Genomic DNA, 72089 nt, shown 5'->3' on the forward strand with positions numbered 1-72089 from the left:
GTTAGATCGTAGAAAGCAATATCATTTATTACCCTTTCAATCGACAGAGTCTATGAAACTTTTCTTTTCTATTGGTATCTCTTCTTCTTCTTCGTTCTCGATGCTTAGAGATACAAACTCGTCAGTCCAATCGTCATTGACTGCATATGCCCATTCAGGACCGGAATACCTTCTGTTCGGTATCCTTTTCCTTTTCAATTTTGCTTCTCTTTTCGACTCTGCTTCGCTGGTACTTTCCTCTTTTGTCAAGTCTTTTTCCTCACTTGAGGATTGTTCCACAACAGTCACTTCCTTTCTTTTCTCTTTCACTTTTGGCCTTCCTCCTTCGTTCAAACTTTCTTTACCCCTTTCTTTTATTGGTGAAATACTTAGTCTCCTCTTTGCACCATGTCCATTTGATGGACCTGCAGTGTTTTCAGTGGAAGCTTGAACCTTTTTGTTCTGTTCTGCCTCGTTCCCTCCTTCTGGGGAGTCGATCACGTTCTCTTTTTCTTTTTCTGTATCGTCTGCTTCTGGGAAAGCCCTCCTCTGATCAGGCTCTCCTGCCCTTTCAACTTTTTCGAGCCCTTCGTCACCGTTACTTTCGTCAGGCTCTTTATCACTTTCAGCTGCTTCAGGGTCCTTGTCACCTTCAGCTGCTTCAGGCTTTTTGCTACCCTCAGCTGCTTCAGGCTCTTTGTCACCTGCAGCTTCTTCGTCGCTGTCTGAACTTTCCCCTTGGTCTCCCCCAAGTGAGTTGGTGTCTTCGTCGTCGGAGAATATCTCTTTCTCTCCTGCTTCTGCCTGTTCGCTTTCAGTTCGCTTTTGTTCTGTCTCAGCACTCAGCACTGTTTTATCAGGCACTGGTAGTTTCAGCGCTTCAACTTCCTCATCTGTGGGACACAACACCTTCTTTGTGTGACTGGCGTGAATCCAGTTGGGAACCCCCGCACACTTCACAGCGGTAGTTGTCGTCAGGATCACTTGAAAAGGGCCTTTCCAACGGGGTTCCAGACACGACTTTCTCACGTGCTTCTTTACCACGACCCAGTCACCTGCTTTCAGTGCGTGTCCTGGACCTTGGATCGGTGGCAAGGTGGTCGCTTCCACCTGGTGAGAGAAAGAGCGAACCACGTCAGCCAGTCCTTTGCAGTAGTCTAACACCATATCATCTGTAATATTCAAAAGCATGTTCGCGGGAACTGCAGGAAGTCTCATAGCCCTGCCCATGAGTATTTCATGCGGAGACAATCCAGTCTTTCTATCAGGAGTGTTTCTCATTGACATTAGCACTAAGGGCAATGCGTCAGGCCATTTCAAAATTGTCGATGCACATATTTTTGCCATTCTTGATTTCAGCGTACCATTCATCTGCTCCACAAGTCCTGAGGCTTCAGGGCGATAGCTACAGTGCAGCTTTTGCTCAATGTTCAGCGCTTCGCAAAGTAACTTTATCACCTCGTTATTGAAGTGACTTCCCCTATCTGATTCTAAAGAGATCGGCAATCCGAAACGTGGTATCAACTCTCTCAACAATAGCTTGGCAACTGTAAGGCTGTCGTTTCTACGTGTGGGGTATGCCTCAATCCAGTGACTAAAAATGCATACAATCACCAGCACATATTTCAGACCCCCATGCACAGGCATCTCAATAAAATCCATCTGCATTCGACTAAAAGGCCCGCTTGCCCTACCAATGTGACTCGCGCTCACAACTGTTCCCTTTCCTGGGTTCATCTGCTGGCAAGTGACACATCGATGGCAAACTGCTTCTGCAGCTTGGCGAAATCTGGGGTTAAACCAATCAGTTTTGAACAATCTTATCATGGCATCCCTCCCTAGGTGAGCTTGCCCATGATAGAACCGCGCAAGCTGTGATAAGAGACTATTTGGCAAAACATATTTTCCCTCATGTGAGACCCATAACTCGTCTTGTCTCTTTATACATTGTGATTTATTCCAGGAATCTCTTTCATCCTCCCTGACATTATTTTGTAATGCTTTTAGTTCATCTATTGTATCTACAACCTTCAAGGCAAATGCTTCAGCTGGTTCGAGTTCTGGCTCATTTATCGTATTCCAATCATCCCTTAGTAATATACAGTTCAAAGCACAAAATCTTGCGACTTGATCCGCATATGCATTTCCTAGAGACACATAGGCCCTCATTCTGACCTTGGCGGGCGGCGGAGGCTGCCCGCCAAAGTCCCGCCGTCGAAAGACCGCGGCGGTAATTCTGACTTTCCCGCTGGGCTGGCGGGCGGTCGCCTTCAGACCGCCAGCCAGCCCAGCGGGAAAGAGGCTTCCACGATGAAGCCGGCTCGGAATCGAGCCGGCGGAGTGGAAGCTGTGCGACGGGTGCAGTTGCACCCGTCGCGTATTTCACTGTCTGCGCAGCAGACAGTGAAATACATGTAGGGGCCCTCTTACGGGGGCCCCTGCAATGCCCATGCCAGTGGCATGGGCACTGCAGGGGCCCCCAGGGGCCCCGCGACCCCCCTACCGCCATCCGGATCTCGGCGGTCCGACCGCCGGGATCTGGATGGCGGTAGGGGGGGTCGGAATCCCCGCGGCGGTGCAGCAAGCTGCGCCGCCGCGGAGGATTCAATGGGGCCGCGGTACACTGGCGGGACCCCGCCAGTGGTGCCGGTCCGACCGCGGCTTTACCGCCGCGGTCGGAATCCCCATTGGAGCACCGCCGGCCTGTCGGCGGTGCTCCCGCGGTCCTCCGCCCTGGCGGTCAAAGACCGCCAGGGTCAGAATGACCCCCATAGTCCTGTCCTTTCGTGTGAGCACTACACTTTACCACTGCAACTTCGGCTGGTACTTGAATGGCATGTAACAATTCCCTTATCCTCTCCCCATTCTTCACTGGGGATCCTGAAGAAGTCAGGAACCCTCTCTGTGACCATAGTTGTCCAAAGTCATGCACAATCCCAAACCCGTATTGACTATCAGTGTAAATGGTGACTTTCATCAATGCAGACAGTTGACATGCTCTTGTAAGGGCTACAAGTTCTGCTACTTGTGCAGAATAGACTCCTTGAAGCCATCCCGCTTCCAAGACCCCTGTTACAGTACATACAGCATATCCTGCTTTCAAAATCCCCATCCCATCTCTTAGACATGAACCATCAACAAAAAGAATTTGGTCATTTTCATCAAGCTTGGTATCCTTGATGTCCGGTCGGGGTTTTGTGCAAAATTCAGTCACCTGAAGGCAGTCATGCTCGACGTCTTCAGCGTTCTCAATTTCAGCATTTTCTCCAGGAAGCAAGGTTGCTGGATTCAACGTAGTGCACCTTTTCAGCTGCACATTCGGTGAGCCCAGAATTATCGTTTCATACCTTGTGAGTCTTGCTCCAGTCATGTGTTGCGTTCGGGAGCGGGTCAAAAGTATCTCAACTGAGTGAGGGACCATGACTGTTACTGGGTGTCCCATCACTATTCCTTCACTCTGAGTGAGGCTGATACCAACTGCTGCTACGGCGCGCAAACACCCTGGGAGTGCTGCTGCAACCGGATCCAAAGTAGCTGAAAAATACGCTACTGGTCTGTTTACGCCACCATGGGCTTGGGTCAAGACAGACAAAGAACATGCATCACGTTCATGACAAAACAATGTGAAAGGCTTTGTGTAATCAGGCATACCTAAAGCTGGAGCCCTGCACATGCATTCCTTTAATTCAACAAAAGCATCCATCTCGTCTCCTTTCAGCTCAATTTCATCCAAGGCATCCTTTTGGGTCAATTTCAGTAGGGGCTTTGCTAGAGACGAGAAGTTGGGTATCCACTGGCGACAATATCCCACCATTCCCAAAAACTTCCTCACCTCCTTCCTTGTCTTTGGTGGACTCATTTGGAGTATACTTGTAATTCTTTCCTTCATTATTCTCCGTGACCCTTTCTCTATTTGGTGACCCAAGTATTTCACTTTCTTCTGACAGAACTGTAATTTGGAAGGGGACACTTTATGTCCATTCCTTCCCAAATGATTCAACAGAGCAATGGTATCGGCTGTGCAGCTACTTTCTGTCTTTGATGCAACCAGTAGGTCATCAATGTACTGTACTAGAATTGACTCGAATGGCAATTCTAATGCTTCCAAATCTTTCTTTAGGATCTGATTGAATATTGACGGTGACTCAGAAAACCCTTGAGGAATTCGACACCAACTGTACACTCTGTCTAAGAATTTGAAACAAAAGAGGAATTGGCTGTCCTCATGAAGAGGCACAGAAAAGAATGCCTGTGACAAATCGATGACTGAAAACCATTCAGCATCGCAAGGAACTTGAAACATTATCACAGCTGGATTCGGTACGACAGGGCAGCACTTGACTATGATGTCATTTATTTTCCTCAAATCCTGCACGAGTCAGACCTTTCCACTCGGCTTTATTAGTCCCATTATTGGTGAATTACATGGACTGCTTAACACTTCTTTCAGTACCCCCTGTTTCACAAATTCGTCAATGAGTTGGGCAACTTTCATGAGGGTATCTTGTGGCATGTGGTATTGTGGGGTCTGGGGAAAGATTGCATTGGGCTTTACAGCCACTTTCACTGGTTCCACTCCTTTCATCAATCCCACCTCTTTCCCTGTCATGTCCCACACTTCCTTTCCGACTGTTTCCCGTAATTCAGCTGGGATGTCTTCTTCAGTTATCATCGGGAAAAGACAAATCAGAGGATACTCTTCATCTACAGTTTCCACCTCATCCCCCTCTACACTGTCCTCTTCTTCCCCGTCACTGCTCGTCTGGATTGTTATTCCTTCGTTCGAACACATGATCGAACAACCCAATTTGCACAATAGGTCTCTTCCTAATAGTGCTATCGGGCTTGAGTCACATACCACAAACTGATGCACCCCTTGATAGTTACCGATGCTGACTGGTACCGGGTCTGTAATTGGGTTCGTCAGATGTCTGTTTGCTACTCCCACCACTTGAACTGTTCTCCCTGAGAGTGGCAAATTTGGTACTTCACTGCTCTTAACTGTTGAACGTGTGGCTCCCGTGTCAACCAAGAATGAAACACAATGACCCATTACTCTTCCCTCTACGTACGGACCCCTTTGATCAACTTCCAAGGATGCCGCAAGCACACAATCTCCTTCTTCTCCTGAACTTTCACTCTCCCATACGTTGTTTATTCCACTCTCACTGTGTAATGGGAACTGTTGTACGGTGCCATTTGTACTCATTACCTGACCCGTTACCTGCGGAGGAACCATCACTTGCTGCTGACTCATTGGTGCCAATGGTATTTGCATTTGCTGATTAGGTACCATAGGTAACTGCTGTTGCATTGGCTGCATTTGCGTCATCTGCATACGAGGCATCTGCATCTGCTACGGCTGCATAGGTTGTAATCCCTGCAATTGATTTACGGTCTGAAAATTTGGGCTTGGACCTCTCAATTTCGGTCCCCTCATTGTCTGAAATGCATTGACATCATTGTTTTGCTGACCAACACCTACACCTGCACCTGCACCTACACCTGCACCTACACCTGTACCTTCCTGCACCACCATCGGGCACTCGCGTTTCCAATGACCGACGATTCCGCACACGTGACACGGCATCACCTTCTTCATTGCCTGCACCCCCGTCACAACAGTGTTCAAATCCGGACCATTATTCACAAAACCTCCTCTGCCTCTGCCTCTGCCTCTGGCCTGTGGCTGAAACGCCATGTTTCCCTGCAACTGCAACTGCGGTTGCGGTACCTGCTGTTGGAACCCTTGCATCCCTTGCAAACCTTGCAGACCTTGCAGACCTTGCAAACCTGTTTGAGCTGCCTTAAGCTGCATCATCATCACCTTCTCTTTCAGCTTTTTCTGTTTCACTTCAATTTCGTCGCTACAGTATTTCGCATAAGTCAAGACCTCGTCAATCGGTTTAGACTGCCAACAAATCAAATGCGACTTTATCATTTGGCTTATTTCTGGTCTCAGCCCTTCCACAAATCTGAACACAAAATGGAGCATGTCCTTCGCCTCAATTGTTTCCGTGCCACTGTAATTCTTGAACGCCTTCAACAACCTCTCATAGTAACTATGAATCGATTCTTTAGTCTCTTGGGCAGTTCGATCAATCTTCTGCCAATCCACGTTCTTCGCGGGTACCTTCGTTTTCAAATGCTCAATCACCTTATAGTACAAGCTCATCACCAAAGGTGACGGTGCACCTATCTCCCTGTCCCTCTCTGGTTCACTTGTCGGCCAACCTACAGCTCTTTTGCAATCCTCCCACAAATCTGCCGGAACCACAATCTCAAAGAGAGTATTCAGGTCTTCCCAGAGACATTTTGCAAGCTTCACAAACCTATCAGTCTGCTGATACCATTCAATCGGTTTCTCTCTTAGTTTGGGAAAATCATCCGTAAAGGACTGAATGTCGCTTCTGTGCCATGGTACATGTACTAATTTTCCTCCTGCTGTCTCCCTCATTGGTAGCATTGTTACTGTATCACTACTCTGCGGTCTTTTCTCATTGTGCTCTGTAGCATTGTCCCTCCTCCTGTCCTTCCTCTTTACCCACCTGCTTTCCCATTTGTCTAAGCACCTCCACACTTGTGCACTCTGCAGCAATTCTCTAAGGTGTGTCTTCATGCCTGCTGACCTCATGTGTTCAAAATCTGTGGTCCCAAAATCTAACCTGTAGCTCCTGCTCAAGTGTTTCGTCTTGTCTATGTCAACCCCGTTTCTGTCAGCTGCTTCCTGCAAGCTCTTGTGTATCTTGTTCACTTCCTTCGTAATCCTGGGACATAGATACCGCAGCTCTTCTTCCGTGTAGGACTCTAACCTGTTCACACCCATAGTCCCTTCCACCAATTCTTGTGCTTCCATGTTCAACCTGACCCTATTCATATAGTCTTCTCCTTTCCTACTAGCTGAACTTTGTGTAGAATTCAGACTGTTGAACCACTGTGTCAACTGTTGCGCATTCACCCCCATCAGGGTAGCGTTCACATCGACTGCCATCGATGGCTGCGGCAGCTTTTCAGTGTTCGATGCGAGAGGTATTATCAGTGGGGGGCTCGACCTCACCAGTGTTGACTGAGCACATATGGGACTAAACTCCATCAAGGATCCAGACCCATTTGGCTGAGTCGCTATCGGAGTTATCCCTGGAGTGTTTTCTATGCACCTTCTTTCTGTCCCATTCTGCAGCATTGATCCCTGACTGTTCAGACCCGAATTAGGCTGACTATACAGAGGTACCACTGGACCTACAGTAATGGGTAAGGATATCGCGTCTGGGTTCTGTCCATTCCCCATGTTCTGAGGCAGGTTCATTCCTACACCATGGGTCATCATTGTCGGCATGCCCATCTGGCTCCCCGTCATTTGAGCGTGTGCGTTTCCTCCCTGCATCTGCTTTTGAGGCATCAAAAACTGAGTTGATTCAGCTTGTGCCATTGTTGGGTTGTAACCATTCTGTACTCCCCTTACTGTTGGATCTAGAATCATTCCTGCACTGTTATCACTACTGTAGTACCCTGGCATCTGCGGCTGATAATTTTCTGCTGGTTTCAACACGGGCACATCTGGATATATTCTCCTAACCTGCGGTATCTGCGGGGTGAACAGCAGACTCGGGTCCTTAGATCCCGATGACGCTCCTGGACTCTGGGTTTCATTGTTCTGTACCGGTGCTGGAGGGGCAGAACTGGTACTTGGACCTTGTCCATTCTCTGCATGAGGCGGTGGACGGTCGTTCAGCAATTGCATTATCAACTCCTCATCCTCTAACTCCTCTTCTCAACTTTTCCTCGTCCTCTCTATCCTTGGAACACTTTCTGTCTGTCTTACAGGTGGCTTTCTTACCTGTCTCCTCTCCTTCCTTAGTAATTGCTGGAAACAATTTTATCCCCTGCAATACATCTGATCTCCACATCTTCTGTGCATTATCCCACCTAGCATCCGCTAGTGTCTTTTCTACCTTCCTCATTCTGGTCTCGAACTTCTTTTGCTGTTGCTGTCTGGCCATTAGTTCCCAAATTGCTAGAGCCTCAAACTGTGCTGGCCTTGGAGGCACCTTCATGTCATACATCGTGAATCTCAAATTCTCTAAAATCCTTATATTGAATGTCCCATGTATCGGGAACGCTACGCTCCCATGTTTCTCTGTCCACTTGTGCCATTGCTGTAGCCAAAGACACGGAGCTACCCCCTTCTCTTCCATTACAATGTAAGCTGGTGTACCCTCAGGCGGCGTCTCTTCTCCTACGCTCGCTTTAATGTAAGACTCCCCCTTCATCGCGCTCCTGAATGCTTTAAAGAATTTCATTTTTCTCGTCTTTTATTTAACCAAGTTTATAACCAATAGGTGACTTCAATTCCACAAAACTGTAATCAATAGGTGACTTTAATTCCACAAAATTGTAATCAATAGGTGACTTTAATTCCCGGAATACTCTTCACCTGCCTTTCCCCTTCCAATCGAGTCCCACGGACTGCGTCCAATCCGTGCGCGACCCTTCTCTGCAACCAACCTATCCCAGCGCGGTTCTTAGTGACGTCACACTCACACACACTGCGGCTGACAAAGCCTCGCGGCTAGTCTTCCTTCACTCACCTCCTCTCGTAACAACTTCTTGCATATATTGCGAGCTACCAAAAAATAAAACAGATCTGTCGGTTTACTACAGGAAGGGTAACACAGTCGCTTCAGGACCTTAGGGACCTTTCACTAGCCTCGGGACTTTTCACTAGCCTCTGGCCGCTATTCCGTCTTTCTCAGTCCCCACATTCGCAAGCAAATCTGACCCGCAGACCTACTCTCAACTTGTCAATGATCTGTTCTAGTGCACTTAGAATCTTGTCAAAGCCCGAAGTCGAAGTTTCTTTCACTCCCTAACACACGTACTGACTCGTTGACCACGCCCGATCAACCTACTAAACCGCCCAGACCACAACATGGATCAACATACTCCGGAGTCTCTTGACCTCGCAGGGCCCGTCTCAACAACAACAACCACGTGGACCTTTTTATGCACAAAGCGCCACACGCACATGAAGTTCGACGACTTCCCTACTCTCACACTCGGAGCCGCACCTCCGCTAACTCTATGAAGTTCGACGACTTCTCTACTTCTACACTCGGAGTCGCACCTCCGCTATCCTTAAAAAGAAAATCCTCGCAACCTTTTCACACACCCTGCGGCAATAAGCTGTGCAAGCGCAAAACCCTAACTTCACTCATACCATCACTAGTAACGCCAGCGCTGATTCCACACCTCCGTTCTCTCCATCCGCAAGCTCCGAGATCCCGGGAAAGTCGCGGTGGACCTAGCCCATCATCATCTTGTCAATCAGTTTTTATCCAAGAAAAATCTAATTCAACTTCTCAAGTGGGGTCCCAAGACGCGTAACCGTTAATTCGACACCATGTACTTTAATACTACAGGGTCCCAAAAGACGTAACCGTCCTCTGCTACCATCTACTGATAGAGCGGTCCGTAGTGATAATTTACCTGTGTTCGGACGCTCTTTAGGCCGATGAATCTTTTGACTTTGTGGGAACTCTCTGTACTCTTAATCGATCAATCTCATCAAAATCAATGATCAATAACGAACATAAGCAACACCTTGAACAACATAACACTTAACAATTAATCCAGAATACATTTTGGCGAACCTGACCTCTCAGCCAGGAATAACCACACCAGTTTATTGCAAAGTTAGTGAATTTTATTTTCCTATATTAACAAAGCTAGCACAATATAAATGTGTCTCAACACCAAATGATAAACATATATGAACATTAATAGCTGTCCATAACGTCGAAACAAGTGTAATCTATGAAGCATTTGAATCACAAGGCATTCGATAATGGCAATGCAAATCACTAATACGATAATCTGTAATGAACTAATTGCGTACATTTAGTCAGCATAACAAGATCTCAAATTGCATCGTGCGACATATGGAAACCTCGTCTAACCTCAAATTAGCATCGGCATGTGGGACTTCATGCAAAAACAATTTAGCAACATTAATTTAGAAAAACTCCTAACTAGGGCTCTTACCAAAATCAGCAGTTGATTACCTAAAAGAAACACAATGCAATTTTTACAATTTCCTTTCATATTTACCAATTACGATCAGCATACAAGGAAGTCTTCGTCTCACAGGTACCGTTCTTCGGTCATCATGGGTACCGTTTCGATCGGCATGGGACGGGACAAAGGGCAGGGGTGGACGGGGCAATTGCCTCACAGCGGCAAGGTAAAACTACTACTTCATGCAAAGGGATCAAAGTTAAAGTCTCTAGGGCAAGAATCATTTAAAGTCTCTTTCTCTCAATTAGAGAAAGAAATCAAAGTCTCTCAAAATGGCGTCGCAGCAAAGTGGGCCATAATAGCTACGAAGTCTGCAAAATGGCGGGTATCGAGCTGGTAATGGCTACTTTCTCCTCGTGCACCTGGGTTTTATAGACAACAGTTCGAATCCAGTAGGGTCTCCATTGGAGGGTTCATAGGTTAGCTTCAAATTGAACAATCAAAAACGACAGTTCTCAAGCTTTTACTTAAGCATACATTATCCTTGGAGATGGGTACGCAAGTTGCAACATTGTCTCCCAATTAGCTTACTCTCAGAGCCTCCATTGTCCGCACCTGCAAGTTGACCTTGAATTAAAGAGAAAATATGCCAGGCTGGCACTAACTTTAAGATAAGCATGTGAACAGTTTCTGTGGAAAAGTACAGCTTCAAGCAAGAATACACGTTTATTAGCACAGTGGAAAAATACGAGCATCTAAACCGTGAGACCAGGCAACTAGGCCAGAGCCTCCGCTAAAGTCATGCTAAGCTAAAGCATTTCAAACAAGCAAATCGTAGCACACGTCTATGATTATGTCGGATTAGTGCAATTCTAATACACCACGTTATATAAAGCTCGCGTATAAATGATGGCAAACTACTCTGAGGGCACATTTTGTCCCCGTACAATCTTTATTAGTTCGGTTAATGTCACACATGATTATTTCAGCACTACGTTTAAGCGTTAATAAATCAAAACCTTCATTTTCTGCTTCATCACAGGGATGTGCTGTATTTAAAAGAATATAGTGCATCCCTGTGTTTCCCCATGTACTGCCACTAAATTAGCTGCATAGCGCCAAAGCAGAATGCAGCACACATAGAAATATCAAAAAACTAGGAGAAATTAAAGTATTTCTCCTCGTTGCACCACTTTAACACTTCCCTTGGGGACGCGTTAGTTTTGGCATTGCATCAGGTTTACAATTTCTCGTAAATCTGGGGCAATGTCAAAAAGCAATGGTTGTTGCGAGGGTATACCGATAGCAATACCCATTGCACACCCCTAAGCCACAGAAAACTGTGTCGGACAGCCCATATCTACAAAGCTGCGTTAAGCCAGGAAAAGTGGCTCAAGGCTGCCTTGTAGATATGGTGCACTGCACAGCACCACCGGAGCGTCGCAAAAAGTGATGATCCGGTAGCGCTATGGCCTCGTGAATGAGGCCCTGTGTTTCCGGTAGCAAACAAATTAAACAGGTACTGTTCCTTATAATTGCTGCCTCATATGCTGAAAATGGATGATTTCCTGAGTCAACTAGCATCCTCACAACAAAAAGGAAACAGACAGATTAAAGAACTCACCACTCCCTATGTGGTCTAATCTTCCTGCTGCACAAAAGAAATGGTACTATCACTCAGTGTAATAGCAAACCTCCAGACTTCGAGAATAACAGTTCCAATCAGGAATGGCTGAAAAATCCAATGAATAGGTGACAGGGTTAATATCAATGTTCCTCTCGGTATTGATTGCATGATCCCTGTTAGACATCCATAGATCTATCTGGCAGACCTATGAAGAACAGATGAATGACATCTGGTTATTGTCTCATTAGAGAACTTAAGCCAGAGCTACAATGTGATAATGAGTTAGCTTTTTTTTTGCAAAGGGGGGTTTACAACTTGACATTTGCCACCACCAACACCAGCCCACACTTTATCAGTTTGTAAAAGCAATGCCTCCTCCAGGGCATTCAAGGGTTAAAGTAATAATGCCACAGTATTTTGAGTTATCTTTTCAGAATCATTCACCTATAACACTGCATTTATTAACCCTCCATAGTCTATTTTTCATGACATTCCATTGATGTACGTAAACGTTGTTTGAAAATTCTTGAACAAGATTTGAGATGTGATGCATTTATTCTATTTAAATATGCATTGCTTTTTATAACTCTGTTCCTTTATCTGCAGAGTCCCTTCACTAAACAAAATCCCAAAGACTTTCAAGTGGAGCAATACTATCATTGTTGCATGTACTTTCCTTATCCACAGAGATGATTTGCAGAAAACTCTATCTTACATGAATATAAATAGAATTTTTGAAGTATTTTGAAGCATTTTGACCCCCCCCCTTAGAAACACTTAAGCTCTTCTTGGAACCCTGAATACCATACCTCTCTTTCCTTATACCAGCAGGCTCTGAACTCCTTGTGACTTGTGGCATTTGAACTTGGGAACTATTTAGACAACTGCCCACCCAAAGGTACCTTTCTGAAGGTGAAGTGGGGGGTCTGTAGTCAGCCACTGCTAAGTGTGTGCCTCAGAATTCTTGCAGAAGTGCCTGGCTAGTGCAGAGTGAGGCTTGCAGTGATCTGGCGTGACTAGCTTCCCCAGTTGGATCTGTGGTGGCCTTCTTAGCTCCAAGTGCCTTTTTGGGGGCTCTTTGGGGCCCAAATTTCAACCTCTGTATTGAACACTGCAAAGACCCTATATCCCGAGCATTGGAGTGGAGGACATTCTACTATGCGTTGACAATTTATGCTAATGACCAGAGGGAGAGTGCGTTTTAACAACAAGTCGGGATCCAATGTTAATACCACAAAACCGAGGGTAGAACAGAGGGGCAAATTATTTAATTCCACACAATTTGGTATGGCCCAGAACCTCAGGAGAGCTGGCCTTACCCAAAGCAGGTCTGAAGGCACTTTGGGTGCACTGGATCAAATTCCTTTGCAGATCTCTGCAACAGTTCATGAAAATAAGTCAAGTGCTCTCCGGAAAAGATGCACATTAAAAAAAAGCTTCTCATCCTAACTCCAAGAATACAGAGTTAGTTTCAACATCAATATTAGATTTCTTTAACAAAAAGTTGGCTGCCCTTCAAACCTGGTAACGGGGACACAATTTGCCTACCCTTTATCCAACTCAGGTAACGCAAAGGCCACCAACTTTCCATCGAGGCTCCTGGACCAAATAAATAATTGCTCAGTACAGCCAGTGGACAATACAATAATAGAGTTAACATCAACAACCAGCACAGAGAACATGGTCGCTGACCCCCCACCTAAACCTGCATTAACCTCTGAGGAGTGGCTATTTAAGACAATGAACACTAATAACAGAACTGATCTTCCTAGCCCTCTTTCTTCTTATGTGGATTCATATCCGAGGGGAAATGGGCACCCATTGTAGGCTCGGACAACTTATTTGACATATGGTTTCAGCCCGATAGAATCAGGGAAAAAGGGGGCTGTTCCCCTCAGGAGGTAGCAACTACTGGTTACCCAGCTGTTGCAGAACAAGCAGTACCACCTGGCCCCGCTGCAGGTGTATCAGGGCCAGAATCCTCCGTACAAGTTGCAACTAGTGCCACCAACAGTAGAATGGTGGGTGAAATAGATGCAAATCTTTTAGTCCACTCTCAGGAACAAATTCACCAATCCACCGCCCAAGATGCCAGTTATCTGGCCTCTCTAAGTTGCCAACTGAGGACAGAGACACCAGCCTCCCAACCTAATTGACACCCTCACTTGGCAATCAGATAAGTTAGAGGTACAACTTGAGAGATACAAGCTCTAGCCAACTCCATTACTCACAATGAGGCCAAACATATTGCCCTGGAACAGAGAGAGCCTTAGCACCTGCACCAACATAGTCAGTTCTGGCAACTTGTCATGTGCCTGCCTCCAGACAGTGAATAAACTCTCAACTTTGCCAGCAGTACTGACCTCCATGATATCAGATTGGAAGCTGGTATTCCCTGTAGCATCCACCAGTAAGCAGCAATTGTCCAAACTTTCATCAGTAGCCCTGCCAAATGTGCACTCAGAGTCTATTACTAATGCTTCTTTGGAAGGCTGGCCTTCAGTAAGGTCATCTTCGTCTTTACATCGCACACATCAGCCGGCTGCAACACCCAATCACTCCAACTCTACTGGTGTTAGACCCTTCATTGAGGATTTAGTTACGGTCCAACAAACACCCATTGAGCACAAACAGACCACAGACATATGGCCAGATTCTGACCTGGACTCCCAGTAGTTGTGTCGCATTTTCAAGGAAAGCCAAAAAGAAATTAAAAAAAGACAAAAAAACAAAGACGCAAAAGACCAACTGCAAGTACAGAACACAAAGGTGCAACACATGGCAGCCGGCAAAACAATTAATGTGTAGCCTATCTTTAAGGAGAGGAAGAGTGGTAAAAAGGATCTGGGACATGAGAACATGCCTGTCTTCTCTGAACAGCAGAGAGCATCAACTGCAAAAGACCTGGAGTTAGTTCCAGTCAGGGCTTATAATATGGGCATCGCTTCCTCTAAGTCCAGTCTATCCCAGGCCTGGATGCAACCAAAACACCACACCTTAAGAACTCGACCAACGTGTGGTGAGCAATCCGGTACCCTCCAGCTTGCACCATCTAAGCCTTCTAGCCCTCAAATCAATCTTTAGGTGTCATTGCCCCCAACCTTGCTGGTCCCATCACTCACAAGTACCAATACTAATAGTGCGTTGTGGCCTAACATTGGGTAGCTTAAAGACACCGATACAAACCACGTCGAGACCCCTAGTGAACTAGTGCAACTCTTTATGGCACTCCTACAGCTGATTAATTAAAATCGGAAGACATCTTGAGTGCTGCATTTAGAATTCTACCAGCGGACAGAAATTGCAGAGAATCAACAATACTTTCCCTTCAAACACACCAACTGGCTGATTAACTCATGGGAAATAAGTCGACCTTGGAGCAATGGGGCGTGGTGATCTTTAAAAAAGGGGCCCAAAATACCCCCTCCCACTGAAGAAACAAAGGGGAATATTTATACTCTGTTTGCACCAAATTAGAGTCATTTTTTTTTACTCTAGTTCGGTGCAAAACTAACTCAATATTTATACTTTGGTGCTAGACCTGTCTAGCGCCAAATTTATGGAGTTAAAGTCATTTTTTTAATGAGATGCAAGGTAGGTGTTCCCGTGCAAAAAATGACTCTACGGCCTTAACGCCATATTTATACTCCTGTGCAAAAATGGTGCATGGGAGGGAAGAGGGGTCAAAAAATGGTACACAGCTTGCTTTGCCCCATTTTTTAACGCCTGGGTCAGGGCAGGCATTAGGTGCCCTCCCCAGTCCCCAGGGACACCCCCACCCACACCAGAGGGACAGCGGAGGATGGGAGACCCCATCCCAGGTAAGTACAGGTAAGCATTACATTTTATTTTTTTAAATGCCATGGGGGCCCTGAAATGGGCCCCCATACATGGCACAGGGTACAATGGCCATGCCTAGGGGGGCCTGGCCCCCTGTGCTGGCCAATGGGGTGGTGGACATGACTCCTGTATTTTCCTAGACAGGAGTCATGTGGTATTTTTTTACTCTAAGCTGCCTAACATCATTTTTTGGTGCAAAACCCCCTTCCTCTATACCGCCAACCCCACCTGACTAGCGTCATTTACACTAGCCTACCCTTTGCACCAGCTTGCACCATTCCATAAATATGGTGCGCAAAAATGGTGCAAGCCGGTGCTAAACCTTCAGTTTTCCTCAAAAAGTATAAATGAGGGCCAAAATACCTTATCAGTCTCCCAAATCAAAACTTAAGCGGTCTAAAAAGAGTCATTCCAGTTTGACAATGTGGGGATTCTTCGCCCGCTAAGCATACTGTGTGTCGTTTCTGGCAGGCTGTGCGTCAATTTTTCACCACACAAGGAGTTCTTTGCAGAGGCAAGCTCAAGTCAAGCCCTTGGAGAGCACTTTTCAGCAGAGCCAGAGGCCCACAAGGTAGGAGGCCAACAGCAAGGCAGCAGTCCTTTACAGTAAAGCAGTCCAGGTGAGTCCTTTAGGCAGCCAGGAACCTTCTCAGGTTGCAGGTTCTGGTTCAGAGTTGCTTTCCTAGGAAGTGTCTTGTCAAGAAGTGTCTTGTCCAGAAGTGTTTGAGTTGGTAGAGTCAAAGACCCAGTTTAAAAACCCAAATGTGCCTTTGAAGTGGGGGAGACTTCAAAGAATGGCTTAGAAGTGCACAAGGTCCCCTTTCAGTACAATCCTGTCTGCCAGTGTCCCAGTAGGGGGTTTGGCATTCCATTGTTTGTGGGTAGGGCACTGTCCTTTGATAAGCAAGTGTCAGGCCCTCCACCCTCCCAGCCCAAGAAGACCCATTCACTATGCAGATGTGTGCAGGTGTGACTGAGCATCCTGTGTTTGGGGTTGTCTGAATGAAATGCACAAGGGAGATGTCAACATTACCCAGCCAGACGTGGATTGTAAGGCACAGAATGTTTTAAGTGCAGAGAAATGCTCACTTTCTAAAAAGGACATTTCTAAAACAATAATATTAAATCCAACTTCACCAGTCAGCATGATTTTGTATTACCATTTTGGCCATACTAAATATGCCCTTGTTACTCCTTTCAGGTCAGAATCTACCACTCAAACAGAATATGAAGGTAGCCCTAATGCTAGCCTATAAAAGGAGCAGGCCTCACAGCAGTGCAAGATGAATTTTAGGAGTTTTACACTACCAGGACTTTTAACTACACAGCACCCTGCCTATGGCTTACCAAGGGCCTACGATAGGGGTGACTTATATGTAGAAAAAGGGGAGTTTAAGGCTTGGCAAGTACTTTTAAATGCCAAGTCGAAGTGGCAGTGAAACTGCACACACAGGCCTTGCAATAGCAAGCCTGAGGCATGGTTAAGGGGCTACTTATGTGGGTGGCACAATCAGTGCTGCAGGCCCGTTAGTAGCATTTAATCTACAGGCCCGGGCACATGTAGTGCACTTTACTGGGGACTTACAAGTAAATGAAATAAGCCAATTGGGTATGAGCCAATGTCACCATGTTTTAAGGAGAGAGCATATGCACTGTAGCACTGATTACCATTGGTAAAGTGCGCAGAGTCCTAAACCCAGCAAAATTAGGTCCGAAGAAGTGAAGGAGGAAGGCAAAAAGTTTAGGGGTGAACCTGTAGAAAGACAATTTCCAACACCTACAAACTATCGTTAGATATAACTAGGAACATCTCCCCAGAATTTACTGAGGAAAACAGCACGCCAGACTGGGCATGGTTACTATATGCCTTAACTTCTAATTCCAATGACTGTTCTTAGAATTAGTCAACAAGTGACAGAAAGGAAGTGTTGCTTACAAATCTTCTCATAGAATGTAGCCGGGCTGTCCTGACTACTCTAGGACACTTCTGTCAATCTGTTCCTTATGAGAACTAATATATTTTGTGTTCAAGAAACGTGTCTCACAAACCCTTTGGTAACCCTTGGATTCCTTTAAGTGCATAAACCTACAATAAAAAAACATTTTTTGGAAGGCCATGTGATGGCCTCTCAACATATTTAAAGATTGGGCTGGACACAAAAGTGAAAATGGTAGCCGAGGATGACATGCTGCAGGCAATAACGCTTAAAGGCAAAAGACATAAGGACAGCAGAATAAGAATCTTAATAATTAACCTTGATTTCAACTCTTGGCCCTGGAAGGCTTGATAAAATTCTCTTCGTAGCTGAAACTTTAGAGGGAGTACTATGAGACCAGATTGGTCATAGCGTCATTATTTGCGGTGATCTCCATCTCAAGTTCCTAGGAGTTAGGGTGGGCGATAACCACCGAGCATGTCCATCAACAAAGCTGCTGTAAAGCTTCCTTGCCAGGCATGGCTTTGACTCCGTCCAACACATGCTGGGAGAGAGCTCTCCAGAGCTAAAGCATCTAAGTACCTTTCATGGGAAGAGTACTTTAGATTACTTCTTTGCTTCGCCTTATCTTCTTAAGCATTTGAAGGTGTTTGTAATTTCCAACATTAGGGAGAGTGACCATTTACCACTTCCCATTGAGCTGAGAATGTGCTCAACTCATTTGGATGCTCAGCTACAGGTAATACGGCATATAAAACGGGGATCGTTCTTCTAGGAAAAGCTGCACATTTGAAATTTGTCCTGAAATTCTTTTCTTTCGCTCCTGACGGGCGAGAACTTGTTGAGCAACTGGGCAGAAATAGTCAATGATCTTCTTTATAGCCTGGTTTCCACTCTTCCTTCCCAGAGGCCGTCAACACGTGGTCTCCAGGCACGCATCCCTAGGCTGCAGAAATTGTGCCCTAAAACTAAAAACAAGTAGCTTTAATTAGAATGCCTGGCACACCTGCAAGTCATACAGAAACAATATAAGAAATTGGTCTGGTCTCTTAAACGTACAGAAGCAGAAAAAGAGTGGTTATACATCTATTCCCTTTTGGGCAAGCATAATCAAGCAGACCTATGGAAGTTTACTTAAAACAAGATGAGCCAAGAAGGCCCATGAATCCAAATGATCAGTAAAGAACACGTAAATAAGCTATATGTAGCTAAAACTGCTCCCCAGTGAAACAATAAAACTCCCCCAAGGGAAAAGACAGACACCCCACACCCTCAAATATTCAAACTCTCAAATGATCAATCTCAAAAGGAATCTAATAATCATAATTTAATAATACTAACCCATATGATTAAAACCTAATATCACATCAATCACAAAACAGGAAAGCTCATTAAAAAAAAAATCACATATAAACAATAAAATCCAACAACAGGGAGACATAAAAAGACATCTACCATAGTCTATAGCGATTAAACTGTCCCAATTATGGTAGATTTAGGCCAATCAATTTCTGTCACCAATCCTTGTTCGATTACGGCCTACTCCTTTGGGTCCAGTAATGTCATCTAGCGTCGACGTGTTTCAGTGGTCTTTTGAATCCTTTCACCACCTACTTCAGGACTAACAAATATGCTCCCAACACTTATTGAACCAAACCTAAATGGGCCAACAAAAAACGTACACTTAAATATGTCCAAAGACTTAACCCCTTAGGTGCGGGCGTCAGCCAGAGACGCCCGCACTACCTCCCAGGTGCAGGTCACAACCAGTGGCCGACACCAGGGAGGAGGTTAATAAAACCTCTGGTGCGTTGCACCCGAGGATTATTTTTTTTTTTTTATTCCCCGGGAGACACTGAAGCTTTTCCGGCCTTTCCTGCTCCGATGGGGAAATCGGCCACAAACGGCCTTCCCCACGTTCGGGAAGACCTCGTAAGAAAGGGGAGACTCTCCCCTTTCTTACGAGGCCTTCCTGAAAGTGTTTCCTGGCCCCCGATTGCAGCACAGCTGCGATCGGGCCAGGAAACACCACTAGACACCAGGGATTTCACTTGGTGGGGTCGGCCCCCTCGGAAAACGGGACGCCCTCGCCCTCTGCCCCCCCCCCCGGGGCATTTTTTTTGTTAAAAGAAAAAGAAATGGACTGGGGGTCGCCCGTGGGCAGGGCGACTCCCTGTGGGGGCAATATTTTTTTTAGTTGTTGTAGGGTTTCCCTGGGGGCCATTTTTGCCCCCAAGGAAACCATAAAACAAAAAAAAAACAAAAAATGTATATATATATATATATATATAGATCTATATGTATAGATATATCTATCTACATGGATATATCTATAGATAGATCTATAGATATATATATAGATCTATCTATAGATATATCTATGTAGATATATATATATATAGAGATAGATATATATATATATATATATATATATATATATATATAAATAAATAAATCACTTTTGTCAATACGTGTGTTGTTTCCCTGGGGGCTGCGATCAGCCCCCAGGAAAACCAGACCCACAGATAAAAGTGATATATATATATATATATATATATATATATTTATATATATTTGCCACCAGTTGTCTTGCAGTTGCAGCTTGCGTCTTCAAAGCAATGCACATACTTCAACTGACGCTTTTCAACTGTAGCTTTTAGTCAGCAATAAAAAAGTCAAGTAAGTATTGTGATTATGTTTCTGCTACAAAAGGGTCAGACTTGTCTAGTGGCAGTTTTAGTGCCATAAAGAAGCGCAGAAGGTTTATATGCCTACTGCAAAGAGCAAATCTGTATTTTATGTAAATAGCTGAGTACATTAGTAAAGTCAGCCATTACCTGTGCTATAACACAAATGAAATGTATGTGCGGGGTGGAGGGCGGCTATGGAGAGATGAAGGGCACTTTTGCTGAGTGGTAATGAGGGAATCCGAGGAGGAGGGAGTGGGAGCACCAATAATGATTGTTGGACTGGGCGCAGGAGGTGCTAAAGACTGTGACGAATGGTATGTTACAAGGTGTTTTTTGAGTGTCTTGAAAGAACGTGCTGATTGAGGGAAGAAGCGCAGCTAAGGTGGCCTCCACTGTTGCACGTATCTCACACACACCATCGATTTTGTGACTGTCTACGTAGGCTAGTGTTTTAGAGCAACAGTTTAGCCAATAGCTGAGATGGCATCTTGATGGATGACTGCTGCAGTCACTCGGGTTATAGAGGACAGCTCTGACATAGGATCAGAGACTGAGACATCAGATACTGAGACAGCATCTGAGGGATAGGACAATGGTGCAGACTCTGGGAGTGATTTTTCAGTCGGAGGAGTCCCATTCGATAACTCCTCTTCCAGTAAATTATGAGGGAGGTGATGAGGACAGTCCTGCTGTCCCTTCGCAAGCACCGTCTGTGCAACGGGGTAATAGTGGGTTAGCCCAACCCAGAGAGCAGGTGAATGCGGCGGCAAGCAGAGAGTGAGAGTGTTCTCTTGGGAGCTCCCCAATTTAGTTCAGCCCGAAATTCCACCACCCAAATCGTATTGTGGAGACATCAAAATTATCTATCGCAAAACAAACTGGTTTTGTAAGGCAGGCACCTGTGTTTTTGGTCCTGGGTTCGGCGGCCATATAGAGAAACACACTAAACTCAAACATTTCTGGAAACTAGATATTCGGGGGAGTCCACAGAGGTGTGACTTGTGTGGATTCCCCAAAGTTTTCTTACCCAGAATACCCTGTAAAGCTGAAATGTTGAATAAAAACTCTATTTTTCTCGCATTTCTGCCTCACAAGCTACATGAATCTGCTGGGATCCACAAAATTCCTACCACCCAGTGATTCCTCACCTGTCCTGTGTCAGGAATGGATCACCCCAGGGTCAACAGCTGCCTCATGTAAGGACCAACATTGACCGTTGTGTGATCTATTCCTGTCGCGGGCACCAGGCCTACCCACACAAGTGAGGTACCATTTTTATCGGGAGACTTGGGGAAACGCTGGGTGGAAGGAAATTTGTGGCTCCTCTCAGATTCCAGAACTTTCTGTCACCGAAATGTGAGGAAAATGTGTTTTTTTAGCCAAAGTTTGAGGTTTGCAAAGGATTCTGGTAACAGAACCTGGTCAGAGCCCCACAAGTCACCTCATCTTGGATTCCCCTAGGTATCTAGTTTTAAAAAATGCCAAGGTTTGCTAGGTTTTCCTAGGTGCCGGCTGAGCTAGAGGCCAAAATTTACAGCTGGGCACTTTGAGAAAAACACTTCAGATTGCAAAGTAAAAATATGATGTGTTCATGTTGCGTTTCCTGTCGCGAGCATTAGGCCTACCCACACAAGTGAGGTTCCATTTTTATCGGGAGACTTGGGGGAACACAGAATAGCAAAACAAGTGTTATTGCCCCTTGTCTTTCTCTACATTTTTTCCTTCCAAATGTAAGACAGTGTGTAAAAAAGACGTCTATTTGAGAAATGGCCTGTAATTCACATGCTAGTATGGGCACCCCGGAATTCAGAGATGTGCAAATAACCACTGCCTCTCAACACCTTATCTTATGCCCATTTTGGAAATACAAAGGTTTGCTTGATACCTATTTTTCACTCTTTATATTTCAGCAAATGAATTGCTGTATACCCGGTATAGAATGAAAACCCATTGCAAGGCGCACCTCATTTATTGGCTCTGGGTACCTAGGGATCTTGATGAACCTACAAGCCCTATATATCCCCGCAACCGGAGTCCAGCACACATAACGGTATATTGCTTTAAAAAATCTGACATTGCAGGAAAAAGTTACAGAGTAAAACGTGGAGAAAAATGGCTGTTTTTTTCAGCTCACTTTCAATATTTTTTTATTTCAGCTGTTATTTTCTGTAGAAAAACCTTGTAGGATCTACACAAATGACCCCTTTCTGAGTTCAGAATTTCATCTACTTTTCAGAAATGTTTAGCTTTCCGGGATCCAGCATTGGTTTCACACCCATTCCTGCCACTAAGTGGAAGGAGGCTGAAAGCACCAAAAATAGTAAAAATGGGGTATGTCCCATTAAAATCTCAAAATTGTGTTGAAAAATGTGGTTTTCTGATTCAAGTCTGCCCGTTCCTGAAAGGTGGGAAGATGGTGATTTTAGCACCAGAAACGCTTTGTTGATGCCATTTTCAGGGAAAAAACCTTGGGCAGCCCTTTTTTCCAATTTTTTTGAAAAAAACAAAATTTTCACTGTATTTTGGCTAATTTCTTGGTCTTCTCCAGGGGAAACCACAAACTCTGGATACCATTAGAATCCCTAGCATGTTGGAAATAAAGGACACAAATTTGGCGTGGATAGCTTATGTGGACAAAAAGTTATGAAGGCCTAAGAGCAAACTACCCCAAATAGCCAAAAAAGGGCTCAGCACTGGGGGTGGGGGAAGGCCCAGCAGCTAAGAGGTTAATATACCTCTTCAAGTAACCCCCATGTTTAGTACTCAATACCCCAAATACGATACCCAGCATTTAACAATAAACCTAGATTCCTTTATATTGACCGTCACTAGGAGAGATTTCATTATCTACATACAAGATCACTCTTCAAGGGGAAAATGTGTATATAAATGAATAAATATCCAATTCTCCCAACACTCACCTCCATTAAAATTAAATCAAATGATCCAAACCGATCCAAATGTTAATGTGTATACTTTCCTTTGTTTCCCGATAGTCTTTCAAAAACAAATTTCTACATGGACAAAATAAAATCCATTAATAAATTACTACTTTCTCCTCCTTTAAAATTGACCATAATTAAATCATCCAGTGGTGTCTAAAATTGTGTACGATATTAGTCATCTACTCCATCCACAACTCATTAGTTATCACCATTATTAGTGCATATAGTCATAGATATGTGAATAGTAGAATAAAAAAAGAGACAGAGATAAAAAATAAATAATTAATTTCATAAGCCCCATGCAAAATCGAATTCTCTTTGTCATATATTATGCATATCCCAATAGGGTATATAATTAATGTGATAAAATTAATAGTGGGGGAAATATAGTGTGACGCTAATATTACACTAGTATTGTCCATGGAACTTACCATGGAGTCTACAGTGAACCAGGGCTCTATATTGTCCATACCGTTCCCAGCCTTAATTTTACAAAGAGAGACAAAGAAAATCAAAAAAATACATATATATATTCCATATTTAAAACTTCATCCTAACCTTTCTTTTATTTTTCCTGCTCCTAGCATCAGAAAAATAAAGACCCTATAGTGCTTGTAACATCCCTCAATACTTTACAACTGATATAAATGGCCTTTCTGTTAACATCATTCTTATCTATCACTGGCCTGCCCCATAATAGGCTGTCCTGGTCCTTTCAATTACTGGATTCTGCATCCCCTATCATGTTAAACTACTACAGCGGGAGTATTATCTCCTCTATTTTCAAATTTTTCATAATATTTACCATACAGATGCGGAACTCAAAAGTCACCCGTTCAATATCACAAGCCCCCATGTGCTTACCGGCGTGATGGCGTGACAGAGCTCTGCTCTCTTTATATTCCTCTTGTAAATCAATTAATCCGACTTCCCAATTGACACAATATATACACACCACTATATCGGATGTAGGCTCAAACGCACAACTCCTTCCCATCCACAAACGTTCACTTCCTGTTTTAAAAAGAGGAACACTAGACCGCAACCCCATATCACCTATCTAGATATGGGCGCCATCTTGAAATCCTGCGTTCATTAAAATTTCATTATTATTTAAAATTCAATAACTTTCACTTCCTATTTTAAACACTAAACCGCTAACCGACATGTGCTATCTAGATACGAGCACCATTTTCGAATTCCACATCCATTACAAATTCCACGTTGTCCTCATGCATTGTAATCCCTGACCTATTAAATATGAAAAAACTGAATAATAAATAGTTATAGCCCCAAATACATTACTAATTTCTAATCCCCATATTGACCTCTTATCTCTATATACTCAACCCCTACCCCAGAACAAGCCATTTAAATGGACATGCCATCTTCCATGTCCATGTGAAACGAAGGCATACATTCTACTATTTAATATGCCCTACAGCATACATCAATCAATGGATCAATGTTTTCCTGAAGGATCCAGGACAAATATATTGTTAAATGTTCTTGATGAAACACAACTCTAGAACCCCTAAACTCCCACTGCTAAAGGGCCTCCTCACTGAGATATGTCACCTAAATAGATATGGTACCTACTACCATTCTTCTCTGCAGTTTAAACTCTTCTCCATTGTCCTGAACCTAATAATATACCACAGTTCACATTTCTTTCTAAATGTGTCACAGTTGCCACCTCTCTTTCTTGGGTATATTTTCTCAAGAATTAACCAACATCGATCCCTTTCTGAGTGTTTTTTACTCAGAAATGTTCCACTAACAGTGCATTCATTTTTCTCGTTCGAATAGCAGATCTAAAAAACAGACCAGATCTATTTCTATGACAACAGTCCTGGCCAAACTGAACAGTACATAGATGGTAGCAGCCGTGGTACCATCTTATGACATACCTTCTTACCCATTGACCGAGCAGCCGTACATAATGTGTGCGATTGGGAAAGCCTGCCTGTTACAAATCATGGCTGCAAGGTTGATGTTCCTTAAGATCAAAGAAATAAACCCAAAATGGCACTCTCTTTCCATGATCACTATCTGCATGTTATGCGGCTACAAATCTGAATCGTTTAGCTATCTACTCTGTTGCTGCCCGGCACTGAGGAATGCATGTTGCATTTTGCTGAAACCTCTCTTTTTAGACATGGCATGAGAACTTGTGTCCAAGCCATAAACTTGGTCTTTACATTGAAAGAACTGACTGATCTAGCTACATTTGGAAAGTTCACTTTCCAATTACAAAATGAATGAGATGTACGAAGACTGGCGAGACATAGGACTAACCTTGTTCAAATCTACCCTTTCAATATTTTTTTTAGAGTAAATAAGTGACCATTAGCCAGCAGCTACACTAGAGTCCTTTTGCACATGCCACTTTAAGACTTTGCCTGTCTGATCTTTCATTCGTTCCCTCTTTTATTAGAAAACCAACTATATGCTGATGATTTGCACTATTTTTTTCTCTCACCTTTTTATTTTTCCTGTTTTAGATTATACTCTGTCTACATCATACTGAATTCATGTGCACTATTGAGGGTCTCTCTACAGCACTTAAGTGATCACTTAGTAGTGATCATAACAGAGGTCTTACGCATATGCCACCTCAATGCATGAAATCTTGCTTACTTCACCTCCCTTTTTTGCACTTTACTTTCTCTTTTATTGGAAAGATAAATATATATTGATGATTTATATTACTCTTATGTGTTGTTTTTATCAATCTGATATTTATGAGCCACGATAAATTTTATTTTATTGGGGAAAATTTCCCTTTGTAAAGATTAATCATGCAATAAAATTGTATTACACCTACACTAGATGTACTTGAATGTAAATATTTATTTGGATGTAGATCATGTTGTGGGTTAATTTCACACATTGCTTTGGCACACATATTTTAGCTCAGCTTAGGCCTTAGGCCTGTGCTGTTTCATCTACATGTGTGCTCTGATTTTATTTTTTCAGTTTTATTCGTTTTTAGTTAGCCTGCTTTTCGGCGGGGATGTTTTATTTTTCTAATCAGCTGTGATTCTGCAAATGCGTTATTATTTCTGTATATGACATTTCACCATGTACTTCTGTCCAAGGCTGACAAGAACAGTACATGATAATCTAGCTAACATTGTCACCTCAAGAGTATGTAAACAGTCTGACACTTATGCACATGTCCACTTCAGGCCTATTTTACGGAACAAAAATATGTTTGTTATAAAAACACTGTACAGGACAAGGGACAACAGAGAGGTAATTCCAGCTAGGATATCCATCCACCCTGCAAGCCATTTCACTGCTGACTTCAGCCCTGTCTGTACAACCAGCCAAGGAAACGGCAGGCAGACTACTGTTTTCCAGGTATTGGGAGTGGGTGCTCCTCTCATGGACTAAGTACGACCAGATTGGTCTATCACCACTATGCTCTCACTTATGAGTTAGGGGTTAGGTAGAATTCATATATACATGTAATTCCAATATGCTGGGGTTGTTTTTTTCTTTGAGCTGGTCACAGCAATCCTAATCCTGTTATGTCACACTGCCCTAATTATTGCAGCTCATATATTTTATCATAGATTGCATTCTTTTCAATAAATGTATTGAAAACCATCCTGCATATTTTGTTTGGCCTATTTGTGTGTATGAGACCTTTGCTAACGAGAGAAAGAGATGAGATTTGTAAACCACGACTTTCCCTGATAAGTCCTTGAGTGTCATGCGACAGACTGCCACTAATCACCTTTGCTTTCTGTGTTTGAGTGACAGCTGCCAAGATGGTGTGGGATTTACTCAGTTACCCACAAATGGTGGTGCTGCCACCTCAAATACAGCAGTCACGCTCCAATAATGAGAGTCCTACGACATGGCGCCTCCAATATTAGTAAGACACTAATTTACAGGCCCCCTGAGTAACTCTGTCTCACACATGCTAAAGGTAGCCTAAGCACCATTATACAGAGACGTCCTATGTCTTATATATGTCCTATGAATACGGAGCCCCTATCTAGGCTGTAGGTTATTCAATCATGAACCTTAAAGGGATTCCCCCGTTGGTTCCCTATTCTGTTATCTATTTTGTTTCCAACAATTGCACAATCAGTAAATATATAATTGAACTGTAGGCAACCAGTTACACAGTTTCTTTTAACCAATGGACTAACAAATTAGGACGGGGATGTTAAGTTTGTCGTTGAAGCTTAGAACACTTGCAGAACAGACATATTTTACTCATGGGCAGGTGTGCAACACCCATAGGGCTAAACATGCTTTAGCCACCCACGTTGTGTGCCGTAGCCTGGGCTGCCGCTTCGTGGATGCCTGTAACAGGGAAAGACTGTGCCGAGCAGTGCTTCAAACGTGCATGGCAGAATAAACATTTTCTTTTATTCAAACGAGACATGTTCAGCTTGTGCACAGTGTCTTTCCAGTAGGGGTCCCTAGTGAATCACATTATCGCAATCCTCGTACCCCATGGTGGGAGCTCTCCTTGTGTATGGCAGTGTGTTTTATCTTTCACTACTGTTTTAACTGAGAAACCTTGTTGGGCCATTAGCACTGGAATGAGAGAGAATCTGCAATTGAAAGTAGATCTCTTCCCTCTTGTTAACTTGACTGATGCTCTGAGCTATTCCAATTAAAGAAGCAGAAATCCCAAGGTGTCTTGAATTAGAATTGAATTTAAATACTGTTTACTACCCATGCAAGGGATAATACATGCTATATAAATGCAAAAAAAGGGGAGAACGTTTTTTTTTAAACCGCTTTGCATGTATTCATTGCTCTGCCGCCAGTTTGGACTTTTCTTCCAAAAGTACCCTGAATTTGGAGGGGCTGTGATTTTCCTACTAAAAATCCAAAGATTAACAAAGAACATGCAAAGTGAAACTGGCAGTATAGGGGTAGGGCAGTACTTAATTTGTTTTGTTGGATGCTGGTGGATGGCACCAACCCTTATTGGTGAGGACAGCGATTTTTAAAAAATGGTCCCAAGGGTGGCACATTCAGTCCTCTGCGTAAAATGTTTCTGGCTGAGTGTCCTATCCCCACAGGAAAGCCAGCTAAGGCCTCCAGCATTGATTTGCCTGTGTGTCTGTGAAGAGGTACTGGTATGAAGGTGGTGGCTTGACAATTACATCATGTCACACAGTTATTATAACAATGGGTTCACACGAGGTGGAACAGCCAAGCCTGTCACTGTACTCCTCTACCTCATGCTTGCTCTGTAGCCCAGTGTGGATAGGGTGTAGAGTGACCAGCCTTTGAAACCTAAAATCCAAAACATTCCACAGCCATAGAATATGGACTACATTTTTTGTGTCAATTGAAGGAGATGGAACTATTTACCTAATAGTGCCCAGCAAAACAGACAATGTGGCACTAAGGGGAATTAAATGCAACTTAAAAAAAAAATCCTCTGTGGTAACCAAATCCCTCCTGCTACTGGCTGCTACTAAAACTGAAATGCTACAAATAAAACCTTGCCTTCCTCTCTGGTCAGTCAACCCTCTCTGAAAACAGGGATATATGCTAAGTTTAATTCAATTTGTAGGGGCAAGGGGTGAAAAACTGGGACGTCACTCTAGCAGGATGGAACATGTGCATGCAACAATGGCGCACATCTTCTGCACTCTTCCCCTGTGCCTTGCCGAAGGCTTCCGGGGGCTCACCTCTGACAGACCCCCTCTGACAGAAGGCCTTGTGTGCCTGTTACCCTGCAAGTTTAGTGGCTGGACATGTAATAGGCAGAAGAGGCAGATCAGTATGCCACTGTGGTAGACTGCACCAAGAACTGTGCCCCAAAGGTTTCTGCCACAGTAGCATATATCCTGCGGTCTACCTCTTGGTCATCCTTACTATCTCTATGAGAGGACATTTGGGATTAAAAAATCTTGAGATGAAGGGAGATGAAGAGTGCCATGCTCCAAATCCGAGACATACTCATTCCAAAGGCTCAATTTTAAATCATACTGGCTGTGACCCACTTGTGAAAGTCAGCTGGTGCCAACTCCACCGTTTACTACCCTTTGCCAACTTCAAACTAGTAAGTGTAGCCCTGTGGGTTGACACATCTATTGCTGAGACACAGTCCAGGTGACTTCCCTCATTTTAATTTCTACGTAGAGAGTGGACTCTAAACCCTTAGCTTGGTTCCCAGGGAAGAGTTCACATTTAACATGTTTTTTATTTTCCACTTGCTTTTCTGCCTAGGGCCATTCTCTCCTTCTCATGTATTACAGTGTATCTTCACTTCCATTGCATTGGCCATAGACTATCACCTGGATCTCAGGACTGTTCATCCTTCCCTCTTGATTGATTGATAGTCACCCTCACCACATGCTACTACATCCGCTCCCGCTCCCTGTCACCCTTTCATTTTTCTCCACCTGCTGATTACCACCACTTACAATTCACCTTTGTCTCCCTTTTTATTCACCATTGTCTCCTTGCCGCTATCTATTTTTTCTGGCTTTTTCTAAACTTCCATGCTACAAATGTGGACCAGAAGGAAGAACAGATTGATAAGAATTTGTTTATAACAAGCTGTTCTCGGGGGTCATAAGGTGTCAAAGCACTACTGGTCACCAAACTATTGCAGTGTTAAGCACTAATTGAATTGTCAGGACTGCTCGGAACTGAGAAGCTCAATTCAGCCAAAACTGAAGTTGATTGCTCCTAAGGAGATAGGGCTGTGCACCCAGATGACGTAAATGGGATCCTGTACAGATATAAATTAATTCCCCACATACAAACCGAATGAGGCTTGTCACAAACAGACCCCATCATATTGTAGAGATAAGCTCTTTCACAGATACACCCAAGTCCCTGCCTACATAGTGATGAACCTCTGCACAGATAGAGCACAGTTCATGTACCAACAGAGTTGTGTTTCTTTATAGACTCAGGTGATGGAGTTCACCTGCACAGTTGAGCATTCCTACAATATAAAAGCTGAGCTTCTTTGGGCACTGTGCTACAGGGCATTAGCTCATATTCTGTGAATGCACAACAGGCCTCTCACCCACATTAGTGTCTGAAATGGCCTTTCTTTGAAAGGGAGTGAGGAGAAGCTGAAAGGGAGGATGACAGTGAGAGAAGGGATTGAGAGAAAGGTTCAAACAAGAGTCAGAGACGAGGTAGAGTAGTGAAAGGGACGAGGGAGTGACTGTATGTGAGAATATGGAGAGAAAAAGGGGAAGAGAGGAGAAAGAAATGAGAGAAGAGTGTCACTGAGATGGGAAAGAACAGGGAATGAGAGTGAAACTGGAGACACATTTGAACAAGTAGCACAACAAAGGCAAACTTTACAGCCCCTTTTACGCATTCCTTTGTCTCCCTTTGTCACTGGCTTTCACTGTGACAGTGGTTGCCAGCACCACTCCCTAAAGAAACATTTTGGTCACCTGAATGTTTATTTATTCATTGGTTTTTTTTTTTCAAATTGCGCACAGGGTGGGAGTGAAGGTGCTGCACACATTGACACACAGTCACTTGGCAGCTAGTTTAGAATTGTACAAAGTAGTCTAGACAATTTTGAAATGGGAGTTTCACATGGAGCATCAAATGTAAACCCTTCACCTATTTTGGATAGTGTGCTGTTTTAGTAGTATTGTGCACAAAACAAGTATTGACAATCCATTTGTTTTTACTTTTGTAACATGACATTGGCAGTTGCACTAGTGGAAACAAAAAGGCATGTGGCACAACAGGAGAAACAGGACAAAGTGTTGACTGTATATAGAAGAGGTGCAAAAGGGATAGCATTTGCGAAAGCATCTTTCCTTTGAAAAAAAAGGTAGAACTACAACGGTAGTGCACATGTGTGGCTCTATCTCACATAACAGTTATAGCAGTGCCAGCAGTAGTGCAAGTTTCCTATCCCTATTGAACAGGTGGGCAACTGCAGTGTCGGGAAATAGAACTTACCTCTTTTACAAAACAGGTATGCCGTGGACCGCAGAGGTTCACTATGAAGTGGATCCATAGGACCATATTTATACTTTTTTTGAGCCACGTTTGCATAATTGGTTTACGCAAAAGCGGTGCAAAGTTACAAAATATAATTGTATTTTGTAAGTTTGAGTCACTTTTGCATCAAAAAATGACGCAAATGCAGTGCAAAAAAGTATAAATATGGGCCTTAAAGTGCAAGCTTTTTTTCTTTATGGAACTGGTACTCATTGACAGCAACAAAACAAACTTCCTTTGCTCGCAGAAGGTAGCAGCAGTGCAACCTCATCTTCCATTTATAACAGATACAGATGTAGTGTAAACATCAATTGCTCATGTGTACAGTTCAGGAGGAAGGGTACATTCAAGTCTATATCTGCTGAGATGAATATTCAGGTAAATGAGTCAGTGAAAGAAAGTGTAAGTAAAGCTGCCACTCTCACTTAGCATTCTCTGTCACTGCACTTGTAGTCACACTCTTTCATTCCTGTTTTTACTTAAGATGCTAGAGAGATGCTTCATATCCTGAAACTTCTGCCACCACTCCTATACATGGCATATACTGGAGGCTTGCTGCAGTCACTGAGTCTTGCTTTCAGTGTCTGCAGGTTTTAATGTTTTCAATTCCTGCAACTCCTGCTCCTGTCACTGTCCTGCCTACTGTATTTTGTCAGTACCTTCTGCTATCACTCTGAATACTGTGGTTACTGGATGAATCTCAGGCTGCCCTACTACTTCTTCTGCACATCATATACAACGCTGTTATCCACTGATGATCCGAATGCCAGTCTTTCTACTGCCGCTCCACTGGGCTTGGCTGGAGCAGGCAAACCCAAGGTGAGTAGATAGAGGTGTACAGCATACAATCTGATAGAACAGCACATCATCAAGGGAATTTAGGAGGGATTTCCAGCAGCAATGTCAGTGCATGTTCAATAATCCTTGGCATATGGTTTGGTGACACCACAAATGAAGGGGAGGGCTCCAATACTTGTATCCTCAGTGGATAAAGGCTTTAAGCATCTCATTTTACTTCTAGCCCCACCGCCCATCTTCCTGTTAGAGAATACTAGGCATCTCTTGAAGAGAAGGAACATGAGCTGCGCACTAGTTGAGGGTGCAGGTGTGGTGCACCATCTGGAGCTACAGGAGCCCAGTGAGAGCGGTGCAGGTTACACATGCATGGATCTACATCCATTTTCTCAGTTGCCGATCCACATGTGTCTTAGTCTAATCCTGCAGAAATGGATTGTTCTGCCAATGCTCATCATATCAATAATTAATCTAGTTTTGCACAACTTCTGCTGTTTTACCATCATGGCTGCAAACATTACTTTCAATGATGAATTTACGATGCACATGTGCACATTTAAATTTCAGTATCTTTGCCCAACCCTCTTTCACCCAGAGAGAAATAAACTGACTAAGTGCAAGTGCACATTTTGGTGCTTTCATTGCAGAAAAAGTAGTGGGTTAAAACTCATGTATCTCGAGGTACTGTGAATTATGGAAATTATGTAATGGTTGCTGGTGAAGTACAGAGCCTGTCTTTTTGATAGCCTCCAAACCACCCTGCATAGTTTTAACATTGTCCTGGCTAGTAGGATTATGCAGCATTGCTCAAGATTATCTAAATTTTGCAACAGAAAAGGAAACATATCCAGTACATTCTCTGGCAGTATTATTTCCATCTATTTGACTTAGAAACAATGGTGCATATTTATGAAAAATGATGCACATCTGCGATAGCACAGTTGTGCATCATTTTTCTTTATGCTATTCCTTAAAGCCATCCGTGCGCCATATTTATGGAGTGACGCATGATGGCACTAAGGAATGGCTAGAGTAAAAAAAAAAAGATGCTAGCCGGGGGTATGGCGCTAGGGGCAATGGAGCTAGTGGGTCAGAAATGTCATTAGGCTAGTTAGTGGGAAATGTTTTGCCGCTAGTCAGCCTAGCGTCATTTACTGACGCACAAGTGGCCAGAAAATTACTCCTGTCAGGAGTCATGCCCACCACTCCAATGCCCACCCCAGGGGACCAGTGTCCCCTGGGCAAGCCCTACATACCCAGTGCTAGGCAGAGGGACCTATGTAAGAGACCCCCAATGGAAAATTAAGAAAATATAAAATATACTCACCAAAACTTACCTGGGTCTCCCCTCCTGTAGTGTTCCTGTGGTGTGGGTGGTGGTGTTGCTGGGGCTTGGGGTGGGCATTTTTGTGCCCATTCAATGGTGTTTCACCATGGAAATGGCCTACCTACACCCTAATGCATGGTCTACCCAGGCATTAAATAATGGCGCTAAGTGGGGTTAACGCCAATTTTTCCTTGTGCATTGTTTCTGAGCCGGGAGGTAAATATGGCACTAGGGGGTTAGCGTAGTGTTTAGGACAGGAATATCTAACTTGGATCTCATTGACGTAAGGTCGTTTCGCGCATCCTCGACATGGCGCTAACTCCAATATTTTGACGCTAGACAGGTCTTGATTCAAAATACAAATATGGAGCTAGGTTAGCCCCGTTTTAGAGCCAAGGTAAATGGCGCTAAGGCAACGCTAATCATCCATAAATATGGGCCAATATTTTTAGTGATATATACAAATTTTGGAACTTATGTGGCAAACTCAGTAAATCCATAATTAAGTGGTAAATTTGGCAGTCACAGAATTGCATACATTTCCTGACCTCACAATTGCCCATTGTATTATAAACAAAAGAAGCATTCTCATTCTGTTCATTGTTAGCTGCACTTCAAGAAATGTGTAATATTTGAAAAAACATACCAGGTGTAAAACCGTGTTATATTGCCAACTTGGTGTTCTGGTGACATTTACAAACCACTTGACCTTTGGCCTTGTGGTTTATGATGTCATCAGACCCTCCTTGTTGGTAATATTGGACCATACTACAGTTACTCATATTGAATCCCCCATCACTCTCTAAGTATAAACATGATTTTAAGACATTGTGAAATGCAAATAGACAAACCTGACTTTATGCAAGAGATAGTGTAATCAAGGGTGTTGTCCGTGTATAATACCTATATACCAAAATAATTTGCATTCGATCTTCTCATTAGATAGCATGAGGAACACGGCTTAAGGCAAAATATAAATAGAATTTGAGTAATCTCAAGATTTGAAGAAGTTCAACATATTAAGCATTTCAACTAAATTCTGAACTCTTAACCTTTTTTTAAATGTTTTCTTACATGAACTAAGGAAGGAGTGGTCTGGTGGCTAAGCTGACAATCTTAGGACCTCATTTTGTAGCCAGCGTGGCACTTGATTAAAAATGGTGTAGTTCTAGGCAAATTATTTAAAGTCTAAAATGTAAATGTGTAAGATGCTAGTGTGAATGTGTGTAAAAAATAGAATGATCTCTTGATGTACACTCAATTGTCTTGAGTTGCCTCCTATAATGTGCGAAGCACTGTTGCTCCCCCAACTAGGTCTGTGCCATATAATAAATAAAATACATGCATACTTTTACACTATTACAAGTTATTCCACTTATTATGCTCTGTGAATACCCCTTCCTTTTGAGCTGCAGGGTGAACCCCCCTCATTTGTGACAGCCAAATAGAAGTCTTGCATGATTTTCTTTATCGCAGTACATGCTCCACACCATTAATGGGGTTCATATAAGTCTATTTCTCAACATATGTGGGAGCACTTTCTTATGCTATTTGGGAGAACCCCCATAACCCTCCTCTTGCTTCCTGCAAGCATTTGCTTATTATGCATCTTATGTTGCTTTTCCGAAGAAAAGACACCTGTCCAGTGAACATTTAGGGCCAGATGTAGGAAACTGTTTGCGACTCGCAAACGGCAAAAATTGCCGTTTGAGAGTCGCAAACCGGAGTTTCCTATGCAGAAATGCATTTTGCGAGTCGGAACCGACTCGCAAAATGCATTTCAGAGTCGCAAATAGGAAGGGGTGTTCCTATTTGCGAGTCACAGTGGGATGCAATTTCCATTTGTGACCACGTATGCGGTCGCAAATGGAGTCGCAGTTACCATCCACTTGAAGTGGATGGTAACCCACTCGCAAATTTGAAGGGGTCCCCATGGGACCCCTTCCCCTTTTTGAATGGACCCAAAAATATTTTTTCAGGGCAGGTAGTGGTCCAAGGGACCACTACCTGCCCTGAAAAAAGTACTAAAACAAAAGGTAAGTGCAGCTCGTTTTCCTTTAAGGAAAACGGGCTACACTTGAAAAAAAAAAACTGCTTTATTTAAAAGCAGTCACGAACATGGAGGTCTGCTGACTACAGCAGGCCTCTATGTTAGTGAGTGCCCATAGTCGCTATGGGGCCGCAATTTGCGACCCACCTCATTAATATTAATGAGGTGGGTCTTTGCGACCCCATAGCGACTCGCAGACGGTGTCTGAGACACCGTTCTGCATAGCAAATTGCGAGTTGCAATTTGCGAGTCGCTCGGACTCGCAAATTGCAACTCGCAATTTGCTTTGTACCTACATCTGGCCTTTGTTCTTTTTTTCTGTGTGTCAGACATGCACACCAGGCATAGGAGTTGCTTGGTACCAATGACCTTGCAGACAACTGATGCTCACAGGTCTGGTGGACGGTGTCTGAACTCCTGCAGTGCTCATTATCTCAGAAATACATTAGCAAAGCCAATAGATCTGGCTTTAATGCATGGAGATACACGAATGTACAAACGCTGTTTACATGTGTAAGAACAAAAAAGTCAGACTTATTAGCTTTACCAATGTGTGGTTTTATACTGGCTTTTAACATGTTGCCACTTTCACAGCGTGAAGTACTAGCCCCCCTGAAGTTTGGGTCTGGTTGCGCCTCTGCTCATAGGTCAACTTCCCAGCAATAAACATAGACTCAAATACATTTCATACATACAGAAGAGTGAATGTACAAAACAATACAGAGCATACCAATGTTCAGAAATACCTTCAAATTAACAAGAACACCAAGTTTGGTTTAATGGCGCCCTTCTACATGTAATACAACATGTTAGGTTAGGTCCTTTAAGCAATGGCGCACCAACCTGGCCAACATTGGCAATATACACCACATTCATATACACCACATGCAAGTAGCTGAAGTACACACATTATACAATGAGCTAGTAGCAAAATAGAGATGCCTAATACTATTTATAATGGAGACCTTAAACATGGCCCCAGTGAAGACTCCCTCAGCCATAAATCAATTGGCCGTTACAGGGATAAATCCACAAACTATACATTCAATTATGCGAAAAGCGCATACTGAGCAGGAGAAGAGTCCATCTGGGTTGTGCAAAAAACAAACCAACTGGAAGCAGTGTTTCCCATACAGGACCACAAGATAAACAGAGAATTCTCTCATGTGCTTGCCATTTGGAATGGTTCCCTGAATTGCAGGTTGTCCCACTTGGGGCATAGTCTTTGTCGCAATATATACCACTACACATGGTACACCGACACTTGTGAATTTACCTGAACGGTTGAAACAAATTCAAAATGAACACGGGGAAGACCCGGCCCTGGGTTTGGGGATGTAACTGATGCATGATTTTGTAATATTACAGTGGAAGCAGCAGCACAGGCAATTCGCCAGCAACTCCAGGAGGTTCTTCAGCGGGATCAGGAGCGCAAGCTGTCAAAGATTATTTCTGAAACTTGTACTAGTATAGGTCTGGATGGTGTTAAGCCAGAGCAACAAAACCTCAACTACAGAGTACTTCCACTAAGGGGAGTACTAAGCAAGCACAAGAGAGATCGAAAAAAATGCTGGGATAAACAAAAACAAAATAATGATAAAAGAACTCAAGGAGGAGAATCTTCACCACTGTAGACATCAGAGAAGAGATATAACCTTAGAAATAGAGGAACTTTAAAAACACCGAATAGATATCAATATACTGAAAGTCACCAATCTCATTCCTTCCAGGACACACCTGATAAATAGAGTGACAGAGGAGGGCGGTGAGAACACCGAAGCGACTAGGTGAACCCGAAAAAGGATTCACAACATTCCGTAGAGGCTTTCACAAAAACGTAAGACAAACTTCCACAGCAAAATCCCCAATTTAAAAAGAAAAAGATTGCATTAATTTCAGTCAACGATGCCACTGGTTCTAAGAACGTAGTTGAAGAACAAAATGTGGGCAGTTACTCTGCTAGACAACGCAGCAGAGGTCACAATATGTCACCAGAGTCTTTCAGATCTTCTGGGTGTGACACCAACTAATGACTTCCTTGAAGTTGAAACAGCAAACAGGCACGTCTCCCCTCCCGACAGGGGATACAGATTAAGCATTCGGATTGAGGTAGACATAGCACATGTTATTAAAATTATCTTCTGGAGAAGATTAACACTAAATTATGATATTTTATTAGCAGAAAAAGATTGGCCACCTGAATTTGTGTGGGTGCTCCCACAATGGGAAGATGTCATTTTGCCTTCTTTCCCAGTCCTAGTTCCAGCTGTAGTTAACAAAACGTATGCTACCGGTTGGGCCGTGGCACAGGATCCTACACTGTATCGCAACCCCTACCATGTAGTTCCAATTAGATCAACTCCACAGATCAAGCTTCAATGTTCAATTAAACATGAAGCTAAAGAACCTGTAAGAGAGATTCTCACACAACTTGAGTACCAGGGAGTAATAGAAGCATGCATCTCTGCAATGAATATCCCGTTATTTCGCGTAACAAAACATGACCGTTTATATGGAATAGTCTTAGATTACAGATATTTAAACAGAAATGCTTGCACAATGCAATCCAAAATGCACACAGCACACCACTTATAGTGCGAAAGAAATACATAACAACCTTGGACATTTCCTTTGGTCTTTTCTGCCAAAATCTAGTGCCTGACATTTGGGATTTAAGGACCTTAAGGGTGCTTGGCTCTCAGAGGTGCTTTGCCATTTATCTCAAGTGTATAGGAACAGCCCTCGGGTGATTTCTGCTCATGTTACATGATATTGATGACATCTATCCCAAGGATGACGACCTCAATCAATGCAAATTTGACACAGGTAGATCGCATTGTTTTAGGACTCACTGCCCAAGGCTGTAAATTCATTTCAAGAAAGCCAAAATTGCTTTTCTTAGTGTCCTCTTTCTAGGATAGAGCTATCTGATGAGGGAAAGAGCCTAGCCCCGCATTTTCTAGAAAAATGTGGTCACCTTCAACCTCCAAACACCATCAATAAACTACAGTCTTTGCTGGGTTTCTTTATTTTTGACAGAACATACATTTCTGACTATGCACAATGCATAAAACCACTTCATGATTTAATTTGTCCAGACTTTTCAAGCAAACACTAGACACCAGAGCACAGACGCATACGTGGTCATCAGGATAAAGCCTGGTACCATCGGGTTCACCTATGTCACATTTAGTTTGGGTGACACTGTAACCATGCATACAAATCACACTTGTACACCAATGCAGAACAATGATTTGCACCAACAGAAAAAATACTGACTGCTGTACAGATGTCTGTCATTAAGGAGAGGCCACTTGCCCAAGGGAAATGCATTATTGTCATTACCCTGGTACCTGCCCTTGAGGCGGTAAGCAAAGCTAGCATTCCAAACGTGAAAGCATTACATGCACATTGGATTCAATGGGCAACCTCCCTGCGTGCCACTGATGTTGATTATGTTTTTAAACTACAGACTTAAGAATTGCTACAATATGAACTTGACTACCCTGCACCCTCAAATATCATGCCTCTTGATCAATACAAAACAATCATTTACATTGATAGTTCAGCACAACCAACTGTAGGTACAAAACATCAATACGCTGCTGCTTGCGCAGATGTTAGCTGAGTAATGAGGGATGGTACATTCCACCCTCAACATACATACACGCAGACCCTAGGGGACTGCACAGCACAACTTGCATGGCTTAAGGCTCTACTTTTGGCACTGGAACATACAGATCCTTAACAGTCTACATTGATTGTGTGTGATTTGTACTAATGTGTTCAGTCCTACAATAATTAGTTACATCATTAGCGCCTGAGCGGGTTCAGTGATTTAAAAGGGAACACCATCAAAAACTTGTGGGGGAGGGTAGCAGAGCTTAAGGACAGACTACCAAAAGCTCATGTAGTTCATACATTGGGCCATCAACTTGTAGTTGTGCACACTGTAGGAAACACTTAGGCTGATGAAGCTGCCAAATCCACTGTACCTACGGCTTATGTTGCTACAATTACTCATTCTCATCTCATAAGATATTGGATAATGATACATTTGCTGCTGTGAAAGCTTCAACTGATGGCAAGTCTTTACCAAAAGCAAACCCTGCTAAGCATACCTACCTCCTCAGTGCCCAAAATATTGCATTTGCAACTATCCCAGGGGTGGGTAATCGTGTGATCTCTAACCAAGAGCAGAGATCAGCAGCACATGAGGGTTGAACCAGTGCTGGTGTGGTGGCTATTATTTCTCTGCTACCAAAATGCTATTGGTGGCCAGGTCTATACAAACAGACCAAACAGTGTCCACAACCAAACGCCCACCCCAGACACCCCTCTTAGGGCTATATTTACAAGAAACTGGTGCATCACTAGTGATTACCACTTTTCTGTCGGGCCCCTTGCATCAGCTAATGCCAACAAGGTAGCATGGTGCATGTTAGGGGAAATAGCGTCGTTTTTTACGCTATTGTAAAGCTATACTGGATTAGCATAAAAAAATGACCCTAACCAGTATAGTGTTAAGTGGCCCACTGAAATCAATGGGAACCTTATTTGACCACCTGCTTTCCGCAGGGTGTTAAAAATGAGGCTAGAAATGACGCAATCTTGTAGATAACATTGTGCTATTTTTAGCAACCCTCTAATGAGGGAACGCCCTCTTTGCATATATCGTGCATATATTATGCATGATGTGTTGCAAAGGATTTACAAGGTGACACAAACCTAGTTTGCGTCACCTTATAAATATGGCGCTATAGTAGTGGCCCGTTAGCGTCACTTTTGCAGCAAAAATGTTGGTGCAAATGTGGCACTACGGGTGCAAGGGCCTTGTAAATCTAGCCCTGAGTGTGCAGCATACTACTACTATGTGTATACCTGAACCATTGCAGTCCTGTAAAACCTGATGCTGCATACAAATACATCTTAGTTGCTGTTAATTAATGTTCTAGATTCCTATGGGTATGGCCACAATGATTGTCTGATGCCCGAATTGTTATTCACTGAGCCATATGCAGTTGCAGCATTCCACTCAGACCAGGGCCCTGCCTTTGTCTCCAGGACATTCAGTGGCACCATGGCAGCGATAGGTGTTCAACTCCATTTCTCATCTCCATAACATCCTGAGGGAAATTCTGCTGTAAAGCAGATGAACCGAGACTTAAAGCAATCCTTAACAGCAAGGGTATTAGGTTCTGGTAGTAGTTGGCTTCATCATCTGTATGGGGTCCAGAGAACACTAAATAATCTGCCCAGATAGTCCTTAGGAGGACGCACCCCTTGCAAGGTCCTTTTTGTGATACCTATATATGTGCCAGATTTTGATGGCTCTGGTGTGGTGGCGGCAGAAACACCATTTGACATAAATGAATGTGTCCCTGTTTTATTCATCTAACTGTGCCACCACCTTGAGAATGAAGAATTTGCCAACAACATCTACTGGCTGGATAGGGGATCTAGTATGAGAAAAGATTGTTGTGAAAAAGAAATGTGGCACATTATATAGAGCACCGGTTCCAGCCCTGGGAATACACAGTGCCAGAACTGTCATTATACCACCGTTGACTGGTTCTAAAGAAAACCTCCTTGACAATGTTAAATTGCACCATGTGGCTGATCCTGCACAGTAGACCACTAGAAATCCTAGGTTGTTCCTTAGCCTCCCTCACTACCCAATGGGATATACCTCTTCAAGCACTCAAAAATGCTTCTGTAAGTACCAATGTTACAATGCCTCCCCGAGCTCGGGGAAGGCAGAGAATGAACTTTCTTACTTCCTTGCACCACTTCACCGACGAGAAACATCCAAAACATGGATCTTTACTCTTCTATTTCAACACAAACGGATGACAACCTTTATTAAGAACCGCCACCATTGGGTACATCTACCAGTTATGCACTGGTTATTTTTGTCAACATTGACGACTCTTCTTCAAATTCCCCTGCATCTGCGACTGCACCTGTCTCAGCAACACGTAAGCTTTGTAACTGGCTTAAAAACAATTATTTTGTTCATCCATGGTACTATCCATGGATACTAATGACATTGCTTGCCTTCCTGCTTTGGAGTGGGTTTGTCATTGTTTTATTTTTACTGATACATGGTCACTATCTTCCTGAAAATTCTGCTGTTGAACTGGTGGATGAGGTTTTGACATCTTGCTTTTCTTCCCATAAAGTCTGAAGAGATTTGTGACTTGTGAACATTTCAGCTGTTCTAATTCCTGATGGGGTTGTGGGGGATAAAGTTCCATGTGGTATATTCAGACCTACTGAGATGATTCAAATTCCCTATGTCTTCAAAGTGTCTTTGAAGGATATTATTACACCTGGGGATGTTCCTGATGACTGGGATGTTAAAACAATTGATTCCATGCTTCCTGAGCTTGAATATTATGCTGTATTTGAAAGTGAGGATGTATTTATCAACACAGCGAATTATGGGTAAATGTTCTGTCACCATCATTTTGGACATTACTTTCTGCACCGAACTAGTACCCTGAGATCAGTTTTTAATTACACATAATGGGGGCATTGTCTGACTTCATCAATGGGGAGTTCCAAAACAAATGTAGACAGGTTTGTATATATTTTCGGGACATGATGCTAAGACTGCAGAGTCATATATCTTTAAATTCCCTCCTTTTAAAGTGAGACAAAATATTGCTAACCTACACAAAATTAATCAATTCGGATTCCTTTGTTTCCCGGCTGGCCATTGTGCGCTAAGGTTTTTGCAAAAACTCTCTTGATTTGAAGAGTGTATGGGGAACACATGTTTGGCAAATACAGGGTAGGGAAGCCTTATTGAAAGCTTGCCTCATTCCTTTCCAAATGATATTTCTGAAAGACACAGTTCAACAAACAACTGGCCTATGGTTAGCAAAAATAAAAGAACTGCATGCGCTCAGTATCTCAACACAATCTAAATGTAATAATTGGTAGACAATTCTAAATGTCACCGAAGAACAGCTCACTAGTTGGGTTCAGAATGGTACCTTCAGTTCCTCAGTTTCACGTCCCTGCAGGTGTTTATTGTGGCCAGTGGACACAATGGTTGTCAGTCATGTTTTGTGAATCCCACAAGTGGTTTCAGAGCAAGCCGACTGGTTCTCTCGCTATTATACATCTCTAAACTCAGGTATCATTAAAACAGATAGTGTGGGTAAACTTTTCCAACAGTAGTTGCGCTCTTCCACCTTGGCAGCTGTCAATGAACACCTTGGTCTCCTTTCGTTCTACAAGACTTCTTGTTGGGTCCTAGAAAGCCACCCTCTAAACATTTTGTATATGCCATATACAATGAAATTTGGAAGCTTTTGCAAATGGAAGCTGCTGCACGAATTAGGCAGATTGATAAAGAAAACATGGAAAAGGCTTTAGCCTTTGTCAATAATGGTATGAACACATTGTCTAACCGCCTTTACACTCTAAATACCATCATGCCATCAGCAAAATACATTATTCAGAATGATATGTCATTTTGTACATCATGGACAGAGTCAACTTAGGTCAACTATGCAGCTGGGTTGGACATTGCAGGTTCTTAGAAGTGGCCACGTGCCCTGGCAACATGTTAACTCTACTGAGTTAGGGGACACTTACATCCATTAAGTGTGGGAGTTACCTTTGGATTACAAATGTCTAAATGCAAACAGAGGTCTTTCTTAGTGGAAGCGAATGTTGGACTGCTGTTAGTCATTCTATGATTTGTAAGCAGATGTCCTTACACTACAATTGCGCCCCATAGCAAACTTGGCATGCTATCTGAAGGGTACTCCCATCTCTTTTATTCACCAAGTATTTCACATACTTTCGAATGGAAGTTATGTGCTGCTGAATAGTGAAGGCTGTTGCAGAAGGAAGCCTGGAATTACTTATGTGATTTTGGTTTCTCAAATTGTAATTTGCTGCAGCCATGTGTTATTTGCCTCCCCCCCACAAGAGATAAAAGTAGCAGAAATGTGGCTGCACATTGCTCCTTCAAATGTATATTTTGACAGTCTGAGCGGACTAAAGGTGCTATTGTTTCAAAAACGTGTGGCCCAGAGACATCTTTGACCTCCAACTAGCAAGGTCATCAGCAGAGATACACTCCCTATTAAATATGAATTTTCCCAAAGATTTTAGAAAGTTGGTGAGCAGGATTTTCAACACATCTAAAACTGCGGGAATTGTGCACTTTTTTAAGGTTGTCAAAGCTGGATTTGTTAGCACCTTCCATATTGTATTTGGAGTGATACCCTCAGCCATCCATTCACTCTCCTCAAGTGTCTTTAGTGGATTTCCAATAACTTTGACATTGATCGGTGGCATTCTGTTGTTACTACTTTTGACGCACAATGACTGTCCCATCTCAGCAAAGCTGAGTAATGGAGCTTCCACCAGCCCACCTGTGTCCTGATTTCATGAGGTACTACTTTGGAGTTTTATTGCTAGAGGAGCTTGAGCTCAATTGGTCATTGACATTCTGGCCAATACTGGCCTGAGTGGCCAATTTTCCACTGCTTGTGGTCGTTTTCAAGTGTGCACCACAGGTGTGCCTTGCCATGCAGCCTGTGCCTTCTGTGGCTCTGTTAATGTTCTTGATGAGGATTTATTCACAGGCATGCCCATTGAGACCCTCTTTTGATACACAAGGCATCTTATAAGACACCACTTGTGGATTTTCTGGCTCTTTGTACATCTGCCTCTGCAATGAATGTGGCCCCACAGCCGCTGTCCTATGGTTTTGGCATCAGCACATATATACTCTGTGGATCCTTCAGCTAACATGCTGCTCAACTTGTCACCTGCTGAGGTGGAATCCTTCTTGTCTTGCATCACCATTGACGATATCGGAGGTTTCCTGCAGGACCATCATTTGTGTTGAATTTGTTCATTGGCATTTTTGTTTAAATTACTACATTGTCCTGTAAATTGGCCTGCCTGGCGTGTTATCTCTTTTATGTATTTAGTTTTAGAAAGCTTTAAGTTTCAGAACAATTTAGTTTTGGTATTTGCACTCTTTTCCTGACAATGGGGATGGTGTTGTGTGTTCATTTTACACACTGCTTGGGCACACATATTTTACCTTAGCTTAGGCCTATGTCCTGTGCCCTTTTACCTACATATGTGTTCTGATTTAATTTATTCAGTTTTATTCATTTTTAGTTACCCTGCTTTTCAGCTGGGTTGTTTTTTTCTAATCAGTTGTGATTCTATGAATGCATTGTTATTATTTCTGTGCTTGACATTTTACCATGTTCCTCTGTCCAAGACTGAGAAGAGCAGTACATGATAATCTAGCTAGCATTGTTGCCACAAGAGAATGTGCAATGGGATGATCACTTAGGCATATGCCCACATCAGGCCTATTTCACAGAACAGAAATATGTTTCTTATAAAAACACTGTGCAGGCCAAGGGGCAACAGGGAATTCATTCCAGCCAGGATATCCATCCACTCTACATGCCATTTCACTGTGGACCTCAGCCCATTCTCTACAACCAGCCAAGCAGGTGACAGGCAGACCCCTACTTTCCAGGTAATGGGGGATGGGTGCTCTCCTCATGGACTAGAAGCCTCATTTACTACAAACTGGTGCATTGCTTATGATGTGCCAGTTTGCTTGCACCAATCTGCGCCCCCATAACAACACCATGGTAGCACTGTATTTACAATGGTGCTCCTTAACATAGCTGCTTCAGAAGTTTTGAAACAGTTGTGGTGCTTTTCTGGTCTAGCGTAAAAAATGTTGACGCTTGTCCAGCAAAGTGCGGTGAGGCCCATAGAAGAAAGCACAGTGTCACTTTAACGCCTGCCCTGAGCAAACATAATAAAATGATGCTAGAATGATGAAGCAAAATCTTGTAGATTTCACGAGTCATTCCTAAGGGCCTCCTTGCAGGGGAATTTCTCCTTTGAATACATTATACCTGGCACAGGTATAATGTGGTACCAGGGTTTACAAGTTGGCACAATGGTACCATTGCACCAGTTTGTACATACGGCGCGGCGAAGAGGACTGTTCTGCGTCACAGTAGCAACAGAAAAGCCTGTAAATGAGCACCTAAGTACGGACAGATTGGGCTATTACGCTACGGTCTCACTTAGGAGTTAGGGGTTAGGTACAATTCACAAATGTATGTTATTTCAATATGCTGGGGTTGTTTATTTCCTTCAAGTTGATCGCAACAATCCTAATCTTGTTATCTCCCATTGCTCTAATAATTGCAGCTCATATAATTTATCGTTTCCAGCAACCCTCACAGACAAAGCTGCTGATGAAGGGCTGAACCCAGAAAAACGTGTCCAGAGATTTACAGCACTTGCTGCACCTATTAAGGTGAAAAACTTTAGATTACTTTATGGATACAAAAACAAACTTGTACTGCATTTACCAGGATGCATTCGGGCTGACTACATTCTGGAGTGTGAGGCAGAGTGCTCCCTTTCTGTTTTTCCTATATTTTGACGCTAGACATGTCTTGCATCAAAATATAAATATGGAGTTCAGTTTGCACTGAATTTGCATCAAATTTGATGCAAACAGAGTATAAATATGCCCAAAAGTTTCTTGTTGTTTGGTACAGGAGTAGTGCTCTCCAACACTAGTCAAGGATCTAGGAGAAGGTGGGGGTGGGCACTTCAGCAGAGGTCTAGGGCAGGTCCAGTTAGAACTGGTCAGTTGGGCTGTTGCAGAGAGAGAGGCCTCTGGAACCTTGCCGTGTCCCTGTAGCTCAAAAAGGAGGTCTTTCAACTGACCCTTGGAGTCACTTCTGTGGGCCTGTGTTCAAGACAAGCAGGTCCAGTGTTCCTTCATGTTGTTCAAACAGCAGAGCAACACTGAGTCTGATTCCTCACAGTTCAAGGACTATTGCGAGTATTGAGGATGCCATATTTATGCCCAGTGTCAGTCTGTGGGCTGGGGAAAATACTGACCACTCTTTAACCAATACGAGAAAAAGTTCCTATAGGATGACCCTATCAACGTTTGCATCACTTCCTGTGTGTTGTACAATACATTATCCCACAGTACCCCTCTTTCTCTAATTCCAACATGACAGAACATTTGTTCTCCTAGCCAGAGCTGCCTGTGCCCTCTGAGAGGAGTGTCTATGATAATGAGCAAACCCTCCATTGTGGTCACTCTAAATCTGTTATGGGGCAGTACTCCCGCCAACAGGTTTAGGACCAAGTTGTTTAGGAACACAAAAGGGAGGCAGGCCTAGATGTGAGCTATACCTGCCAGTAACACAGTAGGCATCCTTTGAAGCTCAGGTATGGGCTGGACACAGCCCCCAGGCCATCCGGCTCAAGGAGGAAAAACACCCCCAACCAAACCCCTTGGACACTGTCTGGGAGCAATCCACATCAACACCACAGGGGAGAACCCAGCAGTCATGAGATACTGAACACTAGCAAAAAGTTCCTTTTGGCTTTAGGTAGGAAAATTAAAACTTTTTAAAAGTATAATTTCCAAAATAGATCAAATCTGACTTGTCGATTAAGCTAGATTTTAAATTAGTATTCAATGAATTATTGAAACTAGGCACTATAAGTTGTTATAATGTACCCCAGAGCATAACTATGGGGAAACCATTCTTGCCAGTGAAAAACGACTTAAAAGGCTTTTTACTGCCAAGACATGTAAAAGCTTAACTATACATGCCGTATACATGCCTTACATTTTACATTAAATGATCCCTTCCCTCTGGACATTTAGAGCCTACCTTAGGGGTGATTTGTAAGCATTAAAAAGAAAGGTTTATGCCTGACAAAAGGTTTATTTTGTCATATCAAAATGACAGTTTAAAATGCATACCCAGGCTTTACAGGCAGACCTGGAGACATTTATCACAGTGCTACTTTTTGGGTGGCACAATGAGTGTTGCAGGCCACTAATAGTATTTAATTTAGAGGTACTGGGTACTGTGCTGCCATTTACTATGGATGTACAAGTAAATTAAATATGCCAATTAAGGGTATGCCAATTCTGGCATGTTTAGAGAGGAGAGCACATACTATACCACTCGTTAGCAGGAATAAAGTGTGCAGAATCTTAAGTGCAGCAAAACATGGGTTCAGCAAGAGAAGGAAAGTTATGGGGAAATACCATGCAAAAGATGGCAATTACCAACACAGAATGTGAAAGACAGTGACTAAAATTGGAGGACATTAATTCAGCTATAACTTATTGATATTTTAGGGTGAGATTATGGGGCCAGCAAAAGTCCACCTGCTGCTGTTTACTGCCCTAAGTGCAATGAAAATATTTCCCTGTTTCCATGAAAGGCCTCTAAGTTGAATCCATTTTTAAGCTTTTAATTTATGCATTTCACAGACCTTGCAAAGGTAAAAACATAATCAGAGTTTTAAAATCGTATATGTAACTTTCCCACACTGTAACTTGCAAAGAGGCTCCTTATACACATGGGTTCACCTTCATTGAAACAGACGAGGGTTCTTCTGAGAACATGATAATGACTGATGAGGCTCTTGTACTGCAATTTATAGTAGCAGCCATTTCCCAGTTTACTGTAAGTCCAATGCCTTTGAGATCATGCAATGTCAATAACATCTCTAACGGGCATATATGTTGTATAAAAATAATACTGCATTCAGTAACTCTTTGTTCTATTGTATAGTTTATGTATTGCACGTGAATGTGGAATTGAGTAGATGTTCATTAAAGTAGTTCATTATTAGCTGAAATGTTCACTCTACAGGCCTGCAAGATGTTTTTCAGAGAGGAGACAGCACTTTGGCCCTGATTTATGCTTTTGGTGCAAAACTGCACCAACTCAGTTTTGCACCAAAAAGTTTACCACCGGCTTGCACTATTTCTGTGTACCAGCCGGGCACCATATTTATGGAATGGTGCAAGCCGGTGCAAAGGGTAGGCTAGCGGCAAAAAAAATGACTTTAGTCATGTTGGGCTGGCAGTATGGAAGAAGGGGTTTTTGCACCAAAAATTGACGTTAGGCAGGTTAGAGTAAAGGAAATTACTCTAACCTACGTAGAGTCATTTTCTGATGCAAAACCATCCATACCACATGACTCCTGTCTTAGAAAAGACAGGAGTCATGCCCACCACCCCAATGGCCAGCACAGGGGACCAGGGTCCCCTGGGCATGGCCAATGCACCCAGTGCCATGCAGGGGGACCCATTTCAGGGCCCCCAATGGCACTTTAAAAAATAAAATAAAATACTTACCTGTATTTACCTGTACTTACCTGGGATGGGGTCCCCCATCCTCCGCTGTCCCTCTGGTGTGGGTGGCGGCGTCCCTGGGGACTGGGGAGGGCACCTGTGGGCTTATTGCATGGTGTTCCACCATGGAAGTAGGCCCACAGGTCCCCTAACACCTGCCCTGGCCCAGGCGTTAAAAAATGGGGCAAAGCAAGCTTTGCACCATTTTTTGACCCTCCTCCCTCCCGTGCACCAGTTTTGCACAGGAGTATAACTATGGCGTTAGGGCCGTTGAGTCATTTTTTGCACCGGAACGCCTACCTTGCATGTCATTAAGGCAAGGTAGGTTTCCACTTTCGAAAAATGACTTTAAATCCATACATTTGGCACTAGACGGGTCTAGCACCAAAGTGTAAATATGGAGTTCGTTTTGCACCGAATTCGAGTAAACAAAAATTACGCTAATTCGGTGCAGAGTATAAATATGCCCCTTTGTTCCTTGATGTTCCTGCTTTTCTACGCACATTTTTGCATTTTATTAGTCATTGTTGCAGTGCTTGTTTCTCCCATATTCCCTTTGTTACCTCTTTCACTCAGCGTACTGTGAACCTGCATGGTACATTTGCCAAGTAATCAGTATTTGATACCCTCTACTAAGCTAATTACTGTTCATCCGTTATTGAAAATCCCTAATTATCTGTCTGTTGAACCTTTTAAACTTTTGTCTTCATTTGACACGTCTAGCGATGAATTTTTCAATGCTAAATCTAGAGCAGCCTCTTCTGAATCTCCCATATGCATGGATATCGAACTATAAAGGCAGTCCTTTTCTGTTGATTAGAACAAAATGTTGGCTATGGGACTACGAGTGCGAGGCTTATGTACCCAATTTTAAAGGGCTTTGTAACACCTGGGCCCATATTTATACTTTTTTAGCGCTGCATTTGTGTCATTTTTTTGCAAAAAAGTGGTGCAAACTTACAAAATACAATTGTATTTTGTAAGTTTGAATCGCTTTTGCGTCAAAAAGAGGCGCAAATGCGGCGCAAAAAAAGTATAAATATGGGCCTATGTTTAGTAAGTTTGGGCCACTTTTGAGTCAAAAAGCAGCGCAAATGCAGCACTAAAAAAGTATAAATATGGGCCATAATTGTATTTTGTACGTTTTCACTGCTTTTGCGTCAAAAAATTACGCAAATGCGGAGCTAAAAAAAGTATAAATATGGGCCATGGTATTTGGCTTGAGGGAACTGCTCGAAGAAAAGGTGAACATGTTCGAATGCATAAGTGATGACATTTTTGTACTATACATTTTAGGTGATAAAACTTTGCTGTCAAGAAAACTATGAATTAAATGGAGAAGAAGTACAGTGTGGATCACATTGGCAGTTGTGAAATAGACCATCACAAAACACACGATGGATTTTAATGCATTTCTCAATTGAAGAAAATAATATAGTTTTGTTTTCTCCCTTATGTCTCATGATTGGGCTCAATGGCAAAACAATATGAGGTTTGTGCTCAGTATACACAATACAACGCATGTCGAAAGAGTACGGTAAAGAAGGTAAACTGGTTGCTATGCCTGTTGATTTGTGAATACACTGCGATATATGTGTGTTTACCGGTGGCTGAATAGATAGTCTTTGCTGTAGGATAGTTTTAAAATACCTTTGTTGTTCTTGTATAAATATATAATTTGTATGGATCTTTCTCTGATTGAACAAGTCCTGAAGAAGATCCTAACTGCAGAATAAAACATGTTTGGTGTAATTGTGAAGCAATAAAGAGTCATGTTTAGTGAACATTGGAAACAGCTGGAGTACTGAAATAAAAATATAAGGAAAGTGGAGTTTTTCACCAAGACCCCACTGACAAACGTCATGGTGAATTGACGAACTGTGTATTGTTTGCAAGTGCCTCTTTCATGTGTGAACTTGTGTGGTTTCTTGCCTGCCGTCATAGTTTTAAGGATAGGGTATTTTATTGCTCATATATCTATGTTGACAATGTATTGTGAAGTATGTTTCACAACTTTTTCCAGCTATGCAAGGTGTAATTAAGCGTGAGGGCCAGTCCTTCCCAATATAATTTTCTACTCTAAAATGTCCCTCCACAGGATATCCTAGAGACAGGAAATACTGGCTGGCCATGCTGCACCTTCCCAGAACCACGAGGTGGTGCCAGAGTGTAGCAGCTGCGTGCAGTGTGGGCGGGATCACGCTGGGTCCATGGTTCTGGGAGGCAGGGCTGTACAAGATGTGAATGGTATGGTGCAGATTGGCTGAGTGGCTGTGGTTCTTTGTCGACAGACGTTAGTGAGTGTAGAAGAGGGAACTGTTTGGACTACTGCCAAGTGGCACCAGTCCATTATTGCACTGAGTAACCCCTAGTGAAAAGTAGAACTTTCCCTCCGACACAATCCTCTGCTGGTACTGCCTCTGGAAATTGTTAAAATACAATACTTCGCATGATTTAAAAATCAATATGTGAACTTGTAAGCATTGAGCTAACGCAGCTATTCACACTCCTACTTATTAATTATTTCCATGTCCTCCGTTTAAAGAAATACCAGTTTGAAATGTAATCATGTACCAGGGCTTTTGATGGCAATCCGTGAATGGAGTAGTGTGGTGAAGTTGTGTCTCTAGGGTGCAGTGCAGTGGGTTTTTGTCTTGATGATGGAGTGCGGATTTAGATTTTCTAATAATGTTATGGCATAGCATGGTAAGTGTCACGGTCTGTAAAATGCAGTTTGTATTGTTGCTGCAGTCCTTAGGGTGCATTGGAGTGCAGTGAATTAATGCAATAAATCAGTTTTCGTAGGGTGCACTAGTATGTGATCTTACAGTTACTAAGACGTTGTTCAGTGCAGTGGGTTAGTGTTATAAGGATTAAGGCCCATATTTATACTTTTTTAGCGATGCATTTGCGTCATTTTTTGATGCAAAAAACATCGCAAACTTCCAAAGTACAATTACATTTTGTGTTTTTGCCGATTTTGCGTAAAAAAACTATGCAAATGCAGCGCAAAAAAAGTAAAAATATGAGTAATTTTTTTTACTCTGACCAGCCTGCAGCGCCGGCTAACGCCAATCCTTAAAGAAGGCGCCTGCCTGGCGAGTAGGAATGGCATTAGCCGGCGGTACACTTTTTGGCGCAAACTAGCGCCGGTGCTGGTTTGCGTCAAAAAGTATAAATATGGGACAATTGTATTTTGCGTCAAAAAGCGACACAAATGTGGCGCTAAAAAGTATAAATATGGGCCTGAATACCTCCAAATCCATGAGTTTTGGATGTTCCTTATTTTTCCTGTCCATCCCTGCCCTGAAATGCCCACTCCTTCCACTGGAGTGAGATATGTATGAACCTAAAATTACTCTATTGTGACATCATATTTAGCATGTTTAAAATCCTTAATGTGCACATTCTGGGTTGGTGAACACCCAACATATTTCTGTACTCATAAAACAAGTCTTTTGTATATGTGAGTAGAATTGACATACAAAAATTGTATTGTGAATGCGGTCCGTTGATTCTATTCCTTTGAGAGCGGTTCACTCTTCTTCAGGCAAGCCTAACAAGAGGTCTATAGGATCACACCTTAATCCTACAACTCCTTTCATTGTAACTTACAGAAGCAATAATGTTATTGTTATAACAAAAAGAGGAATTTGACATAGGTGCCCTAATAACAGAAAATGCATCAAAAGCACTGAAAGTTCCTGGAAAGTGATGTGCATAATCCACTTTTCAAAATGATGCCGATTTCTGGAAAATTCATAGGACAATAACTGTTATCTCTTAGTCTTTTGATGTGGCATTGAATTTGCAGCGTTAATGAAAATAATGTTTTCTTGTGTGGGTGTTTGTGTCTCTGTGTGTGAGTGTAAGGATTTACAGCTTACTCAGAAAGTAACGTTTTGTGATTCATAGAGATTTTTTGTGAGTCAGTATTTATTACACCTGGAACACTGGCGTAACGGAATATTAGGGAGCCCCCCTGCAAAGTACATGGAGAGGCGCCCCCCTCTGGACTCACTCAGGAGCACTCATACTAGGTTACTCTGCCAAGGGGCCGCTGGTGCTCACCACCCCTCGCTCCTTGGGGGCCGTGGTGGCCTTTGTTACGTCACTGACCTGGAAATTTATCAGTGAATCACAAGCCTAAAACAAGACAATACTATTCACAGAAAATGCTTTTCCAATCAGGCCTAGATGTTTAGCTGTAATACACATATAAGGTTTTGATTTAGATGGAGACTGACTGTGATGTGGGAATACTATATGGACGTAAATAATGTTTCTTGTTGGAGTGCTTGCACCTAAATCTGGGTATTTGAAGTTAATGTTTAAGTAATGTGGAATAACTCTACAGGTCCATGTTTTCCAGGTCAATTTATACTTGGAATTCCCAGTTTACAGGATGTCTGGAAGGAGCTGGTTGATGGTTGACAGGGTCAGGTAGTGCTCCCCCATGCCATAGGAGGGTGTTGGGCCTGATCCTTTTTACAGGGTCATCCCCAAACGTTTTGCCTACCTCCTCCTATTTTCTTGACCCCTTGTTGTTGATGTTAGGACTTTAGGCACTTTACCACTGCTGATCAGTGATAAAGTGCCTGTGCTTTCCCTTCTAAACTAGGTATGATTGGTATACACCTGATTGGAACATTTAATTTACATGTAAGTCCCTTGTGCAGTGGAATCCTTATATCCTGGGCCTGTCAATTAACTGCTACTAGTAGTCCTGCAACGCAGCTTACGCCGCCCACAGAAGTAGCCTTTCAAACCTGTCTCAGGCCTGCTACCACATGGCCTGCATGTGCCCTTTACCACCACAGGGACCTGGCATCTAAATTTACTTGCCAGGCCTGGAACTCACATTTTACTACTTATAAGTCACCCCTAAGGTAGGCCATAGCTAACCCTATTGGCAGGGTGCTGTGTATGTAAAAGGTAGGACATGTGTCTGTATGTATTACATGTCCTGATAGTGACAAACCGCCTATTTGGTTTCTCACTACTGTGAATGCTGCCTTTCTCATAGGATTGCATTGGAAATGCCCTAACATATGTCTAGGTGGTATTGTCTGATCTATGAGGGGTAGCATAGTCATGTTTGGTATGGTTGTAATGGTAGTGAGAAATGCTGCTTACTGGTGTAGGTGGATTTTTTTATTTCCATTTTGGAAATGCCACTCGTCGAAAGTGGGCATTTCTCTGTGCTTATTACACTGGTGTTTTGCAGCTTGCCTCCAATCCACGTCTGGGATGGAGTGACAGCTGGGCTTTGTGCATACTTTTCAGACAGCCTGTACACGGGGAGGGTGGAGGTGTCAGAAGAGTGCATCTGCATATTGAATGGTCTTCCTATGCTGGAAGAGGGAGAGGCGGGGCACTCTTTCATTTTTAAAGGCTGTGCCTTGGCCTCACACAAAGGGCTTGTTTATCCCCCCACTGATGTCTGGAGCCAGTGCTGGAGGAGAAAGGGGACACTCATGGAACCAGTCTCTACCGGTTGGAACCGCTTCTCCCCCTTTTGTGAGAATGCTGTGCAAAATGAGTATAAGTAGAGGGGCTCTCCCCCCATAAAAAAGAGCACTTTTGTAACTGGATCGAATCTCTGCCAGAGAGGCTACTGGACTGCACAAAGGACTCATCTGGACTGCCATTCCAGTTGTTGCCCTGCTGCCTGGCTTCTGCTAGGTGGCACAAAGGACTTTTTCTGTTTTCTGTTTGTTGCCCCGCTGACCAACTGCCCTGTGGGCTTGAGCTGGACTGTCTTGGATAGGTTGTTTGTGGTGATCGCCCTTACCTGACTGCTGGTCTCCCCATCCACTACCACGTGCCTTTGTGTCCTACTGAGTGCTTCAGTGAAACTCAGCGCATGGTGAGCGCTGTGCGTAGCTCCTTGTTGTATTTTTCCTCAGCGCATGGAAGAGCTCTTCATTTCTGCATTAGAGTGTGGAGAGCACTGCGGCTGGCAGTGCCTGAGAGGAACTACTTTAGGAAGGAGTCAGCGTGAGAAGCGCACTCCCGGTTATGAGGAGCCTGTTTGTTGTTACTGCCAAGGGTGTAAAACTCCGCTCCCCGGCAGCATGAAAAGGGAGCACCTTTTAGAGCCCTCGGGGCACCAGCAAGCCCATGCCTCTAGTGCCGGAATCATGACTTGCATTGTGGCGCTCAGAGCATCTGTTTGCTCACACTGCTGTGGCCCCAGCCTTTGCCCTAGAGCCCTATGAGGTCAGCATCACCTGTTAAAGGCAGAGTAGAGTCTAAAGCGGCCCCAGTGGCCTGGCTATTGGTTCCCCCTCAGGGAGATCAGAAAGAGATCTCTCACAGGCAAAGGAGTTGTGCGAGTGCCCCCACCTGTGGCAGCCTGTGAGTTCAGGGGAGTCATCGATGTGGCTCGCAGGGCGGGAACGAGACCTCGACAGAAGTCCCGTTCCTGTGAGCCCCCTTGTTGCTTTTCAGGGAGAACTTCTGCAGTTACCATAAGAGGAGTGTGGGAGCTCCTTTGGCAACGTGGTGAGTTTTGCTCACCCGATATTGCATCTCAGATGCACAGGCATGCTGGAATTATCATCCAAAAAGGGGGATGTTTGCCTTATGGGAGTGAGGGGAAGGGGAAACCTTGAAAGAGATCCTGATCCCTTGGCAAGCTCCTCAGTCCTAATGAAGGTGCTGCAGGAAATTACAGTAAGACACATAGGGCCTGATTCTAACTCTGGAGGACGGTGTAAAACCGTCCCAAAAGTGGCGGATATACCACCTACCGTATTACGAGTTCCATAGGATATAATGGACTCGTAATACGGTAGGTGGTATATCCGCCACTTTTGGGACGGTTTAACACCATCCTCCAAAGTTAGAATCAGGCCCATAGTAGGCATGCTGGTGTTCCTACAGCCCAGTTCCAGTCGGATTACCATATTTCCTGTTATCTAACATGTGATTTCACAGTAAGTAAAATACGTGAGGTGCCTTGTTTTGTAAAGCTCACATGATTAGCCCTGTTTGTGATAACATATATATTGCTTGGTTTTGGTGCCTGACACATGCCAGATGAGAATGCTTCATTGAATGTTCATACATGATAGTGTATTGACCCTCCTGCTAACGAGTTTACTCTGACTAGTGCATTTTTGGTAATAATAATGACCGGACTACTGCGTGTGTTGCAGAAACCTATATGTTTTATATGACTACTGAAGACTTTTGCAGAGTACTAGTGACTGAGTGATATTCTGACAACTGCTTGTGTAGCAGAGTATTACTGACATGTTATGTTTGGTCTAATGATGTTTTATGCAATACAGTTTATTTTTATATAACTTGTTGTTGTGTTTCCTTTGTTGTGTATTTATTGTATCACATGTGTTGTGTGTGTTGTGCAATCGCTTTACACATTGCCTATGGGATAAGCCTGACTGCTTTTGCCAAGCTACCAAGGGGGTGAGCAGGGGATATCTTGGGTCAGTAACTCCCCCCCCCTGACTAGAGTGATGGGTTCTGCCTGGCTGAGGTGCATACCTTAGCCAATCAGAAACCCCTTTTCTAACAAAAGAGATCCGGCGGGTGCTTGCCAGGCTTCTCGAATCTCATTTGATCTTTTCATATTTTAAGATGCTAAAATTTGTCCAGATGATCCCACATCCAGGAAATTGGGAACACGAATATTGGGCCAGTTGTAATCAGGCAGAGTGCTTTCCACCGTGGAAACCGCATTATTCTGACTTGTAATTGAGGCCCTATACATAAGTAAGATGTAAATGCTCCTTGAAAAACCTTTAGAAAGCAGGCTACAATATATTATTTTAGTCTTGCTATATTTGAGCATCTTTCACTTTAGAATAACCTATTTCCGAGGGCATTTGAGAAAAAGGCAACTATATGCAATACTACATACATATTTTTCCTCGATATGTTCAACATGCTAATAAAATGTCATATTATGGATGTTTGTCAGACCCAACAAAGATGGCAGGGAGGCCTCCGTAACATACTACCGGGCATGCTACTATCAACAAAAGAATCTAAGCTTTTGTGGTTGTAGTCTCAGACCTGCCTTGAAGAAAAGAAAAGTCATTTGCTGTGCCTGAAATAGGCCGTAATACCAACCTTAGGACTACAAAGAGTTCATATCCAGAAATTAGGTCCAATTAATTTTACATTCAAGAGGAGAAACTGTCCTTCTAATCCGATGAAAAGGTGGCAATCTTCATGTGTCACACATACGCATTCTGCCCCTGAAAAGCATGTGGCTGTCAGCATAAATCAGCAGGAGTTCCCCGTACCTTTCATGTAGGAATTACAATTGGCCAAATAGTAGGAAATTAAGGCCCATATTTATACTTTTTGACGCAAAACTGCGCTAACGCAGTTTTCCGTCAAAAAAATTAGCGCCGGCTAACGCCATTCTGAAGCGCCATGCGGGCGCCGTATTTATTGAATGACGTTAGCCGGCGTTAGCCGCCGGCGCCGTCTGGTGTGCGTTAAAAAAAAACGACGTACACCAGGCAGCGCCGGCGTAGGGGAAAATGGAGCTTGGGCGTCAAGAAATGGGGCAAGTCAGGTTGAGGCAATTTTTACGCCTCAACCCGATTTGCGCCATTTTTTTTCACTCCCAACCCCCATAGAAATGACTCCTGTCTTAGCAAAGACATGAGTCATGCCCCCTTGCCCAATGGCCATGCCCAGGGGACTTCTGTCCCCTGGGCATGGTCATTGGGCATAGTGGCATGTAGGGGGGCACAAATCAGGCCCCCCTATGCCACAAAATAAAATAAATAAAATCACTTACCTGAACTTACCTTAATGTCCCTGGGATGGGTCCCTCCAGCCTTGGGTGTCCTCCTGGGGTGGGCAAGGGTGACAGGGGGGGTCCCTGGGGGCATGGGAGGGCACCTCTGGGCTCCTTCAGAGCCCACAGGTCCCTTAACGCCTGCCTTTTTCAGGCGCTAAAAATCGGCGCAAAAGCGGGCGTACGTAATTTTTTTTGACCCGCCCACTCCCGGGTGTGAATTTTGCCCAGGAGTATAAATCCGACGCACATGCCTCGGAGTCGATTTTTTAGACGGGAACGCCTACCTTGCATATAATTAACGTAAAGTAGGTGTCCACGCTAAAAAATGACGCTAACTCCATGGACTTTGGCGCTAGACACGTCTAACGCCAAAGTATAAATATGGAGTTAGTTTTGCGTCGGAATTGTGTCAAAAAAAACCACGCAATCCCGGCGCAAACGGAGTATAAATATGCCCCTAAATCTTTAGTAAAAAATAAGATAACTGAAATGGCTGTGTGATGAACAGGGCCTTCGGACCGGTGCTTTCTCTAGATAATACACTCGGCGAAGCTTTCGCAACAATTCTTGTGAGAAACAAACTTCCAAGATCAGAAGTGGCAACAAGAGAGGACCAATGGAAAACAGGAAAGTAGTCTGCCCTATAATTTTTTGTGTGGCTTGTGTAAATATAAAAAAAGAACATGTGCTTCTCTTCTCCCACAATGACTACTGCACCATGAAAATGAGTCCAAAGAAAAATTACGCTTGGAAAGATTTTTCATCCCATTTTTTGATTCATGTGTTTTTTTTATTTCCATTTGTATAAACCATTTTTGAAGTTATGTTTTGAAACAGTAGAACGTGCTTTCAAGTAGACTTTGATTCCCGCAGGGCAATAATACACATATTTTATTTCATATTGATAGGGTCCCAGTCTTTAAAATAAAATTATGAATTTACATCTATTGGTTTACTCCTCGTACTACTCCATCATTTGCGTGTAGCTGTTTTTTTTATAATTCACAAAGGTTCCGTTATACTCCTTGTCAACTTCGTGAAGTTATGCAATGTATCCAATGAGTATAACTATAATAAGTTTACCTACGCTTAGAAAATGTTTTTTCCACACTCACTCCAATTTCGAGGGTCCTACTCTTCCATTCTCACCCTTTAAACTATTTCGCTCTTGCCTTAGAGAGCGGTAACTCTTAAAATCTATGTAGAGTGTGACATTTTTCTGCCACATGCTTATTATTACACACACATGTATGTTTGTATGTGTTCACCTACTTTGGCTAGTAAGCCCATCAGAGAAACACTACAAACCCCCCCAGGGTGCTGATTTATTCAGACTGAGACATCCACCACATTACATGGTCCTAAATTCATTAACGAGTGAGAATGTACATCTTATTGCTAACAGCAGAGAATGTTCACTCATACATAATGGTTTTTGTGCAGTTGAACTTATGTTTGCAAATATCTGTGTGAATCAGGATAGGGTCTGTTGATGCTCTGATGACAAAAGCCGGGGAAACTGAAGGAAAGTCACTGTTTTAGTGTCATACTGAACATGTAGGGGCATATTTAAGAGCCCCTAGTGCCACCTATCACCTCCATAGCGTCATTTTCTTTACACTAAGGCAGCGCTAAAGTGTCATTTCCCTCCCGCACCAACTTTACAAAGTGGCACAATTCATGCATTGCGCCATTTTGTAAACCCTTGCACCACATTATGCCTGTGCTAGGCATAATGTATGCAAGGGGGGCGTTCCCCCGTTAGGGGGAAGAACAAATGGCACAAGGAAATCTAGGGGGTTTCCTTGTGCCATTCTTTTTGGCACTGTTAATGCCTGCACAAAGCAGGTGTTAAAAGGGGCATGCCATTATCTATAATGGGGCCCTATGTACTCTGCAGGAGTACTGCCAAAGTTTTGGCAGTACTCCTGCAGAGTACATCAATAGCGTCATAAAAAATGTTTTAAATACAGCGCACACATGGTGGTGATAAGGGGTTGCTAACGGTGCAAGGAAAGTGGCGCAGCACTATGTGCAGCGCCACTTTTCTTAAATCTGCCCCTTAGTCTCCTCGGAATGGAGTACATCCTCGGTATGATAACGCATGACAGAAAATGCAAATATTAGAAGCTTGATTTTTGAGTGTTCACTCATTTAGCAGGCTCAAACAATATTTCTAATGCATAGTTAAAGTTGGAAGTAAAATGGAGTAATTTTGTGATGATCAGATAGCATTTCCAATTATAGCTATGATAAATGATATTATTCATGTGTTGTGTTTTTATTTAGATATGCCTTTCTCTGTTATGGTTTGTTATATCGTTTGTATGGTGCCAAAATACAAGGCACTCAGGCCCTTGTTAGTAATTGTGGAGGTCAAAGTAACAGATCAGCCTGAAAGGGTGTTGGCTGAATTTAATTACAAGCCGTTTAACACAGCATACTTGAAGAGTGATTTGGAGCATAGGGTCTGAGCCTTGGAACCTTCTCTATCTGACTGAATTCTAAAATACGTTTGGCTTTGATAGTGTTTATTTTGTTTTGTCATGGGGTTGGCAAAAGCTACCTGGCCTTCATCAAGATAAAAAAAAGTGCCTAAACTGAAAAATCCTAAAATACTTTTGGCTTTGATAGTGTTTGTTTTGTTACGGGTTTGGCAAAAGCTACATTGTCCTCGTCAAGCTAAAAAAAGAGGCTAAACTGAAAAAATACCTTTTTGAGTGTCAAGAAGCACACATAGCCAGAGCACTCCATGTACGCAAGTAAGTTACTTTGTGTGTGGAAGGACAGAAAACCCGCACTCACAGTTAAGTGATCCAAAGGCTGAAGTGGGCTGCCTCATTATCTCATGCTGGATGCTTTTTGGGTGGAAGAAAAATGTGAATGACAAAATAACTGACCAACGGATAAAGAGATAATTAAATTATACATATCATTTTAGTAATATCAAATGAGCACTCTATCACCTCAGTTTATCCAGACCATGTCTCTTTTTTTCTATTCCTTTTGAAAGCCTTTGAAGGACTTACATTTAATAGATTTCATTACTGCCTAAATAACAATGACCTTACAAACCCCTTACAATCAGGTTCCACTAAGTATGCTCCAGTGAAACCACTCTTACCCATTTCTAACCTTAGAACGTCTGGAAATTAGAATCATTTATCTCCTCCATCCACATTCTAATCAGTTTGTCAGCTGCCTCTGACACAGTAATGTATTTCTTATTTTTTAATGACCTTCATCCAGATTCAACCCATGTTCATGTCTTTTACGGTGTCATTTTCTTAATACATCTATAATCACGTCAGAATTTAAGAACAATTTTCAAAAATCTGAACATGCGGTTCCCTTATGCCTCCACAGCTTTTTCAAATGCCTAGATTCATATTTAAATACGCACTTGCAAAGCCAATATATATAGCTTTTAACAGAAAGTTCATCTTCATCGATTGCATGTGTGGGGCTGTGTATTAGAGAGTGGATGATTGGGAATGATTCAGTATTTGGAGGAGCAGTGTGGGAGAATGACAGTGTACAATGGAGTCAGTGAATTGGTGAGTGGATGGATGGAGTTGTGGATGCATGAATGAAGTGCATTATGTTGCGGAAGGCATAATAGGTAGAAGGCAATGGTAGTGTGTGGTAAAGAGCAGTGTGGGTCACAAATGGCATCGCATTGAGCCTGGGAGAGACACTGTAATGAGCTCCAGTTTGACTGGAGCTTCCACTGCAGTTCAATCAATCAATCAATCACTGCATTTCTAAAGCGCGCTCCATACCCATGAGGGTCTCAAGGCGCTGGGGGGGGGCGCTACTGTTCGAAGAGCCAGGTCATGAGAAGTCTTCTGTAGGCCAGCAGGTCCTGTGTCTGTCGTAGGTTGGTAGGGAGAGTGTTCCAGGTCTTGGCGGCGAGGTAGGAGAAGGATCTGGCGCCGGTGGTGGTTTTCCTTATACGGGGAATTGTGGCGAGGGCGAGGTTGGCTGTGCGGTGGCTTCAGGTGGGGGTGTGAAAGCTGAGTCGGTTGTTGAGGTATGTAGGTCCGGTGTTGTGCAGTGCTTTGTGTGCGTGGGTGAGGAGTTTGAAGGTGATCCTCTTGTCAACGGGGAGCCAGTGCAGGCCTCTTAGGTGGGGTGTGATGTGGCTGCGTCGAGGATTAGTCGTGCCGAGGCGTTCTGGATTCGTTGTAGTCGTCTCAGGAGCTTGGTTGTTGTTCCTGAGTAGAGGGCGTTCCCGTAGTCGAGTCTGCTGGTGATGAGGACCTGGGTAACGGTTTTCCTCGTGTCGGGGGGAATCCATTTGAAGATCCTGCGGAGCATCCGCAGGGTGTTGAAGCAGGACGCGGAGACGGCGTTGACTTGCCTGGTCATGGAGAGGGTGGAGTCGAGGATGACCCCCTGGTTGCCAGCATGGTCTGTGGGTTCAGGGGCTGTGCCTAGCGATGTGGGCCACCAAGAGTCGTCCCAGGCTGAAGGGGTGGGTCCGAGAATGAGGACCTCCGTTTTGTCTGAGTTCAGCTTCAGTCAGCTGTCCTTCATCCAGTTGGCTACGGCCTTCATTCCTCTGTGGAGGTTGGCTTTGGCGGTGTGGGGGTCTTCGGTGAGGTATATGATCAGTTGGGTGTCATCGGCGTAGGAGATGATGTTGAGGTTATGTTGTCGTGCGACATGGGCGAGCGGTGCCATGTGGATATTGAACAGCGTCGGGCTGAGGGAGGATCCCTGTGGGCCGCCGCAGATGATCTTGGTGAGACAAATCAAGAATTCAAAATGAATACATGTGAATGCAGGTTTTTCTATGCAGGCCCCCTCCCTATTTGCTTCATCTGTGCACCCTCCCCTCTTTGTTGTTATTGTGCACCTCACCCCACTGCCCATGCACAGCCTTCTCATTCCTGTTTGTCTGCATGTCCCTTCTACCGGTCCCTTTCGAATCTGCTACCTATAGTGTTTCCTTCATACAGCTTGCCTTTTAATACCAGTGCAACTGTCCTGTAGAACTTGCCGTCTCCTGTCTGGCGCTTTACAGACTCCACTCTAGAGTTTCCACTCCCCCAACAGTCCCTTTGTAGCCATCTCTCCCTTACTTGTCTCTTTGCAGCTGTTGCTGTTCCCTTGTTGGACGATGTCAAAGATAGAGCACCCCTTAATGTTTTATTGCTTTGCAGCACCTTAATGTTTTATCACGTTGGAGCCAGACTCTGCCTTTCACCCGCGCAGAAATGCTGAAGGTAAATTCGCTGAGGTTGAGCATATGGTGCACGTGTTGTAGAAACATTGCTGTCAACTTGTCAAAATTTCAGGAGTGATATATACCTGGCTCAGGGCTCATATAGCCACATAATTGCACTGAGTTGGAGTGGATTAAGAAGGACACTGTTTTACTTGAAATCCGGCAGCTGAAACTCAAATGCTACAAAAGAGGGTCACTTGAGAGCTATGCAGAGAACAGCAGGTGTGGTCATGTCACGGGGCTGAACACAAGCATCCTGGGACAAAAAACAGATACGTAAGAAAATAATAAGAGTGCCTGGGCTTTCAGCTAATGTGCCCTACCCGTTTCTGCTTAGTTTAATTGGAAGCACTGGATGGAGTGATTGCTCTGAAGGGTCGCAGCAGGATAACACTAATTTCATCTGGATACTAGCTGATGCGGGTGTAGAGAGGGCTGAACTTGGGCAGCGGAGGCACCAGAACCTGAAACTCTTCTTGCAGCAGGACATTTGATTGACTGCTGGAAGTTGCTGCTGACAATGTTGTCCTTGGAAAGACCACCAATATTGATTTTAATAAGTTGGAGGCATGATTGTATAGGCGTGCCAAGCAGAATTATTTCCAGCAAAGGACAATGGGGCCAAACTCTTGACTTTGAAACAAAAGAAAGATGATGGAAAATAACCTAAGAATGGCAAACCTTAGAATGCTGGAGGTGTGAGCTCTTCCAGGTAAAACAGACTTTCCAGTAAACATGAAGGAGTTTTCCACAGTGGTCTTCTGAAGAATAGAGTAAGGTTTTGGCCAAAGGAAGGTTTTCACCACTTTGAGGGCGACCTACCACAGCTATCAAAAGTAACGTTTGAAAAGCAGAATATTGTTGTGCTAGTTCCAGACGTGAAATTTCACAAGCTGCACCACTGACGCCAGTGGTTAGTGACACCCTCCTGACATTTGTGGCAAATCTCAGGATCCGTGGTACAGCACTCTCCTGGATCTTGCTAGCGCACCCGGTCCTTAGTAAGTAAACTTATAAGGGGATGCGTATAGGTCGATGAACCTTTTGAATCGCATGGGGTATCCTAATCATGCAGTGATTACTGAACCAATAATCAACATCAATAGATCAATATCAAACACTTAAGGAACCAAAAAGAAAAAACATATTAATCAGAAATAACCATCACTCATGGAAAAAGTTAATAATTTGTATTCCCTATTGATTACAATTCTAATCAATTCGTTAATTTTACCTTTAATAATCAATCTTTATTAATTCATCAAGAAGAGCAATTTTCTCCAAAGAAATCATAAGCAACAATGCAAATCATAAGTCAGTGATTATCAGCATTAAAGGAGCAATTCAGCAATTCAATTTGTCAGTCATTTGTCACCATCAACGTCTCCCCTGTCAGCCTACCTAACAAAGATTAGCATCAGCATATGGGTCTTCATGTGAAAACTATTTAGATAAAACATTAATTTGGAAAGATCTATCTAAAGAGAGAAAATCTATTCAGAAACAGCGCAGTTGTCACCTGGAAGAAAAGGCACAAGTTTGTCAGTCACATTTACATAGCTACCTATCCAGGATGGATCAGCAACAAGTCAGTCTTCATCCCCAGGTCATCAGTGGTCAGCTACTTATCAGGCTCACAGAGTATAAGCACAATTATCAGCACTTTGGACAGCATCATCAACTTTCTCCTCGCAGTTCTTATTTCGCTCCCCTTGTCATGACTTTTTATTAGGGTTTCTCAATCCGTCCCACTAATTGCTAATTGGTCCGTCCGTCCGAAGTTATGACTCTAACCTATAGTTTTTGTTTACAAAATCTCTATTTTTGCATAGGCTTCATGTCCCATAAATTTGATTGGTCCTACTTGTGATGAGAACATCATCCGGCTCTTCAGGTAACACAATTGTTGCAGACAAGTCTTTAGTCAGTGCCTCTATTGTTCAAGTCCTGGGAAAGTACATTTAGCCTACATGACACATAATTGTATCAAATTGCCTTCATCATCTCCTGTCCGCTGGTACATTGCATAATGTTCTAGCTGAACCGTCTGAACTCTGAACAGTTCAAGGTCCCTTCTTCCAGTTACCAGTCCTCGCAAACCTTTTCTGAGTCTCCACATTGTGAGCAAACAAGGGCCAGTGAAACCAGGCATTTAGTCCGGCTAAGTTAAGAATATAAATTAACACAAAACATAGGTTATACATCCAGTTATGATATATTAATACGTTTCATATACTTTTTTCCCATTATTTAGCATCTGTTAATACATATGGTGACCACTCTTCATGGGCACATTTTCGATTGTACACGTTATTTTCTTATATTAATTTCTCTATGCATTTGTCTCATTAATAAACACACATTAATCATTAGAAATTTCTTGAATCAGCATATCTGCTCTATCAATCTCCAAGTTCTTAATCTACTGACCTCAGTGGATCTACAGGTGTTTGTCCAAATTGGTAAGCAGCTCACTGCCAATTGAATTTCACAATTGATCAGCTCCTTGCTTTTTCGTGTCTCGCTACACACAACCTCCATTAGAGACACCGGGACACATTTATAGATAGGTGTAATGGGACATCTCCCAAAATTTGGTGGATACCTCGTCCTCCCTATTCTTGATTACCAAGCTACATTTAGCAGTGGAGACCACTGCGTTACTTCGCCTATAAATATAATGAGTTTGTTAATTTTTACTTGCATTATCTGCTTATGCACTTGTTTTTCGCATGTTAGCTTAATTTCACAAACTTGAGGGAACGTGCTGAGATCTTCTCATAGTTTCATGTAATAGGCAGAAGTGAAATTGCATACATTTACACATCTCTAACTAATATCAAGCAAGGCCAGCAATCAGAATTGATTAATGAAACTGCAGTTCGATACCACATTTCATAAATATATTACCTTCGATGAAGGTAAATGTTCCTTCTTCGTAAAAGAATTGACCCAAGGTAGTCAGCTACACAAAACCTTTACTACAGATGTCAGACGACTGATCAAAATGTTGTGATTCAGGGTGAAAAAGCAGTCCAAACAAATGATACAGAATAAAGACAGAGAACACAAAAATGATTGATTCCCCCCACATATTTAAGAGATGAATTAGGAAACCATTTTTAATGTCTCCAATTATTATTTGTACCTATTCTACATCTAGATTTTGAGAGCAATAAACAGACAAGTACCCTGTCTTTCCTGATCATTTTACACATCGAACAAGTCACGAGTACGGCAAAAGTGTCATGAACCTTTAGTGCACCTTGTATATGTTCATGCAAACAGTGAAATGTGTGTGAGTGGGTTTCATTCCCCAGAAAACTCTTTTCTAATCTAACGTGAACCTGGAAATTTAGAAGCAGTGCAAAGTTTAGCACTGCGCCACTCTGTAAATACGGCGCAGGGATTTTGGCCTCGTTGGGCAACATTAACATAAAAAATAATTACGTTAATATGGTGCAAGGTGGCGCTAGGGCATTGTAAATATGCCCCATAGATTAGAAGCTAGCTGTTTTTCAGATTGATCCGCCAATACATTAAGGAGAAGTCAATTTCATGACTCGTCAAGCAGTTCCAAGTTTATTAGGACAGGAAACGTGGGACTGCAAAAAGTCATCCATAGATACTACATTGTTAACGATTCTTTAGCAAATACATGTTTCCCTGCACATATCACAAACATGGGATAGTAATAAATTTCACGCCTGTACATTTCACGTTCCAAATACTCTTATTTTGACCAGCAGTAAAGGCTAATTTAAGACACACCGTCATCTGATGTGCTTCAAACTTTGAGTATAGAAGCTAAGCCTCTTTTCTTAAAAAAAACAATCCAGCAGGAAGCATGTTTTGAGACTAATTTTATCTAATCTGGGAAGGCTGAAGCCAGCTTGAGAGTCAAGTGTGCACAGTAAATTCTGGTATCTTAACACATAGGGGATTTTTACAAGCCTGGCAGTCACTAGACCTCCATACTCGCGGATGGCAGTCGGCCCGCCGCCAATGTGGCAGTCCGAGCGCCATGTTACAACCCTGGTGGTCGGAGATCCCGGTAGTCTGGAGGTGGTGGTGGTCCTGATCTGCCAGGGCAGCACTGCAAGCAGCTCTGCCCTGAGGATTATGACCCCCTTCTTTGCCAGCAGTTTCATGGTGGTACCACTGTCATGAAAATGCTGGTGGAGAACAGGGGGGCCCATGCAGTGCACATGCACTTGGCACCCTGCAGCCTACAGTATTGCTGCAGGCTCGATTATGAGTTGGAGACAATGTTCTAGACCTTTTCCCGCTAGGCATAGTGGGAAACTCTTAATAGGGATGGCAGGGAGGTAGCCTGTGTGGCAGCAACTTTCCTGTCGGAAGTTCTGCAGATGGTAAAAACCATCTGCTGAACTAATAATGACCCTCACAATGTGGAAATCCCTGTTAAAAACATTGGAAATTCCTCTGAAAGTATGTGTAATATCAGCAAACTAGGTTCAGGAGTATTGGGTATTTTGTGAAAATGTTATCCTGGAAAACAATTTGCATAATATCAGCAAAAAAGACTCATGAGTATTGACTATTTTGTGAACATATAGGGGGTCATTACGAGTCTGAGGGTCACTCTACTGCCAGACTCGCAGATGGCGGTCAGACCACCATCAATGCAGCTGTCTGAGTGCCACATTAAAACCCTGGTGGTTAGGCAAGCAGGGTAACCACCAGCTCTACCAAGATAGGAGATCGCAGTGGTCTGGAGGTGGTGGTGGTCCTAAATCCGCCAAGGCAATGCTGCCCTGGCGAATATGACCCCCTTCTCTGCCAGACGTTTCATGGCAGTGCCACCGCCGTGAAAATGCTGGTGGAGAAGGGGTGAGGGAGCCCAAGGTGAGCGGGGTCCCTCTAGCCAGCACCATTGCAACTGGCATTTGCAGACAGTGAATATTGCAAATATGCTACGGCATTGCTGCTGGCTCGATTACAACATGGAGACAATGCTGTAGCCTGTTTCCCCAGGTTTCCACCCGCTGGCCTAGTGGGAAACTCTTAATGGGGTCGGTGGTGAGGTAGCCTTTGTGGCAGAAACCTCCCCGTCGGAAGTTCAGCAGACCGTAAAAAACATCCGCCAAACTCATAATGACATTTAGCAGACTATTTAACGCTAATTTGTGAATTAAATATATCGCCATACTTTGAAAATATACTGATACCTGAAAGGAAGTGGTAAGTCATTAGCAAAATGGAAGTGGTCTCTTTGGGACCCTTTCCCATATGCATGTTAAAAAAAATGTTCTTGTGGAATAGGCAGCGGTCCATGTGACCATTTGCAACTCTCCCACAAAAAAGCTTGTTACTTTAAAAACATTTTTTAAAATGTTTTCTTTATTTAAAAGTGATCACAGGCATGATGGTCTGATGACTCCAACAGACCACCATCCTTTTGATGGCCTGCCATAATAGCAAGTTGCAATTAGTAACCTACCTCACTATTATTCATGAGGTAGGCTGGATTGTGATCCGGTACAATATCAAACTTTACAAACTGATCTATCACTACATGGGTCAGCTCATAAAATTTTTTACTGGTCACAATTTCTGACCAGTATTTTTTTTTGTGACCAGTTATTCATATATCTGTCCCCAGATATCAGAACTCTTTCCTAAATATTGTACAATATAAAATGATTCTGTTTCTGACAAATCCATATCAGATCCCATGTAATCAAGTAACAGCAGAGTATCCTTAGTAAAACCGTGACAGGGTGAGTGTTAAAACACATCTCCCTTTTAGGGTACAGGGCCACTGAGGGGGCACACTTGGAAAAGCACTGCACAGGCATCTTTTGAGGTGGTTCCTTAGGGTTCCCTTGGAGTGTCAAGGTTGCAAGGGTTGAGGGACCCTTAGGGCACATCAGGTTCTTTGATGCAGGGCACAGAGCAGCCAGGTGTAGAGCAAACTGGTGATCCAGGAGCTGTGCGCAAGGATGCCCTTTGGATCTGAAGGTAAGCCTCTTTAAGGGGTGCTCAAAGGACAACCGGGGCAATCTGGTGGGAGGTCCAGGGTGTTCCTGAAGTCCATTGACTGGGGCTTCCACTTAGTCCTTTTTCAGCCCCGGCGGGCTGGTTTTTCTGGTGTCCGATGTCAGCTGACCAGTACCAAGGGTATTGGTACGGTTCTGCCACTGGAAGGCACAGTGCCACCAAGCTTGGCACATTTGCTGGGGTTTTTCCTTGTGGTTGTTGGTGTGTCGTTGGGTCTGGCTACAACTTCTGGTTCAGGAGTTAGCGACTGGTCAGTGAAATGACCCTTACTGGGTTGCTGGTTCCTTTGTTGTTGCAGAGTGGTACCTTCACTCAGGAGGGAGTTCTTGGGTGAGTTATGAAGCCTGGAGGTGTTCTGGGTTTCTTGAGGTCATTCCAGTTGACCAGCAGCTCCTCAGTAGTGATTGTTGGATCCTGGGTGCAGCAGGCAGGGATTAACGCGTTTTCTTTGTGCAGCAAGTCCACAGTTCTCTTTCCTTGGATCTTCTTTGTGCTGATCTTCTTTGTGTCCTTCGAATCTGATTTCTTTTTCAAGGGATGGACACTAAATATTGAATTTAGTGGGCGTTTTAGGGGATACCTGGTTGTATCCAATGGGACACTTACCCTCGGGTGGCTACACCCACTATAGTGACTACTTCCTGCGGGAAGGGTCAGTTCTCTAACCCTGATTGGCTATTTTCCTTCCATCTAGGATAGAGGAAAATCATTTGGAGTATCCACCATGCAGGCAACACCTTAGGGGTGGTGCATGCCAGGTATGGCAACTCCTCCTACCATTTGTGTGGTTTCCCACCTTTGCTTCCACCAAACGTGCAGGTTTGGGAAGGGGCTGACCATGTGCTGCTAGCAGTAGGCCTGGGGGTCAAGTTTCAAAGGCGGTAAGCCCTTTGAAGCTCACTGCCAGGGCAGTGCACATTCCTGAGGGAGGGGGTGTTAACTCCTCCACCCAGGAAGGGCATTGGTTTACAAACCAGAGAGACAGGGCTCTCACCCAAGGTTTGTATATTGGGTGTCTGGAGATGTCAGGCTGGATAGAACCAGTCAGCAACCTTGCCAGGGTAGTTAGCTTTTGCAGGGGGCATCTCTGAGATGACCCCCTGGGTACATTTAGGGATAAATATGCTACTGGTACAGTTTGGATTTATCATTCTGACTTGTTTTATACCAAACAACCCAGAGTTCAGAGTGGCCATCATGTAGCTGGGAAAGTCGTGTTGACCAGTGTCCAGCACATGTATTAATATGGCTCATGCAACTATGCCCTCCCATATAATACAGAGCATCCTACCTTAGGGCTGTAAGGCGTGCTGGGGGGTGTCTTACCCATAGTAAATGCAGTGTATGGTGGACAGGGCACACAGGCAGTGTGCCATGTTGAGTTTGTGTTTTAGGTTTGCACCAGGACACTCAGCCTGGAGTAGCAGTGCTGGGTGCATCTGGATGCATGGCCCTAGAGGGTGCACAATCAGTGCTACTGCCCTCAGGGGCCTACCCGTAGTCCCCCATGCCTATGACCTAGGTACCCATTTACTAGCCACTTCTAGTTGTAGTTAAGCGTGTATCCAATTGTGTCTATGCATCACAACAGCTTTAGGGAAAGAGCTCTGGCAGGTTAGCAGGGGCCCTGGGCACTACAACCTCTATGCTACATCAAATATCAGGCAAAAAGTGGAGGCTAACCCTGTCAAAAAGAGGCCTTTTCTTACAGTGTACATTTATGTTTCTGAGAATACACAACCCTTCAGGGGATTCCTACCCAAAAACTCATACTTCCTGACCGCTAGCTGGCAGATCACTGCCACAATATTGTGGTACAAAATATTGTTGATGCAAATAACATTTAACACAATATTGTGCTCCTATACTTATGATGGGAAGTACAATAATAAAGGAAACAATATTGTGGAGAGTAACCCATTAGCTGCTGAAATTTGTGTCCTCATTTTTTCGAAAATCCTGGGGGTTTTTAAGGTACCCAGGGTTTGTGGATTACGCTGGTAGGGACCGAGTAAATATGCAAAATATAGCAAAATGTTGAGTTTTTGGAGAAATATAGGGAAAAAATCCTCCAGATAAAAATAGTTGTTTTTTTCCCAAAAGATGGCATCAACAAGCGGTTTGCTGTACTAAACTGACCATCTTCACAGCTTTCAGGAACATGCATAGCTGAATCGAAAAACCTAGTTTCTGATTTAGATCCTGGCAGATGGAATACTGTGTCACAGACTCGAATGATATTCTGTCTGCCATATTACTATCACCATAAGAGATAATAGGATCACAATACAGCTGGTGGGACACCTGCCACATTTGAGATGGAGTATTCCCCTCCACCAGAATCTAAATCAGGCCCTTAGTTTTATAACACAGTTTTGGGATTTTTCAAAAAGGTAGCCCTTTTTTCCTATTTGTTGTGCTTTCAACTACTTTCAATTTGTGATGGAAACCATTGGGTGATCCAGGAAAAGCTATAGATTTCTGAAAAGTACACAAAAGTCTGCAATAACTAAAGGGTCATCTATAAAGATCCTTCAAGGTTTTCCCAAGGAAAACAACTGTTGAAATAAAGAAATATTGAAAATGTCTAGGAAAAAACAGCCATTTGTCCAACATTTTCATCTTACACTTTTGCCATGATGGATGATTCACAAAAGCAATATGCCAATACGCCCATAAGACCTTTCTGGTTGGGGAGATATACATAGTTTGTAGTTTCTCAAAGAATCCAAGGTACCCAGAGCCAACAACCTACCTGCACTGTACAATGTTTTTTCTTTCAGTATCAAGAATAGACCACTTTGTGCAATGAAATAGAGTGAAAAATGGGTATCAAGGAAACCTAAGTATTCTGAAATGGGTGCAAGATATGGAGTTTAGGAGCAGTGGTTATTTGTGCATCTCTAACTTTGTGGGTACTTGTACCAGTCTATGATTTAAAGGGTATATTACAAAATATATTGTTTCTTATACAGTGGCTTACATTTAAAAGACACAAATTCAGCGAAATCCAATTGGTAATGACAAATGTTCTACTATTCTATGCTCCCATAAGTCTTCCTATACAAATTGTACCACCCTTGTGGGTGGAGGCTTGGTGTCTGTAACAGGAAATGGACCAAAACTCAACATGAGCACATCACATTTTTCCATTGAAAACAGACACTTTCTTTCAATGTGGGCAGATCTAGATTTTGGATCACAGCTTAGTCGGCCCCTAGGGAAACCTAGCAAACCTGTCCATTTTTAAAAACTAGACACTATGGGGCATCCAGGTGGGGTGACTTGTGTGGCTCACACCAGGTTTTTTTACCCAGAATCCCTTGCAAATCCTAAACTCTAACTAAAAAGTACATTTTCCTTACATTCATGTGATGGAAAGTTCTGTAGTCCGGCAATCCCCAAGTCTTCTGAAAAAAATGGCACCTCGCTTGTATGGTGAGACCTACTGCCAGTGACTTAATGCACAACATGGATGCATCACATTTTTCCTCTTAAAACTGACCCTCTTTTCTAATGTTGTTAGTTCAATATTTTGAACACCAGCTCAGTCAGCACCTAGGGAAACCCAGCAAGCCTGTACATTTTTAAAAACTAGGTATTGGGGTAACCAGGGTGGGGTGACTTGCATGGCTCTTACTAGGTTTTTTACACTAATTCCTTGCAAACCTCAA

At 43.2% G+C, this 72089-nt stretch overlaps 1 long non-coding RNA gene across 2 annotated transcripts; it reads right to left on the bottom strand.

Moving 5' to 3' along the window:
• Window positions 1-10700: 10700 nt before the first annotated feature.
• On the bottom strand, window positions 10701-24008 carry LOC138296395 (uncharacterized). 2 transcript variants are annotated; one of them, XR_011203822.1, is made up of 4 exons: window positions 23897-24008; window positions 23464-23514; window positions 23009-23101; window positions 10701-18365 (listed from the first exon to the last, which is right to left on the bottom strand). It is a non-coding gene; the product is annotated as an uncharacterized lncRNA (long non-coding RNA). The 2 variants fall into 2 exon arrangements; XR_011203823.1 differs by lacking the exon at window positions 23464-23514.
• Between the last annotated feature and the right edge of the window lie 48081 nt (window positions 24009-72089).

The sequence above is a fragment of the Pleurodeles waltl genome, chromosome 5, assembly GCF_031143425.1.
Source record: "Pleurodeles waltl isolate 20211129_DDA chromosome 5, aPleWal1.hap1.20221129, whole genome shotgun sequence".
Classification (NCBI taxonomy): domain Eukaryota; kingdom Metazoa; phylum Chordata; class Amphibia; order Caudata; family Salamandridae; genus Pleurodeles; species Pleurodeles waltl.